We start from the raw sequence: 70,734 nt of genomic DNA, 5'->3' as shown, positions 1-70,734 counted from the left end.
TCAGAGTATCGAAAGTTCAGTGTGGATGATGAACGTTTTGCGTGCAACATCCAGACAAGCTATAATTATTTGCTAATTCAAGAAGAAGTTCTGGGGTTTTAACGGCTTTCTTGACACGCCGATATATTGTTTCAGTAATCGTGACTGAATAAGTGGCTATTAAGGCGCACGCGCAAAATGAGGATCAGAGCAAGCAGTTCGTGATACGTGATTGGCAACAACTGCAGCTAAACGTTGCTTCTGATCCTCTTTAAAGAAGACTTTGTGATATGTGATACGATCACGAAATAGGGATTCCTCTCCAAATACAAACATATTTCTGTTTCCAGTCAGCCGGGTAGACAGAGAGTGTTTAATATGTCGATGATTCCGATGCTTTGCGTGTGTCTGCGCTTTTTCATGTGTATTATCAGCGAGCTAAGTGCAGTCAGAGTTTGTGTTATCGATCATACCGCGATTGGACATGTGACTTTGTTACTTTTATTGCCGACAAAATCGCAATGGCAGTGATCTTTTCACCTGGTTTCAGCTTCTCGGAACACCTTTTCTTTCGTCTCGACGAACGGTTGTTTAATTAATAGATTGAACGATTAATAGACCTCATTCGCCGCCTCTGTCATTTGGATGTCACCTGGTCTCTATTGGGTAGAAAAAAAAAAAAAAAAATGAGATCCACTTCGAATACACTGAAATCTCTCACGGCATTTGGGTTTTTGCATAAAATTCTGAAGCCAAGCAGCCATGGTTCATTTCTGTTGTGTTTGAGATTATATCACGGTTTTTCTTAGAATATAAAACTTGGAAAGTAAGGGAATATTACAGAACTTTACTGCAAGTCGGCTAAGTTTCAAGAATGTCCTATTTAAGGTGCTTTTTTACGGTCAACCCTCATGACCCTCACGGATATTCGTCTTCAAATATTTTCATGAACAAGTTCATTCTTCAACTTTATTATTCGATTAATTTTGAATTTTTGACAATCGCATTCGTCATAGTATTAGAAATTCGAGAAAATATAAGGAGACGAGCGATTAAGCAGATGACTATGCAGACAGAGACATAACTGTAACTGTCATGGCAAACGACATGAGATCTTAGGTCTTCTGCAGTTTGTTAACAATTCCATTTTTTTAACAAAAATTTCGAAGTACACGCTGCGTTACATGTTTATTTTGGTTTTGCAGCGATTAAATTACCCAAAATCAGGCACTTAGCGAGGTTTCTTAGCTTACGTAAACCGAAGGCTATCCGTTTTCTCCCTTTACGAACGTGTATTTTTACAAAATTAATCTCAATCTCGAAGAACTGATTAATCTAAAAATGGTTCTGAAACTTTTGCAAAAAGCGAAGATTTTTGTGGTCCAGATTATAGCGTTTTTCTACCCAAGCAGGGCCATTCGTCTCGATGTTGTTTTGGTTTTGTTCTGTTTTCACAAATGAATACAGATCAGGTCTATCTATTTAATCACAGTTGATTCATGAACTGATCACATAACGGCTGCATTCGCAAGTCATTGGTTGTTGTCAAATGTCCGATTTAGGGGTAATTATTTCATTTCAGTCATGACCATGACAAATGCGTATAGGTAGCTGTCAGTAAACGTATATCAACATAGGTAAGGACCATTATAAATTTTAAAGCGAGGGCGTTCATAATGCGAATGGGGGGAATAGATCTCGGTTTTGCAAGCAATGGACGCCGGGTAGCCATCGCGCGTCAGAATGTACAGAGTTTGTATGGGAATCCGATGACAAATCATATATGTGCAAAGTTAAGTTACAATACAAAAAAATTGCAATTACAAATCATTAAGTGACGTAACTGTGCTAGAAAAGGGCCAGTCACGTTTCAATTATCCTCATGTGATTCTTTTTTCGTGAAGTGGCGCGCACTTGTAAGCCGTGTACAAGTTCGCGGGAAAAAATGCAGACAAAGGTATGAAAAATTAAACAAAAGCCCTCTGAGAGGACATGTTGTTACTGGACATTGAATAATCACAATTGTGCAAAACAGAGTCGCAGGGTTTTAGCTTCGGTAAAGAAAGTATTGTTTTTAAATTTGAGTGTTTGACCTTTTATGTTACCTGCATCATTGTGCGCAACACTAGGGGGTCGGGAAGCCCAGGACGGGAGTAGTAAACGTGACTTGTATGGGACCGGACCAATCAGAAGGCCAGATTTCGCCCACGTGACCGCTCTAGACCAATCAGATTGCAGGATTTCAATTAAGATAGTGGATAAGGAAATGATACTCAGTCCCTTGCTCGGCCAACCATTTGGACCAATCAGAAGACCGTATTTAGACCACGTAACTCTGCAAATTACAATATTAACCCTAGATGATAACAAATCACACGGAGACAAAGGCAAATGTGGGGAAAAAAAATGTATTTTCAAAAAAATCCTAATTTTTACACTCGGGACGTGTGCTGAAGTCCTAGTGACCAGCGCCCATGAAAACATTTACAGAAATGATTAGTGTGTGCGTTTTACGTCGAAGGATACGAGTCTGTGTTGACGTAAGTAGGTGAGGGAAAGCTATTTACAAAACAATCAAAGCCTCGACATTCTCCATGTCGATATCGTCGAGCTGAACTTGTGTGTAACCGTACGGGTACGACTGAAAGGTCTGAGAGTCTACCACGCGCTTGTCAAACACCAGCCCGTAACGTTTGGTGCGAGGTCCCACTTTCAGGCGTTTGGTGGCCGGATCACGCGTGAAAAAGATGGCGGAAGCTTAAAATATCGATTAGTTTGATCAAAAATCGATTCGTGCCTGTGTTCATCTCGCGTCAGCGTTTTACTTTCGCTCGCTGTCACGCTAATAAAAATCACGCCATAACAGGAAAGAAATCAACTCTCAACAATTTTTAACGTGGTGAAAAAATTAGTTACAAAGCGGGACATGTGCCGAGGCCTAGTGTTCGCGCCCAAAAGTTTAAAATGAAGCTTAGTATGTCTAGCAAAGGGGACACGAGGGAGACAAGTAGGTTTTGTACAACATTGCGTGTGCGTGGACGTGTGCGTTGACGTGTGTTTGGCCTTAACGTGGACGTCAGTGGAGGGAGGTACCCTCTTCCCCTGCTGGCCACGTGCCAATGACGTCAGTAGAGGGGGATACCCCCATCCTCTTGCTCGTCTCGCGTCATCTGATGGCGTCAGCTTTTTTCTCTCTCGTCAGTTGTGACGCCATCATTTTTGGTCAGCGGTTTAATATCCCGCGTGTGGTCATTTCCGAGAGTTCATGTAAGTGTCACGAAGAGTCCCCCACCACTCGGAGATGAAAGAGAGCCCGAGCTACTACACAACTTTTAAAAAACGAAATAACAAACACGAAAAAAAAAAAAAAAAAAAGGAAAAAAAAAAGAAAAGGAAAAGAAATCATAGAATTAAGCAAAACGATGAGGAGAGGTATCAATCTTTATTGGAATTTATGATTTATGACAAAGCATTCTTCTTTACTTTTGAATGTAATGGAATCCATACTACTTGATGGTTGGTAGTGTTTTTGTTAAAATAAGGACCGCGTGTTTCTTAACTATGCGCTCCATGTGGTACCCAGTCTCTTGGCACGTTGGGGTACAAAGGGGTGGGTGTACCCACCCCTTCGCGAACTTTTAGGCCAGGAACAAGTTCGCGGAAAAAATATATATACAGGCAAATGTTTGAAAAAATTAAAAAAGTCTAGTATCTTGAATTTTTCACTCATAAATTGTTCAGAATTCAATGTTTAAGAAGCTTACTTGCTATGGGATTGCTATAAATGGGAACAAGGGTGGCGCAGTGGTGAGAGCGCTTTCCTCCCGCCAATTTGGCCGGGGTTTGACTCCTGCCCGGTACCGTGATGGTACCGTGAGTGTACAGGTAGCCATTTTGCTTTAAAAAACGTCAACAGTTATCTTATACTCAGTTTCAGTTTCTCAGAAGATGTTTTCTTTCGTCTTTACGTTCAAGGGGGCATTGTTTAAGCTAAGACAGCCGTTAATTATGGACAGCCCTGCCTCTTATCTATCCGTCCATCGTACGAAAGCAATAAATTTTGTTCAATTTGTCTGATCTAATGTACTTTCCAGTGATCATTAGCCCTTCATCCAGGCTCGTTATCCTTTTAGTGACGTTTACAGCTAGTGTTGTGTTGTAATTTTAATCCTTTACGTTTACAATTAGGAAAACGTTGCAATTGTCGAGTTTGGAGCCAAAACACAGGTTTTACACAGCTTGTCAACGGACTATTCTAGCCTTAAAGCAAAAATAGGTACGTTGCTAATGCATATGTGTCCCCTATTCCAGCTTTTATTAAAGAAATAACTTAGATACAGAGTTCAGATTCAGATATTTACAGAACATCAGAACAACTAAGTTTCTGTCATATTTAAGAACCCTTTAAGACCTTATCTGCGTACAGATGTGGTGGTTTAATTGTAAAACAGTTATCGTCATTAATAATTAACCCAGACTGGAAGGGACGGGGGTGCTTATGAGGCCCTCGCCAAGTTTGAATGGTTATAACTTAATAAGGATTACAGAAGCGAACTCCAAATTTTGTGATTTTACCTTTAATATACGACATGCTACTGATCAATCATATTGATGTATCAATAGCAACCACATTTTTTGACAAGCCTTTTCTCCAAATTTCGAATTTTGGTATTTCTTAACGCTCTTTAGCTTTCTTGCATGTGGTAACTTTTTCTTTATGTAGTAACGTTTTTAATTTTTCAGTTTTCTTGGTCAGTTTTGACTGTTTCTGAGCCATTCTTGGTGGTTTTATAACTTTTCATTAACAGCATGAAATGGAGGATGCAAGATAGTAGCTGTAATAGCTATGCCGTCATATTTTTTGGGCATGCCTTTAATCCTTTAAGTTTCGTTGCCGTAATTTTAATTAGGTCTGAATATGTTTCAGCTGGACTTACGGCTAATGGATTGACCCCAATGAAAAATGGTTTGCTGATGGCATTGCAAGAGATTGGAAAAAATGGTGAGTCATTTAATTAACATTTAACTTTTTTTTTTCCATTTGTACCACGGAGATACTTGTCTTCCTAAGGTACGGAAATCTTCAAAGCCAGCCAATCAAATCAAAGCACAATCGAGGAATATTTTCGCCGGTCAACTTAAAAAAGCTGTGGTATCCCCTTTTCCTGCAAAACAAGACTAGGACATAAGTTAGGACGGCATTGACCAGCCTTCAAATGGGCGAGATATTGTATAGCATAAACTGTAGTAGCCTTTCGTAGTCGCTAAAAGCGCCAGACTAGCTCAAATGTGCGTTGCAAAATAAACTTGGTACTTATCAGCTACTTTACTTTTGTAGCATCACTACTCAGGCTGCCAAGTCTGCTTATCAGCTATAGGAGTTCAGTTGGCTTTCTTCCTTGCAGAGGACGCTCCAACTCTTTCATTACATACTCTTGTTCCTTAGCAACCTTGTCTTACACTCGCAAGTTCCTAGACAGCTCAGTGTCTGTTTATAGGGACCTATGAGAAGCCTGCTAAGTGATGGAGCTGCTTTCAGACTGTGATACAGGCTAGGTTGAATTTCTGTTGCAATTGCGCTGTACCCAATTTAAATTCTACTAGCAGTCCATTCAAGGAGACTTAAGCTTTCAATGAATCTTCTGTACTTCCTTGAACAGCAGTTAGCTCAGTGAGTTCACCCAGGAAGAGCTCTTCTTTATTCTTGTCTCTCAGGAAAATTCACTTCATCCACTCTCTTGTCTAACTGAGATCTGCAGACCTTTTCTAATGTCCTACTTTGGAGCACTTATCACATTTTAATTGTCTAGCTGGAAATTGTCCTTTTGGCTGTAGTTGACCCAGGCACCTTGAACATTGTGCTCAGGTGTCTTCTTATTTTTAGGCTTGAGTGTTTTCTTTTTATTATTCATGTCTTCTTGGGAATCTTTTCCCAATCCGTTGGATAAACGCGGGCCACATTAGCTGGTGGTGGCTCAGATTTTGTTTCCTGTAAGACAGTTTGCCGCTCCTTAATTAACTGTCTCCAACTGCCTGGTTTTTGTAATTGCTTTTTCTAAAGCCCGGTTGCAGTTGTTCAGAGAGCTTTTTTTCTCTCATCCCTACCATGATTTCATCTTGGATGAGATCGTCTCTTAGTGTTCCAAATTGGCAGATCAGCATGCAAGACAATGCAAATCTGTTATGAAATTAGCCACCGACTCACCATCTTGTTAACTTCTTAGGATAAATTTCGCTCACTCAAATATCCCGTTTCTCTTCACCACGAAATGAGCTTTAAACTTTCCTTTAACCACGCTATACTGCTTCGCTTTTTCAGTTGTTATTCCGAATGACACTACGATATTGTCGGCTCCTTCGCTCGTCGAATAAATCAAAGTGTTCACATGGCTCACGCCGTCGTCCTTTTGGTTCAGTCAAGTCGCTTCTCGAAATCGTTAGAAAAGCTTTATCCAGCGCGACCATTCCTCGCTTTTGAAGTTGAATTTTTCAGGTGGTGAAACTTGCTAACTCGCCATGGGTATCTGTTGAACCATGCTCTGCTGTACAGGGGCGGCGACTTGTGGTTGTGAACGGTAAGCGCCAGCTTTGTTGTGCTCTTCAACTTCTTGTGGTTGTTCAGCTTAAGTTCTGGTTTGGTCTCCCATATGTCCGCTGTTTCTGATTCTTCTTAAGTTTAAAGGCTATTGGGACTTGCCACCATGTCGAGTTATTTTGGTTTAAAGTAGTCTTCAGTGAACATGTGGCTACTTCAAGACAACATCTTTAATAACCAACATGCATCTCACACGTAACTAACTTTGACAATACTTGATGTAAGCTCATACAACAAAAACTTCTCCACATACCTTTGTCTTTTAATGTTAACTACAGGAGGAGTGGTAAGTGTAAATGGAAGAAAGCTTTGCCCACGTATCATTCTGATGACTGATGGGAAGCCTACAGATGAAAACTGTCAAGACGGACAGCAAGTAAGAACATCTAAAATAATTAATGGGAAGCTCTCCAAGGGGGCAAGACGAAACAAATCCTGCACTCTGTTTGGCTTTACGAGCAGGCTTTCCAACTCAGTTAAATTACTGGGTCCTGTTGGACCCAGTTCAAACTACGCCAGAGGAATTTGAAAAAGGAGGTTTCATTCTAAAAACGTGTCAAATGTTTTCCGTCCACACCACACCGGAGGAATTTAAAAAACAACAATCACCGGTCATTTTCGATTTACGTTTGTGGAAAACTTGGTCAGGGAATTCGCATGATTATCGTCTTTGCTTTCGAAAAGCTCCGTTTTCGTGACGGGGGGTGGGTCTAACCGTGGAAAATAAGGCGTGCTTTCACATTTCTCCAGTGTAGTGTGGACGCTGTCTAAGATAGATGGCGAGCTTTATGCAATATAACATTTTAAGTCTTCTACTGACTACTGCGAGTTCGGCCAAGATGGCTGAATGATCCAATATCCAGCCATATTGGCCTCACGTTTGGTCAACATTTATTGTGTTTAAGTAAAATTGACCAATATTGCCGGAAAAACTGGCCTTCTAGGCGTGATTTCAAATTAATATCGAAACTTGAGTACAAACGTCTACAGAAACATGACCTATGTTACGAAATCATTTAGCCCGATCCAATTTGGTCTTCAGGCTTCTATTGGAGTCTTGTTGGTTGCGGAGATGTTCGGGCCTCGCTGGCAGGAGGTAGGCCTTCCATACAAAATCCCCATTGCTTGTGTTGGATGCGGAAGTGCAGATAAGGTAATGTCCACAAAGTACTTTGTCAAATGATTGATTATTTCGTGTTTGGCATTAGCTAAGTTGTCAATTGAGACCTGTATAACGCGTTAGTTTGTTACGTCAAAGGAGGAAGTGGACAATGCGAAAGTTCTCCAGTGCACTTCTTATATTTTGGCACTTAGGTTTGCCAATTGATAAATAGTTGTTTCCTTGTAATTGAGGGTGCCAGTGTATGCTTTTGTTGGTACAGCAAAGATCCTCTTTCTACTAGGATAAGTATAGTTATATTTAGATATCAGAAGAATAAACGGGAAACGTAAACTAACCAAGTACGCCCCAGTTCCAAGCGCTGCCAAGGATATTTTGCAATCGTCTATTAATTCGCCTACTTATATACTTTTGCCTCAGGAAACCTCACTGTCCCTCCTTTGACCCTCTGTATAGAGCGAGCCACTTCAGATACTTTCCTGCGAGAATAAGAAATTTTTCTGCGATCTTCATTCAACAAGAAAACAAAAACAAAAACAAAAATGATTTAAATCACTATGACAAGAAATCGTTACACATACGCAGAAGGGTGCAAAAGGCCCTTAAATCTCTAGATGAGAATGCCATGCTTTGATTTAACTGATATTTAATACACTTTTTTGAAAGCAAAACGAGGGATAGATAAAGGGTTTATTTGATTCCTTTTAAATTTTTTGCCGCTGAAAGCAACTTTTGGAGAGAATTGCACAAACAACTGGAGGGATGTACGTGATGGTTCAAAACATGGATGAGCTCAGCACATTCTTTAAGAGACAGGTGTTGCTGTCACGGTTCATCGCTCAGTTTGCGCATGGTGAGTGACGTGACGGGTACTTTTGTGACAGTTGCAAGGATATGCTAATGCGATATACTATTGACACTCCCTCAACAACCCTGAAGCTAAGGGACATTTATTTTAATAAGTTGCCTCCTCCCTCCAACAAATGCCACCAGAGATCAAATTCCTGTCAAATGTATTAATTGCTATTTATGGAAGCATGGTCGGCAGACATCCGTTTGCTTCTTCGGTGTTATTCTTGTCAACAATAATACTTCATTTCGTCGACCTAAAAATTGCATGGGTGTTTGACCATGGCAGGGTTAGTTATGCTGGTTAACCCACATTCGGACCAAACTGCTTCTGTAGTATCATACTCAAGAAAGAATCCCTGTAGCATGAAGTCGCTGTGAGTATTACTACTCCTCAGGGAAGACATCTGGTCCGAACCAATTCCAGGTTTTGTCGGTTGCCCTAACTGCTCGCTTATTGCAATTGGTGGGGAAGGTATCAAATATTCAATATCGGTTAGATCAGTAGGGAAAAAACAGGTAAAGAAGTTATCGCAGTCACTCTTTCTTGATAATAAGTAAACTATTGCTTTTCTCTCTCAACAGACATGGCTAAGCTTCATTCGTTGCTTGCGTTACAGCAGTTTATGCAGGGCCTCGGGGAAGATACGGATGAAGCTGAGCTGGTAAGATCATGCAACCAACGGACCAACGGAGCGAAGTGATGTATGGACAGAACACGGACAACCAGACAAACGAAAGGCTAAATTGAAAAAAAAAAAACAAAAACAAAAAAAACCACACTTTTAGCCGGATTTTGTAAGTGTGCACATCCCTAAAGCTTGACGCAGCGTGACAATACTCCATAGTTTCAATTGCTCCTCTGTATTTGAGGCTATAAACGACAATGATTCTTTGATAGACGTACTCAGACAGCCTAATTGGACAGAACATTCTGTATGACATATTATTATTTTTAGACTGGACAGCATTTAGTCTTATAATCACTCATAACGATTAGAATTACTTTTAAGATAAAATTGATCCGTTTGAGTTTTCTGTTGTAGCGTCCTCTCATGGCGCTGCTCTTGGCGATGTTAGTCGCCGAAGATGATGACGATGACGATGACGATGGAGATGGAGTGAGTCTAACTCGGCTTTACACAACACTTAAAAATGTGGCGATATTTCTGTCAAGATATATTTATTAGACATTTTAGTGTGCACAATTTCTTTACGTTCTTGGGAGTCTCCAAGTTTTTGGGCGGTGATATTGTGAGGACCGTGCGATGAGAATATCGTGACAGTGCGGTCGGCTGCAGTAAGAGTGAAAGTGTCCCAAGCGAGCTTGTATAATGAGAGGTTGGCTGTCTTGACACGGCTTAAGACTGACCTTTAACGAGATTCCACGGTCACGACTGGCAAAAGTTGTAAACTTTAAGCGTGCAATTCTGATTGAGAACTAACAAAGTACTTATAGACGTGCCACCAACTCACAGAAACTGCATATTTTTTTCTGTCTCTCTACTTCTCCTCGTTTATTGTCTCGTTCGAAGAGAAACGTCCAGGAAAAATTTTCTTTTAACAGGAATGTGTTCTACCGTTGTATACTACACGAAACCAGTGTAGAGATTATTGAATAGCGATAAAATCGGCAAAACAATAAAGGAAAATTAAGATCAAATATTGTCGCCTATAATCTAATGATTATTTTCTTTCATTAAATTCCATCAGAATTATCCTAAACCTCCTCCAGTTGGGTCACGTGTTCGAAGGGGAGCACACTGGGAATATGGAAATCAAGATGGAGGAAGAGCTGGTACCATCATAAAAACAGATGGTATACCTGGTTAGTTCCGCTGTCGGTAATGTTTTACCGTAGAATTCTGAAAGTAACGCCCCATGCCCCGAAAATAACGGCTCCCCAAATTAACGTTCATTATTTATCTTCCTAATGATCTCCGGAAGTAACAGTCCCTCCGAAAGTAACGACCCACCTGAAAGTAGCCACCGTTTTGTAACGCCTTCTCAGTCGTTCAGTGTTGCGTTACGCATCCCGTCATCCCCTAGTTCTAATACGGGACTTAAAAAAAAGGGTTCCTCGTGCTAGCAGAACGTTTTCGCAACGTCCGTGTATTTTCAGTGTGTATTTGTAGCTTCGTTACCTGTTTACTCAAGCTTCACCCGAAGCCATTCCCGAGTACGTTCCATTACAGTCTTTGACAATCTTATCCGGACATTGTGGTAAGGAAATCCTGTCATGCCTTACTTTGAACTTTAACATGTTCAAGCTGTAATAATTCGTCCCAACACCGTGGAAAATAAACCGGAGTAGAACTGTTAGACGTGTGGATCGTACCAATGTTTCTCGCGCCCCGTTCTGCATAGAAAGGCGGCCGCTACAGTTTGAAGAAGTCACTAAAAGAGAAACTCTCTGATCTCGAGCGCAGTATGAACAGTCTGATTACAGGACTGAACAACTTAGAGAGTTATTTGTGATTCTGTGGTAATAAAGATTCTGTGGTAATAATATTCTTTTATTTGTATGGACCTGTGCTAGGCCTAGTGATTTGAGGAGTCTTTGATTATATCACGAACAATTTCAGGTTGGGTGGATGTTCAGTGGGACAATGGGACTAAAAACTCCTACCGCTTTGGAAAAGATTCTGCTTTTGATGTTAAGGTAAGACAGATAATTTTACGCTCCCAAAGCGCTTACATTCCTACGTGAGTATTAACGCGTTTTGTATGCAATAACACTGTCAAATCGTAGGTTTGTGATGAAAACAGACGCGTGCTACTTCTGGAGGGAGTTCAAGTGGGATGTCGTGTGATCAGAGGTTAGAGAGCTCCCAATGTACTTGTTAATTTTTTAAAAGTAACATATACTTACAATATTCTCTCAATAGCATCATAAAAGAAAATGCATGGCAATCGGGATGCTGGAATCTCAGTTATCAGTTGAACAAATAGATTCCACGTTTCCGTGCGTCTGTTCAGTAATTAATCACAGATGACGTCAAAATACAATAAGAACAAAAAAGTGGCTCACGAGGTGATAGCCGAGTGTGTCACGGACGTTTTTGGCATATTTTGAAGTAGGGCAACATAGAATCTACTTGTTTTATATAATACGTTAATGACGTCATACATGCATGATGTAAGGTCTGTCTTGCAATTGATAAAAAGTAACAACCAGTCAAAATGCGAGAATAATTCGGCATATTATATAATATATATTTGACAATTTGTCAGCTATCATTAGATTTTGCAGATCTCAGATTTCACCTATCAGGCAAAAATACGTCTTTTCTCAGGTAATTGAAGCAATTTTAACAACTTTTGATCACTTTCGACCGGACTGAGCAACAACTCGCGGACACAAACAGCTGCCAGAAAAATCGAAATTTATAGCTTTCCGCCAATAACAGCTCTCCTAGTGTGTTTTTTCATTATGTCTTATGAATTTTTAGGACCGGATTGGAAATGGGGAAACCAGGACGGTGGAGCGGGAAACATTGGTCGCGTCTTCAGTGTTGCGAATGGAGTTGCAAAGGTAATCAAAGTTCTTGCTGATCATGAAAGTAGATTACGCCCTCCCTCCGCCTTTGGTTTTTCTTCTCCAAACCAGTTAAACAAGTTATTGCATGGATATTAGAAATGCTTAACAATTGCTTTGAAAGTAATTCTTTCCTTTTTGGTCTGAAAGGGTTAAGTTTACGTCTTTACCCATGCGCAGGTTCGTTGGCCCAATGGACACACCAACACCTATCGCAACGGTGCAGAAGGGGCAAATGACGTACTCGTTCATCCTGCGGTGAGTTTTGGACGACTAGGTGGAGAAATAAACATAACTTGACTGTAAAAGCCTTTCTGTACGTGTTTGATTTCAAAAGGAACTTAACAGAGCTTCATTTGGTTTCTCTGATTAGTTCGTCACAGCTAGCATACGTTAGAGCCGAGTAAAGGTAAAGTCTGCATAACAGCTAAGTGACCCATCAGGCCGGAGCTTATCCCGGTTTCTCTAGCATGAAGTGACTAGGAGTGTTTCTACTCCCCCCTGGATGGGATGCTAGTCCATCGCAGGGTTAACACCATCATTAAGTTCGCAAGTACCTATTTACACACCTGGGTGGAGAGAGGCACTGTGGGAGTAAAGTGTTTTGCCCAAGAACAAAACACAATGTCCCCGGTTAGGGTTAGAACCCGGACCGCTCGATCGGGAGACGAGCGCACCTACTATGAGGCCACAGCTAATTTCGCACCCAAATTGTTCCTTTTTCAAACGGTTACCAATTGACCTGCCGTACATTCCATTGGTTTTTTTTTTTTTTTTTTTTTTTTTTTTTTAGGACGTTGTCATGATACCTTCCTTTTCGCCAGGCTCAACACCACCGCTGGTAGTGCGCTCTGAGTCTTGTTGTTTGTTATAAAGCCAATTAGATTCATCGCAGGATTCCTGTTTCGCTGACAACATATATATATAAAACTAAACTCCAGTGATATTGCGTAGTCCGACTCGTTGTTAACCTAATGTAGCTTTGAGAAGTTGAGAATCAATGATTTGTTACCACCTAGCTCAAGCTGATTAAGTGCCTGCCTCGCGTATAGTTAAATTGTAGGAAGGAATGGCTTCTAATTGCAGAACATTCACTGAAATTCGGGAAAGATTAATATTTTTGAAGGGACTAAGCGGCGTAAAAACGATACACGAAAAGGAGATTTCTAGACAGTGTCTATGTCGGCCATACTAGACAAGATTACATTTATCGCAAAGGTTCTCTTAGAGTTCACCGCTATAACGCCCGTATCTTGTTATAACCTGATGAAGTACGTTTTCAACTGGAGTAGCAATTAGTTGATAAGCGCAATGAAGTAGTAAAGGAAAATTGAAGCAGCAGGTACGCCGATACCTTTCACATCAGACTGTTTCAATTTTAGAGGTAATAAACCACACGTGAACGAAGCCCGCCGGGGATAGGGTCTTTCACACCAAGAAGGTTACCTATCTTACCTTCCTTTAAGATAGGTAACCTTCGTTCACGTGTGGTTTATAAGTTTACATGTGCGGGCTGTAATGCCTGTTATGTCGGCGAAACCTCCCGACATTTTTCCACACGCGTACCTGAGCACTTAGCCGTTGATAGGGCCTCTCACATCTTCAAACATCTTCAGAATTCTGAACGTTGTCGCTCATTGTGTTCAATAGACTGCTTTCATATTTTAGATCACGCCACTACCAGCTTTCAACTCAAGATAAAGGAGACTATCCATATTCAAAAAGAACTACCTTGCCTCAATCAGCAATTACACCATGTAAATCTAAAATTATCTTTTTAATTTACACCTTTTCACGTTCTGTTGTTACTATTTGTCTTAATTAGCGTTTTTGGCCTACTTATTATTCAACTTTGTAATCATTCATCCAACTGAAGATGACAGAAGTTCTGTCGAAACATGTCTTTCAAACTTAAAAAATTGGTCGTTTTCCTTAAAATCTTGACTTACAGTATATCGTAAAAAGACGCATTCCTTAATGGTGTTTATGAATTGGTAGAGCAACGGCTAAATGGCATGAGAGAAACTGATAGTAGTCCCTATAAGAGATTGGTGGCATTATATCGCTGACCGCCAATTATTAGTAAGCTGACACAAAGACGACCTAAGACGTAATTTGTTAAGAGCATCATATCCGTCAAGAGATTTAGATCCATTGATTATTCGCGTGACAATTAGACTTTAACATTTCTGGCTCTGTAGCTGTGTAGGTAAATACATAAATGTTATAATGGGGGCTGCAAAAGCGGCCTAGGCTCCAAACACGACCACTTGGTCAAAATGGCTCTGTAGCTAAAATTGATATGGAAAAGAAATGATAATAAAGTTACATTGAGTTTTCATTTTGCATCATACGTTGTCTATGTGGTGTTTTTGGACTGTTCTGGAGCATTGTAACCGTATTTTAGCAGAATTTTGATTTTTAGGCTACTCTTACCTAAATTATCGCAAGGGATACCTACACGAGCCTCCCTCGACACTACAACACTCGACAGCCTATTATGATTTATTATTAAATTATCAATTATTAATCAGCCCTACTCGCCCCAAAATTTTCCAAGGGTAACTGCAAAATTTGCCAGCAAAAGTATACGTGAAATACGCGCGACAATTTTAAAAAAAAAAACCTGGATACATCAAAATATTAAAAAGAAAAAGGATAAAACTGATTAAGACACCATTTACTCAAAAGAATAAAAGCCAATATGAAATTAGCCCGCTTTAAAGCAGCTGAACCAAAGTGGGCTTTAGGTAATAACTAGGTATTTTATTTGTTTTTACATATCTTGGTATCAGGATATGCAGTTACTAGAGTTCAAACGATGTATGAATAAAGGAGAGAGATAATTGATGAATTATAAAGCAGGACAAACCTTTTCAAATATCGTTATTTCCGGAGAACTTCCTGAATTTCGTGACATATAAACAATAGCCTCCATTTGACGCAGAAATATGCTCGGATATTTGTCCGCGGGTATTATCTGTTCCGAGAAGCGAACAGTTTTCCGAGAGCGCGTAGCTCGAGGAAAGCTGTGACCTTTGAGGACAGATGATGTCCAAAGACAAATATCCGACCATATTTTCGCGCCAAATGGAGGTTATTGTGTTAATTACCCTTCAAGTATTTTTCGCAACACGTACGGTTTTAAAAATTGGGGAATATCACTCGGATATTCCCCAGTTTTAGCTGGGGAATATTCAATCACGTGACGTGTTTAAACCAATCTGCGCGAGCGAAAATATTTGATGGATTATAATTAAAAATATCCTATCTTAAATTATGGAGATATTCTAGGAATTGCTGATAATTTGCAATGGGAACTGAAAATTCAATTTTTCGGAATATCCCGGGAAATATTCCGAAGTGCCAGGAATATTCCACCAATTGTACGGAGTTTTAATTTAAGAAGAGTTATTTTGTGTTGAAATAAATTTGGAAAATTCTCGGAAATATTCGATGATCCATAACTGTACCGAAGATTTCTGAGAATTCTCGAGAAATTTTGAAAAGTATTGAATTTTTTTTCGTTTCCCGAAAATCACTTCGCACCTGCAGGTTAGGTTAAACTGGTTTAACCTGAAATTAAATGTTTTCAGTGGGCGTTGGTGATGCTAATCACAGCTCTGGAAGACAATTAAGAGGAATCGAGCAATTTTGCTGCGCAGTGACAAGAAGAGACTATTAATCGTTAGGAACTTCATTTTGAGGTATGAGAATGCCGTGATATTACCTTTCAGTCACATGTTTCCATTCTTCTATTTTATAAGTAACGGTTGATCAAAGAGAAACCGATCCGGGTGCAACGCGATGGCAGGTTCCCGGAAGTTTCTTTGTTTACATGTTTTAGTGGGAGTTATACATGTAGAGACACAGTGCGCGAAGCTTAGCGATCAGTAACTAGCTCGATATTCTGAAGTCTGCTCAAAGTAACCGCGCGTTATTAAATTCCTTCATTTAGGAGTGTTTAAACGTTGCGGAGCTCAAAGGACTCTATTCAGTTCACAGTTGTTATGTTATGCATGCATGCATGGATGCAGACACTCACCTTCGCATGTCGTAGTAGTACCAAATTGTCTTTGCATTAGTGTGACATTTATCCTAAGAGATATTAGCAGAGTGCTAGCAGATAAGAGTTTCAAGATTATGGTAAACGTAGGGTGTAGCTGAATTAAGTGATATTTAAAAATATTTTATCTTGCAGTATGTCATTAAGAAATTCTGTGAATTGCTGGTAATTTGCAACGTGAACGGACGTTAGAATATTCCCGGGAAAAATGTCTAGGTCCCAGGAATATTTCCGCCAAATGTAAGGAATTTTAATTTGAAAAGGGTTATTTTACGTTGAAATGAACTCAAAAAATTCATGGGATTTTTCGAGGAACCATGACTGTACCCAAAGATTTCTGCGAATTCTAGAGAAATTTTCAAAAGTATTGAATTTTTTTTTCATTTCCCAAAAATCATTTCGCGACGGCAGGATAGGTGAAACAGACTTAACCTGAAATTAAATGTTTTCAGTGGGCGTTGGTGACGTTAATCACAGTTCTGGAAGACAATCAAGACGAATCGAGCAATTTTGCTGCGTAGTGACAAGCCGAGACCATTACTCGTTAGAAACTTCATTTTGAGGTACGAAAATGCCTTGATATTATATTTCAATCACATTTTTCCATTTTTCTACTTTATAAGTAACATATGATCAAGGAGAAACCGATCTGGGCGCAACGCTATGGCAGGTTTCCGGATGTTTCCTTGTTTACATGATTTAGGGAGAGTTATATATGTAGAGACACAGTGCGCGAAGCTTAGCGATCAGTAACTAGCTTGATATTCTCAAGGCTGCTCAAAGTAATCGCGCGTTGTTAAATTCCTTCATTTAGGAGTGTTAAAACGTTGCTGAGCTCAAAGGACTCTAGTCAGTTCACAGTTGTTATGTTATGCATGCATGCATGGATGCAGACACTCACTTTCGCATGTCGTAGTAGTATCAAATTGTTCATTAGAGTGACATTTATCCTTAGAGATATTAGCAGAGTGCTAGCAGATAAGAGTTTCAAGATTATGGTAAACGTAGGGCGAATGATAAATATATTTGCCGTTTGAAGTCAGAAATACGAGGTCAACTTGATTCGGAATGCGCCTGTTCGTTATATAAAGTAAATTAACATGATAAAGCTGCATCTGTAGACGTTTATGCAATGCTTTTGTTTTCTTCTCGTCCTCAGCAAGCAAACGGGTTTCTGCTAACTACAAGATGCCTTTAGACACAGTGTTATGCCTCGATACCTCGGGTTCCATGGGCACGAATAACAATGAGGGTATCAACCAGCTCAAAGCTGCCGCACTCAAATTCCTGGAGGGAGTAGAGGAGACTGCAAGACAAGCCAACTTAAAGGTAGAATCGAAGTGTGAAGCATTAATTTGTGATGATGCTTTAATCCTAAAGAACTACATCTGACAGAGAAATCTGCTAATCGGCCAATAGGAGTATCGATTAAGTCGTGTACGGTTTTGAAGAAGAACGCTTTGCATGTAATTGTAGAATCATAAATATTATATACCATATAGTTTTGTTTGTATTGCTGAATTCCAATTCAACACCTGATAAATTCACTGGTTGCACCTTCGGTCATTTTAGCTTCTGGGACAGAATAAAATTTTACAGTGGATATTTTTACGGAAAAGTACGTTTTACAAGCTCATTGTCGTAAAGCTTGTCTTGGTTAAGTTTAAAACAATGAAATTACACTTATTGGAGAATGAGGACACCAGTGAAGGTGAATGATAACCCAAATAAGATAAATTAAACTTGCATTCCGAGTGTTTCTTTTATAAATATTTTATTGAGCAATTCTAAGAACCAAGAAATTATTCAATACTTCAGAGTATCGAAAGTTCAGTGTGGATGATGAACGTTTTGCGTGCAACATCCAGACAAGCTATAATTATTTGCTAATTCAAGAAGAAGTTCTGGGGTTTTAACGGCTTTCTTGACACGCCGATATATTGTTTCAGTAATCGTGACTGAATAAGTGGCTATTAAGGCGCACGCGCAAAATGAGGATCAGAGCAAGCAGTTCGTGATACGTGATTGGCAACAACTGCAGCTAAACGTTGCTTCTGATCCTCTTTAAAGAAGACTTTGTGATATGTGATACGATCACGAAATAGGGATTCCTCTCCAAATACAAACATATTTCTGTTTCCAGTCAGCCGGGTAGACAGAGAGTGTTTAATATGTCGATGATTCCGATGCTTTGCGTGTGTCTGCGCTTTTTCATGTGTATTATCAGCGAGCTAAGTGCAGTCAGAGTTTGTGTTATCGATCATACCGCGATTGGACATGTGACTTTGTTACTTTTATTGCCGACAAAATCGCAATGGCAGTGATCTTTTCACCTGGTTTCAGCTTCTCGGAACACCTTTTCTTTCGTCTCGACGAACGGTTGTTTAATTAATAGATTGAACGATTAATAGACCTCATTCGCCGCCTCTGTCATTTGGATGTCACCTGGTCTCTATTGGGTAGAAAAAAAAAAAAAAAAATGAGATCCACTTCGAATACACTGAAATCTCTCACGGCATTTGGGTTTTTGCATAAAATTCTGAAGCCAAGCAGCCATGGTTCATTTCTGTTGTGTTTGAGATTATATCACGGTTTTTCTTAGAATATAAAACTTGGAAAGTAAGGGAATATTACAGAACTTTACTGCAAGTCGGCTAAGTTTCAAGAATGTCCTATTTAAGGTGCTTTTTTACGGTCAACCCTCATGACCCTCACGGATATTCGTCTTCAAATATTTTCATGAACAAGTTCATTCTTCAACTTTATTATTCGATTAATTTTGAATTTTTGACAATCGCATTCGTCATAGTATTAGAAATTCGAGAAAATATAAGGAGACGAGCGATTAAGCAGATGACTATGCAGACAGAGACATAACTGTAACTGTCATGGCAAACGACATGAGATCTTAGGTCTTCTGCAGTTTGTTAACAATTCCATTTTTTTAACAAAAATTTCGAAGTACACGCTGCGTTACATGTTTATTTTGGTTTTGCAGCGATTAAATTACCCAAAATCAGGCACTTAGCGAGGTTTCTTAGCTTACGTAAACCGAAGGCTATCCGTTTTCTCCCTTTACGAACGTGTATTTTTACAAAATTAATCTCAATCTCGAAGAACTGATTAATCTAAAAATGGTTCTGAAACTTTTGCAAAAAGCGAAGATTTTTGTGGTCCAGATTATAGCGTTTTTCTACCCAAGCAGGGCCATTCGTCTCGATGTTGTTTTGGTTTTGTTCTGTTTTCACAAATGAATACAGATCAGGTCTATCTATTTAATCACAGTTGATTCATGAACTGATCACATAACGGCTGCATTCGCAAGTCATTGGTTGTTGTCAAATGTCCGATTTAGGGGTAATTATTTCATTTCAGTCATGACCATGACAAATGCGTATAGGTAGCTGTCAGTAAACGTATATCAACATAGGTAAGGACCATTATAAATTTTAAAGCGAGGGCGTTCATAATGCGAATGGGGGGAATAGATCTCGGTTTTGCAAGCAATGGACGCCGGGTAGCCATCGCGCGTCAGAATGTACAGAGTTTGTATGGGAATCCGATGACAAATCATATATGTGCAAAGTTAAGTTACAATACAAAAAAATTGCAATTACAAATCATTAAGTGACGTAACTGTGCTAGAAAAGGGCCAGTCACGTTTCAATTATCCTTCATGTGATTCTTTTTTCGTGAAGTGGCGCGCACTTGTAAGCCGTGTACAAGTTCGCGGAAAAAAATGCAGACAAAGGTATGAAAAATTAAACAAAAGCCCTCTGAGAGGACATGTTGTTACTGGACATTGAATAATCACAATTGTGCAAAACAGAGTCGCAGGGTTTTAGCTTCGGTAAAGAAAGTATTGTTTTTAAATTTGAGTGTTTGACCTTTTATGTTACCTGCATCATTGTGCGCAACACTAGGGGGTCGGGAAGCCCAGGACGGGAGTAGTAAACGTGACTTGTATGGGACCGGACCAATCAGAAGGCCAGATTTCGCCCACGTGACCGCTCTAGACCAATCAGATTGCAGGATTTCAATTAAGATAGTGGATAAGGAAATGATACTCAGTCCCTTGCTCGGCCAACCATTTGGACCAATCAGAAGACCGTATTTAGACCACGTAACTCTGCAAATTACAATATTAACCCTAGATGATAACAAATCACACGGAGACAAAGGCAAATGTGGGGAAAAAAAATGTATTTTCAAAAAAATCCTAATTTTTACACTCGGGACGTGTGCTGAAGTCCTAGTGACCAGCGCCCATGAAAACATTTACAGAAATGATTAGTGTGTGCGTTTTACGTCGAAGGATACGAGTCTGTGTTGACGTAAGTAGGTGAGGGAAAGCTATTTACAAAACAATCAAAGCCTCGACATTCTCCATGTCGATATCGTCGAGCTGAACTTGTGTGTAACCGTACGGGTACGACTGAAAGGTCTGAGAGTCTACCACGCGCTTGTCAAACACCAGCCCGTAACGTTTGGTGCGAGGTCCCACTTTCAGGCGTTTGGTGGCCGGATCACGCGTGAAAAAGATGGCGGAAGCTTAAAATATCGATTAGTTTGATCAAAAATCGATTCGTGCCTGTGTTCATCTCGCGTCAGCGTTTTACTTTCGCTCGCTGTCACGCTAATAAAAATCACGCCATAACAGGAAAGAAATCAACTCTCAACAATTTTTAACGTGGTGAAAAAATTAGTTACAAAGCGGGACATGTGCCGAGGCCTAGTGTTCGCGCCCAAAAGTTTAAAATGAAGCTTAGTATGTCTAGCAAAGGGGACACGAGGGAGACAAGTAGGTTTTGTACAACATTGCGTGTGCGTGGACGTGTGCGTTGACGTGTGTTTGGCCTTAACGTGGACGTCAGTGGAGGGAGGTACCCTCTTCCCCTGCTGGCCACGTGCCAATGACGTCAGTAGAGGGGGATACCCCCATCCTCTTGCTCGTCTCGCGTCATCTGATGGCGTCAGCTTTTTTCTCTCTCGTCAGTTGTGACGCCATCATTTTTGGTCAGCGGTTTAATATCCCGCGTGTGGTCATTTCCGAGAGTTCATGTAAGTGTCACGAAGAGTCCCCCACCACTCGGAGATGAAAGAGAGCCCGAGCTACTACACAACTTTTAAAAAACGAAATAACAAACACGAAAAAAAAAAAAAAAAAAAGGAAAAAAAAGAAAAGGAAAAGAAATCATAGAATTAAGCAAAACGATGAGGAGAGGTATCAATCTTTATTGGAATTTATGATTTATGACAAAGCATTCTTCTTTACTTTTGAATGTAATGGAATCCATACTACTTGATGGTTGGTAGTGTTTTTGTTAAAATAAGGACCGCGTGTTTCTTAACTATGCGCTCCATGTGGTACCCAGTCTCTTGGCACGTTGGGGTACAAAGGGGCGGGTGTACCCACCCCTTCGCGAACTTTTAGGCCAGGAACAAGTTCGCGGAAAAAATATATATACAGGCAAATGTTTGAAAAAATTAAAAAAGTCTAGTATCTTGAATTTTTCACTCATAAATTGTTCAGAATTCAATGTTTAAGAAGCTTACTTGCTATGGGATTGCTATAAATGGGAACAAGGGTGGCGCAGTGGTGAGAGCGCTTTCCTCCCGCCAATTTGGCCGGGGTTTGACTCCTGCCCGGTACCGTGATGGTACCGTGAGTGTACAGGTAGCCATTTTGCTTTAAAAAACGTCAACAGTTATCTTATACTCAGTTTCAGTTTCTCAGAAGATGTTTTCTTTCGTCTTTACGTTCAAGGGGGCATTGTTTAAGCTAAGACAGCCGTTAATTATGGACAGCCCTGCCTCTTATCTATCCGTCCATCGTACGAAAGCAATAAATTTTGTTCAATTTGTCTGATCTAATGTACTTTCCAGTGATCATTAGCCCTTCATCCAGGCTCGTTATCCTTTTAGTGACGTTTACAGCTAGTGTTGTGTTGTAATTTTAATCCTTTACGTTTACAATTAGGAAAACGTTGCAATTGTCGAGTTTGGAGCCAAAACACAGGTTTTACACAGCTTGTCAACGGACTATTCTAGCCTTAAAGCAAAAATAGGTACGTTGCTAATGCATATGTGTCCCCTATTCCAGCTTTTATTAAAGAAATAACTTAGATACAGAGTTCAGATTCAGATATTTACAGAACATCAGAACAACTAAGTTTCTGTCATATTTAAGAACCCTTTAAGACCTTATCTGCGTACAGATGTGGTGGTTTAATTGTAAAACAGTTATCGTCATTAATAATTAACCCAGACTGGAAGGGACGGGGGTGCTTATGAGGCCCTCGCCAAGTTTGAATGGTTATAACTTAATAAGGATTACAGAAGCGAACTCCAAATTTTGTGATTTTACCTTTAATATACGACATGCTACTGATCAATCATATTGATGTATCAATAGCAACCACATTTTTTGACAAGCCTTTTCTCCAAATTTCGAATTTTGGTATTTCTTAACGCTCTTTAGCTTTCTTGCATGTGGTAACTTTTTCTTTATGTAGTAACGTTTTTAATTTTTCAGTTTTCTTGGTCAGTTTTGACTGTTTCTGAGCCATTCTTGGTGGTTTTATAACTTTTCATTAACAGCATGAAATGGAGGATGCAAGATAGTAGCTGTAATAGCTATGCCGTCATATTTTTTGGGCATGCCTTTAATCCTTTAAGTTTCGTTGCCGTAATTTTAATTAGGTCTGAATATGTTTCAGCTGGACTTACGGCTAATGGATTGACCCCAATGAAAAATGGTTTGCTGATGGCATTGCAAGAGATTGGAAAAAATGGTGAGTCATTTAATTAACATTTAACTTTTTTTTTCCATTTGTACCACGGAGATACTTGTCTTCCTAAGGTACGGAAATCTTCAAAGCCAGCCAATCAAATCAAAGCACAATCGAGGAATATTTTCGCCGGTCAACTTAAAAAAGCTGTGGTATCCCCTTTTCCTGCAAAACAAGACTAGGACATAAGTTAGGACGGCATTGACCAGCCTTCAAATGGGCGAGATATTGTATAGCATAAACTGTAGTAGCCTTTCGTAGTCGCTAAAAGCGCCAGACTAGCTCAAATGTGCGTTGCAAAATAAACTTGGTACTTATCAGCTACTTTACTTTTGTAGCATCACTACTCAGGCTGCCAAGTCTGCTTATCAGCTATAGGAGTTCAGTTGGCTTTCTTCCTTGCAGAGGACGCTCCAACTCTTTCATTACATACTCTTGTTCCTTAGCAACCTTGTCTTACACTCGCAAGTTCCTAGACAGCTCAGTGTCTGTTTATAGGGACCTATGAGAAGCCTGCTAAGTGATGGAGCTGCTTTCAGACTGTGATACAGGCTAGGTTGAATTTCTGTTGCAATTGCGCTGTACCCAATTTAAATTCTACTAGCAGTCCATTCAAGGAGACTTAAGCTTTCAATGAATCTTCTGTACTTCCTTGAACAGCAGTTAGCTCAGTGAGTTCACCCAGGAAGAGCTCTTCTTTATTCTTGTCTCTCAGGAAAATTCACTTCATCCACTCTCTTGTCTAACTGAGATCTGCAGACCTTTTCTAATGTCCTACTTTGGAGCACTTATCACATTTTAATTGTCTAGCTGGAAATTGTCCTTTTGGCTGTAGTTGACCCAGGCACCTTGAACATTGTGCTCAGGTGTCTTCTTATTTTTAGGCTTGAGTGTTTTCTTTTTATTATTCATGTCTTCTTGGGAATCTTTTCCCAATCCGTTGGATAAACGCGGGCCACATTAGCTGGTGGTGGCTCAGATTTTGTTTCCTGTAAGACAGTTTGCCGCTCCTTAATTAACTGTCTCCAACTGCCTGGTTTTTGTAATTGCTTTTTCTAAAGCCCGGTTGCAGTTGTTCAGAGAGCTTTTTTTCTCTCATCCCTACCATGATTTCATCTTGGATGAGATCGTCTCTTAGTGTTCCAAATTGGCAGATCAGCATGCAAGACAATGCAAATCTGTTATGAAATTAGCCACCGACTCACCATCTTGTTAACTTCTTAGGATAAATTTCGCTCACTCAAATATCCCGTTTCTCTTCACCACGAAATGAGCTTTAAACTTTCCTTTAACCACGCTATACTGCTTCGCTTTTTCAGTTGTTATTCCGAATGACACTACGATATTGTCGGCTCCTTCGCTCGTCGAATAAATCAAAGTGTTCACATGGCTCACGCCGTCGTCCTTTTGGTTCAGTCAAGTCGCTTCTCGAAATCGTTAGAAAAGCTTTATCCAGCGCGACCATTCCTCGCTTTTGAAGTTGAATTTTTCAGGTGGTGAAACTTGCTAACTCGCCATGGGTATCTGTTGAACCATGCTCTGCTGTACAGGGGCGGCGACTTGTGGTTGTGAACGGTAAGCGCCAGCTTTGTTGTGCTCTTCAACTTCTTGTGGTTGTTCAGCTTAAGTTCTGGTTTGGTCTCCCATATGTCCGCTGTTTCTGATTCTTCTTAAGTTTAAAGGCTATTGGGACTTGCCACCATGTCGAGTTATTTTGGTTTAAAGTAGTCTTCAGTGAACATGTGGCTACTTCAAGACAACATCTTTAATAACCAACATGCATCTCACACGTAACTAACTTTGACAATACTTGATGTAAGCTCATACAACAAAAACTTCTCCACATACCTTTGTCTTTTAATGTTAACTACAGGAGGAGTGGTAAGTGTAAATGGAAGAAAGCTTTGCCCACGTATCATTCTGATGACTGATGGGAAGCCTACAGATGAAAACTGTCAAGACGGACAGCAAGTAAGAACATCTAAAATAATTAATGGGAAGCTCTCCAAGGGGGCAAGACGAAACAAATCCTGCACTCTGTTTGGCTTTACGAGCAGGCTTTCCAACTCAGTTAAATTACTGGGTCCTGTTGGACCCAGTTCAAACTACGCCAGAGGAATTTGAAAAAGGAGGTTTCATTCTAAAAACGTGTCAAATGTTTTCCGTCCACACCACACCGGAGGAATTTAAAAAACAACAATCACCGGTCATTTTCGATTTACGTTTGTGGAAAACTTGGTCAGGGAATTCGCATGATTATCGTCTTTGCTTTCGAAAAGCTCCGTTTTCGTGACGGGGGGTGGGTCTAACCGTGGAAAATAAGGCGTGCTTTCACATTTCTCCAGTGTAGTGTGGACGCTGTCTAAGATAGATGGCGAGCTTTATGCAATATAACATTTTAAGTCTTCTACTGACTACTGCGAGTTCGGCCAAGATGGCTGAATGATCCAATATCCAGCCATATTGGCCTCACGTTTGGTCAACATTTATTGTGTTTAAGTAAAATTGACCAATATTGCCGGAAAAACTGGCCTTCTAGGCGTGATTTCAAATTAATATCGAAACTTGAGTACAAACGTCTACAGAAACATGACCTATGTTACGAAATCATTTAGCCCGATCCAATTTGGTCTTCAGGCTTCTATTGGAGTCTTGTTGGTTGCGGAGATGTTCGGGCCTCGCTGGCAGGAGGTAGGCCTTCCATACAAAATCCCCATTGCTTGTGTTGGATGCGGAAGTGCAGATAAGGTAATGTCCACAAAGTACTTTGTCAAATGATTGATTATTTCGTGTTTGGCATTAGCTAAGTTGTCAATTGAGACCTGTATAACGCGTTAGTTTGTTACGTCAAAGGAGGAAGTGGACAATGCGAAAGTTCTCCAGTGCACTTCTTATATTTTGGCACTTAGGTTTGCCAATTGATAAATAGTTGTTTCCTTGTAATTGAGGGTGCCAGTGTATGCTTTTGTTGGTACAGCAAAGATCCTCTTTCTACTAGGATAAGTATAGTTATATTTAGATATCAGAAGAATAAACGGGAAACGTAAACTAACCAAGCACGCCCCAGTTCCAAGCGCTGCCAAGGATATTTTGCAATCGTCTATTAATTCGCCTACTTATATACTTTTGCCTCAGGAAACCTCACTGTCCCTCCTTTGACCCTCTGTATAGAGCGAGCCACTTCAGATACTTTCCTGCGAGAATAAGAAATTTTTCTGCGATCTTCATTCAACAAGAAAACAAAAACAAAAACAAAAATGATTTAAATCACTATGACAAGAAATCGTTACACATACGCAGAAGGGTGCAAAAGGCCCTTAAATCTCTAGATGAGAATGCCATGCTTTGATTTAACTGATATTTAATACACTTTTTTGAAAGCAAAACGAGGGATAGATAAAGGGTTTATTTGATTCCTTTTAAATTTTTTGCCGCTGAAAGCAACTTTTGGAGAGAATTGCACAAACAACTGGAGGGATGTACGTGATGGTTCAAAACATGGATGAGCTCAGCACATTCTTTAAGAGACAGGTGTTGCTGTCACGGTTCATCGCTCAGTTTGCGCATGGTGAGTGACGTGACGGGTACTTTTGTGACAGTTGCAAGGATATGCTAATGCGATATACTATTGACACTCCCTCAACAACCCTGAAGCTAAGGGACATTTATTTTAATAAGTTGCCTCCTCCCTCCAACAAATGCCACCAGAGATCAAATTCCTGTCAAATGTATTAATTGCTATTTATGGAAGCATGGTCGGCAGACATCCGTTTGCTTCTTCGGTGTTATTCTTGTCAACAATAATACTTCATTTCGTCGACCTAAAAATTGCATGGGTGTTTGACCATGGCAGGGTTAGTTATGCTGGTTAACCCACATTCGGACCAAACTGCTTCTGTAGTATCATACTCAAGAAAGAATCCCTGTAGCATGAAGTCGCTGTGAGTATTACTACTCCTCAGGGAAGACATCTGGTCCGAACCAATTCCAGGTTTTGTCGGTTGCCCTAACTGCTCGCTTATTGCAATTGGTGGGGAAGGTATCAAATATTCAATATCGGTTAGATCAGTAGGGAAAAAACAAGTAAAGAAGTTATCGCAGTCACTCTTTCTTGATAATAAGTAAACTATTGCTTTTCTCTCTCAACAGACATGGCTAAGCTTCATTCGTTGCTTGCGTTACAGCAGTTTATGCAGGGCCTCGGGGAAGATACGGATGAAGCTGAGCTGGTAAGATCATGCAACCAACGGACCAACGGAGCGAAGTGATGTATGGACAGAACACGGACAACCAGACAAACGAAAGGCTAAATTGAAAAAAAAAAAACAAAAACAAAAACAAAAAACACTTTTAGCCGGATTTTGTAAGTGTGCACATCCCTAAAGCTTGACGCAGCGTGACAATACTCCATAGTTTCAATTGCTCCTCTGTATTTGAGGCTATAAACGACAATGATTCTTTGATAGACGTACTCAGACAGCCTAATTGGACAGAACATTCTGTATGACATATTATTATTTTTAGACTGGACAGCATTTAGTCTTATAATCACTCATAACGATTAGAATTACTTTTAAGATAAAATTGATCCGTTTGAGTTTTCTGTTGTAGCGTCCTCTCATGGCGCTGCTCTTGGCGATGTTAGTCGCCGAAGATGATGACGATGACGATGACGATGGAGATGGAGTGAGTCTAACTCGGCTTTACACAACACTTAAAAATGTGGCGATATTTCTGTCAAGATATATTTATTAGACATTTTAGTGTGCACAATTTCTTTACGTTCTTGGGAGTCTCCAAGTTTTTGGGCGGTGATATTGTGAGGACCGTGCGATGAGAATATCGTGACAGTGCGGTCGGCTGCAGTAAGAGTGAAAGTGTCCCAAGCGAGCTTGTATAATGAGAGGTTGGCTGTCTTGACACGGCTTAAGACTGACCTTTAACGAGATTCCACGGTCACGACTGGCAAAAGTTGTAAACTTTAAGCGTGCAATTCTGATTGAGAACTAACAAAGTACTTATAGACGTGCCACCAACTCACAGAAACTGCATATTTTTTTCTGTCTCTCTACTTCTCCTCGTTTATTGTCTCGTTCGAAGAGAAACGTCCAGGAAAAATTTTCTTTTAACAGGAATGTGTTCTACCGTTGTATACTACACGAAACCAGTGTAGAGATTATTGAATAGCGATAAAATCGGCAAAACAATAAAGGAAAATTAAGATCAAATATTGTCGCCTATAATCTAATGATTATTTTCTTTCATTAAATTCCATCAGAATTATCCTAAACCTCCTCCAGTTGGGTCACGTGTTCGAAGGGGAGCACACTGGAAATATGGAAATCAAGATGGAGGAAGAGCTGGTACCATCATAAAAACAGATGGTATACCTGGTTAGTTCCGCTGTCGGTAATGTTTTACCGTAGAATTCTGAAAGTAACGCCCCATGCCCCGAAAATAACGGCTCCCCAAATTAACGTTCATTATTTATCTTCCTAATGATCTCCGGAAGTAACAGTCCCTCCGAAAGTAACGACCCACCTGAAAGTAGCCACCGTTTTGTAACGCCTTCTCAGTCGTTCAGTGTTGCGTTACGCATCCCGTCATCCCCTAGTTCTAATACGGGACTTAAAAAAAAGGGTTCCTCGTGCTAGCAGAACGTTTTCGCAACGTCCGTGTATTTTCAGTGTGTATTTGTAGTTTCGTTACCTGTTTACTCAAGCTTCACCCGAAGCCATTCCCGAGTACGTTCCATTACAGTCTTTGACAATCTTATCCGGACATTGTGGTAAGGAAATCCTGTCATGCCTTACTTTGAACTTTAACATGTTCAAGCTGTAATAATTCGTCCCAACACCGTGGAAAATAAACCGGAGTAGAACTGTTAGACGTGTGGATCGTACCAATGTTTCTCGCGCCCCGTTCTGCATAGAAAGGCGGCCGCTACAGTTTGAAGAAGTCACTAAAAGAGAAACTCTCTGATCTCGAGCGCGGTATGAACAGTCTGATTACAGGACTGAACAACTTAGAGAGTTATTTGTGATTCTGTGGTAATAAAGATTCTGTGGTAATAATATTCTTTTATTTGTATGGACCTGTGCTAGGCCTAGTGATTTGAGGAGTCTTTGATTATATCACGAACAATTTCAGGTTGGGTGGATGTTCAGTGGGACAATGGGACTAAAAACTCCTACCGCTTTGGAAAAGATTCTGCTTTTGATGTTAAGGTAAGACAGATAATTTTACGCTCCCAAAGCGCTTACATTCCTACGTGAGTATTAACGCGTTTTGTATGCAATAACACTGTCAAATCGTAGGTTTGTGATGAAAACAGACGCGTGCTACTTCTGGAGGGAGTTCAAGTGGGATGTCGTGTGATCAGAGGTTAGAGAGCTCCCAATGTACTTGTTAATTTTTTAAAAGTAACATATACTTACAATATTCTCTCAATAGCATCATAAAAGAAAATGCATGGCAATCGGGATGCTGGAATCTCAGTTATCAGTTGAACAAATAGATTCCACGTTTCCGTGCGTCTGTTCAGTAATTAATCACAGATGACGTCAAAATACAATAAGAACAAAAAAGTGGCTCACGAGGTGATAGCCGAGTGTGTCACGGACGTTTTTGGCATATTTTGAAGTAGGGCAACATAGAATCTACTTGTTTTATATAATACGTTAATGACGTCATACATGCATGATGTAAGGTCTGTCTTGCAATTGATAAAAAGTAACAACCAGTCAAAATGCGAGAATAATTCGGCATATTATATAATATATATTTGACAATTTGTCAGCTATCATTAGATTTTGCAGATCTCAGATTTCACCTATCAGGCAAAAATACGTCTTTTCTCAGGTAATTGAAGCAATTTTAACAACTTTTGATCACTTTCGACCGGACTGAGCAACAACTCGCGGACACAAACAGCTGCCAGAAAAATCGAAATTTATAGCTTTCCGCCAATAACAGCTCTCCTAGTGTGTTTTTTCATTATGTCTTATGAATTTTTAGGACCGGATTGGAAATGGGGAAACCAGGACGGTGGAGCGGGAAACATTGGTCGCGTCTTCAGTGTTGCGAATGGAGTTGCAAAGGTAATCAAAGTTCTTGCTGATCATGAAAGTAGATTACGCCCTCCCTCCGCCTTTGGTTTTTCTTCTCCAAACCAGTTAAACAAGTTATTGCATGGATATTAGAAATGCTTAACAATTGCTTTGAAAGTAATTCTTTCCTTTTTGGTCTGAAAGGGTTAAGTTTACGTCTTTACCCATGCGCAGGTTCGTTGGCCCAATGGACACACCAACACCTATCGCAACGGTGCAGAAGGGGCAAATGACGTACTCGTTCATCCTGCGGTGAGTTTTGGACGACTAGGTGGAGAAATAAACATAACTTGACTGTAAAAGCCTTTCTGTACGTGTTTGATTTCAAAAGGAACTTAACAGAGCTTCATTTGGTTTCTCTGATTAGTTCGTCACAGCTAGCATACGTTAGAGCCGAGTAAAGGTAAAGTCTGCATAACAGCTAAGTGACCCATCAGGCCGGAGCTTATCCCGGTTTCTCTAGCATGAAGTGACTAGGAGTGTTTCTACTCCCCCCTGGATGGGATGCTAGTCCATCGCAGGGTTAACACCATCATTAAGTTCGCAAGTACCTATTTACACACCTGGGTGGAGAGAGGCACTGTGGGAGTAAAGTGTTTTGCCCAAGAACAAAACACAATGTCCCCGGTTAGGGTTAGAACCCGGACCGCTCGATCGGGAGACGAGCGCACCTACTATGAGGCCACAGCTAATTTCGCACCCAAATTGTTCCTTTTTCAAACGGTTACCAATTGACCTGCCGTACATTCCATTGGTTTTTTTTTTTTTTTTTTTTTTTTTTTTTTAGGACGTTGTCATGATACCTTCCTTTTCGCCAGGCTCAACACCACCGCTGGTAGTGCGCTCTGAGTCTTGTTGTTTGTTATAAAGCCAATTAGATTCATCGCAGGATTCCTGTTTCGCTGACAACATATATATATAAAACTAAACTCCAGTGATATTGCGTAGTCCGACTCGTTGTTAACCTAATGTAGCTTTGAGAAGTTGAGAATCAATGATTTGTTACCACCTAGCTCAAGCTGATTAAGTGCCTGCCTCGCGTATAGTTAAATTGTAGGAAGGAATGGCTTCTAATTGCAGAACATTCACTGAAATTCGGGAAAGATTAATATTTTTGAAGGGACTAAGCGGCGTAAAAACGATACACGAAAAGGAGATTTCTAGACAGTGTCTATGTCGGCCATACTAGACAAGATTACATTTATCGCAAAGGTTCTCTTAGAGTTCACCGCTATAACGCCCGTATCTTGTTATAACCTGATGAAGTACGTTTTCAACTGGAGTAGCAATTAGTTGATAAGCGCAATGAAGTAGTAAAGGAAAATTGAAGCAGCAGGTACGCCGATACCTTTCACATCAGACTGTTTCAATTTTAGAGGTAATAAACCACACGTGAACGAAGCCCGCCGGGGATAGGGTCTTTCACACCAAGAAGGTTACCTATCTTACCTTCCTTTAAGATAGGTAACCTTCGTTCACGTGTGGTTTATAAGTTTACATGTGCGGGCTGTAATGCCTGTTATGTCGGCGAAACCTCCCGACATTTTTCCACACGCGTACCTGAGCACTTAGCCGTTGATAGGGCCTCTCACATCTTCAAACATCTTCAGAATTCTGAACGTTGTCGCTCATTGTGTTCAATAGACTGCTTTCATATTTTAGATCACGCCACTACCAGCTTTCAACTCAAGATAAAGGAGACTATCCATATTCAAAAAGAACTACCTTGCCTCAATCAGCAATTACACCATGTAAATCTAAAATTATCTTTTTAATTTACACCTTTTCACGTTCTGTTGTTACTATTTGTCTTAATTAGCGTTTTTGGCCTACTTATTATTCAACTTTGTAATCATTCATCCAACTGAAGATGACAGAAGTTCTGTCGAAACATGTCTTTCAAACTTAAAAAATTGGTCGTTTTCCTTAAAATCTTGACTTACAGTATATCGTAAAAAGACGCATTCCTTAATGGTGTTTATGAATTGGTAGAGCAACGGCTAAATGGCATGAGAGAAACTGATAGTAGTCCCTATAAGAGATTGGTGGCATTATATCGCTGACCGCCAATTATTAGTAAGCTGACACAAAGACGACCTAAGACGTAATTTGTTAAGAGCATCATATCCGTCAAGAGATTTAGATCCATTGATTATTCGCGTGACAATTAGACTTTAACATTTCTGGCTCTGTAGCTGTGTAGGTAAATACATAAATGTTATAATGGGGGCTGCAAAAGCGGCCTAGGCTCCAAACACGACCACTTGGTCAAAATGGCTCTGTAGCTAAAATTGATATGGAAAAGAAATGATAATAAAGTTACATTGAGTTTTCATTTTGCATCATACGTTGTCTATGTGGTGTTTTTGGACTGTTCTGGAGCATTGTAACCGTATTTTAGCAGAATTTTGATTTTTAGGCTACTCTTACCTAAATTATCGCAAGGGATACCTACACGAGCCTCCCTCGACACTACAACACTCGACAGCCTATTATGATTTATTATTAAATTATCAATTATTAATCAGCCCTACTCGCCCCAAAATTTTCCAAGGGTAACTGCAAAATTTGCCAGCAAAAGTATACGTGAAATACGCGCGACAATTTAAAAAAAAAAAACCTGGATACATCAAAATATTAAAAAGAAAAAGGATAAAACTGATTAAGACACCATTTACTCAAAAGAATAAAAGCCAATATGAAATTAGCCCGCTTTAAAGCAGCTGAACCAAAGTGGGCTTTAGGTAATAACTAGGTATTTTATTTGTTTTTACATATCTTGGTATCAGGATATGCAGTTACTAGAGTTCAAACGATGTATGAATAAAGGAGAGAGATAATTGATGAATTATAAAGCAGGACAAACCTTTTCAAATATCGTTATTTCCGGAGAACTTCCTGAATTTCGTGACATATAAACAATAGCCTCCATTTGACGCAGAAATATGCTCGGATATTTGTCCGCGGGTATTATCTGTTCCGAGAAGCGAACAGTTTTCCGAGAGCGCGTAGCTCGAGGAAAGCTGTGACCTTTGAGGACAGATGATGTCCAAGGACAAATATCCGACCATATTTTCGCGCCAAATGGAGGTTATTGTGTTAATTACCCTTCAAGTATTTTTCGCAACACGTACGGTTTTAAAAATTGGGGAATATCACTCGGATATTCCCCAGTTTTAGCTGGGGAATATTCAATCACGTGACGTGTTTAAACCAATCTGCGCGAGCGAAAATATTTGATGGATTATAATTAAAAATATCCTATCTTAAATTATGGAGATATTCTAGGAATTGCTGATAATTTGCAATGGGAACTGAAAATTCAATTTTTCGGAATATCCCGGGAAATATTCCGAAGTGCCAGGAATATTCCACCAATTGTACGGAGTTTTAATTTAAGAAGAGTTATTTTGTGTTGAAATAAATTTGGAAAATTCTCGGAAATATTCGATGATCCATAACTGTACCGAAGATTTCTGAGAATTCTCGAGAAATTTTGAAAAGTATTGAATTTTTTTTCGTTTCCCGAAAATCACTTCGCACCTGCAGGTTAGGTTAAACTGGTTTAACCTGAAATTAAATGTTTTCAGTGGGCGTTGGTGATGCTAATCACAGCTCTGGAAGACAATTAAGAGGAATCGAGCAATTTTGCTGCGCAGTGACAAGAAGAGACTATTAATCGTTAGGAACTTCATTTTGAGGTATGAGAATGCCGTGATATTACCTTTCAGTCACATGTTTCCATTCTTCTATTTTATAAGTAACGGTTGATCAAAGAGAAACCGATCCGGGTGCAACGCGATGGCAGGTTCCCGGAAGTTTCTTTGTTTACATGTTTTAGTGGGAGTTATACATGTAGAGACACAGTGCGCGAAGCTTAGCGATCAGTAACTAGCTCGATATTCTGAAGTCTGCTCAAAGTAACCGCGCGTTATTAAATTCCTTCATTTAGGAGTGTTTAAACGTTGCGGAGCTCAAAGGACTCTATTCAGTTCACAGTTGTTATGTTATGCATGCATGCATGGATGCAGACACTCACCTTCGCATGTCGTAGTAGTACCAAATTGTCTTTGCATTAGTGTGACATTTATCCTAAGAGATATTAGCAGAGTGCTAGCAGATAAGAGTTTCAAGATTATGGTAAACGTAGGGTGTAGCTGAATTAAGTGATATTTAAAAATATTTTATCTTGCAGTATGTCATTAAGAAATTCTGTGAATTGCTGGTAATTTGCAACGTGAACGGACGTTAGAATATTCCCGGGAAAAATGTCTAGGTCCCAGGAATATTTCCGCCAAATGTAAGGAATTTTAATTTGAAAAGGGTTATTTTACGTTGAAATGAACTCAAAAAATTCATGGGATTTTTCGAGGAACCATGACTGTACCCAAAGATTTCTGCGAATTCTAGAGAAATTTTCAAAAGTATTGAATTTTTTTTTCATTTCCCAAAAATCATTTCGCGACGGCAGGATAGGTGAAACAGACTTAACCTGAAATTAAATGTTTTCAGTGGGCGTTGGTGACGTTAATCACAGTTCTGGAAGACAATCAAGACGAATCGAGCAATTTTGCTGCGTAGTGACAAGCCGAGACCATTACTCGTTAGAAACTTCATTTTGAGGTACGAAAATGCCTTGATATTATATTTCAATCACATTTTTCCATTTTTCTACTTTATAAGTAACATATGATCAAGGAGAAACCGATCTGGGCGCAACGCTATGGCAGGTTTCCGGATGTTTCCTTGTTTACATGATTTAGGGAGAGTTATATATGTAGAGACACAGTGCGCGAAGCTTAGCGATCAGTAACTAGCTTGATATTCTCAAGGCTGCTCAAAGTAATCGCGCGTTGTTAAATTCCTTCATTTAGGAGTGTTAAAACGTTGCTGAGCTCAAAGGACTCTAGTCAGTTCACAGTTGTTATGTTATGCATGCATGCATGGATGCAGACACTCACTTTCGCATGTCGTAGTAGTATCAAATTGTTCATTAGAGTGACATTTATCCTTAGAGATATTAGCAGAGTGCTAGCAGATAAGAGTTTCAAGATTATGGTAAACGTAGGGCGAATGATAAATATATTTGCCGTTTGAAGTCAGAAATACGAGGTCAACTTGATTCGGAATGCGCCTGTTCGTTATATAAAGTAAATTAACATGATAAAGCTGCATCTGTAGACGTTTATGCAATGCTTTTGTTTTCTTCTCGTCCTCAGCAAGCAAACGGGTTTCTGCTAACTACAAGATGCCTTTAGACACAGTGTTATGCCTCGATACCTCGGGTTCCATGGGCACGAATAACAATGAGGGTATCAACCAGCTCAAAGCTGCCGCACTCAAATTCCTGGAGGGAGTAGAGGAGACTGCAAGACAAGCCAACTTAAAGGTAGAATCGAAGTGTGAAGCATTAATTTGTGATGATGCTTTAATCCTAAAGAACTACATCTGACAGAGAAATCTGCTAATCGGCCAATAGGAGTATCGATTAAGTCGTGTACGGTTTTGAAGAAGAACGCTTTGCATGTAATTGTAGAATCATAAATATTATATACCATATAGTTTTGTTTGTATTGCTGAATTCCAATTCAACACCTGATAAATTCACTGGTTGCACCTTCGGTCATTTTAGCTTCTGGGACAGAATAAAATTTTACAGTGGATATTTTTACGGAAAAGTACGTTTTACAAGCTCATTGTCGTAAAGCTTGTCTTGGTTAAGTTTAAAACAATGAAATTACACTTATTGGAGAATGAGGACACCAGTGAAGGTGAATGATAACCCAAATAAGATAAATTAAACTTGCATTCCGAGTGTTTCTTTTATAAATATTTTATTGAGCAATTCTAAGAACCAAGAAATTATTCAATACTTCAGAGTATCGAAAGTTCAGTGTGGATGATGAACGTTTTGCGTGCAACATCCAGACAAGCTATAATTATTTGCTAATTCAAGAAGAAGTTCTGGGGTTTTAACGGCTTTCTTGACACGCCGATATATTGTTTCAGTAATCGTGACTGAATAAGTGGCTATTAAGGCGCACGCGCAAAATGAGGATCAGAGCAAGCAGTTCGTGATACGTGATTGGCAACAACTGCAGCTAAACGTTGCTTCTGATCCTCTTTAAAGAAGACTTTGTGATATGTGATACGATCACGAAATAGGGATTCCTCTCCAAATACAAACATATTTCTGTTTCCAGTCAGCCGGGTAGACAGAGAGTGTTTAATATGTCGATGATTCCGATGCTTTGCGTGTGTCTGCGCTTTTTCATGTGTATTATCAGCGAGCTAAGTGCAGTCAGAGTTTGTGTTATCGATCATACCGCGATTGGACATGTGACTTTGTTACTTTTATTGCCGACAAAATCGCAATGGCAGTGATCTTTTCACCTGGTTTCAGCTTCTCGGAACACCTTTTCTTTCGTCTCGACGAACGGTTGTTTAATTAATAGATTGAACGATTAATAGACCTCATTCGCCGCCTCTGTCATTTGGATGTCACCTGGTCTCTATTGGGTAGAAAAAAAAAAAAAAAAATGAGATCCACTTCGAATACACTGAAATCTCTCACGGCATTTGGGTTTTTGCATAAAATTCTGAAGCCAAGCAGCCATGGTTCATTTCTGTTGTGTTTGAGATTATATCACGGTTATTCTTAGAATATAAAACTTGGAAAGTAAGGGAATATTACAGAACTTTACTGCAAGTCGGCTAAGTTTCAAGAATGTCCTATTTAAGGTGCTTTTTTACGGTCAACCCTCATGACCCTCACGGATATTCGTCTTCAAATATTTTCATGAACAAGTTCATTCTTCAACTTTATTATTCGATTAATTTTGAATTTTTGACAATCGCATTCGTCATAGTATTAGAAATTCGAGAAAATATAAGGAGACGAGCGATTAAGCAGATGACTATGCAGACAGAGACATAACTGTAACTGTCATGGCAAACGACATGAGATCTTAGGTCTTCTGCAGTTTGTTAACAATTCCATTTTTTTAACAAAAATTTCGAAGTACACGCTGCGTTACATGTTTATTTTGGTTTTGCAGCGATTAAATTACCCAAAATCAGGCACTTAGCGAGGTTTCTTAGCTTACGTAAACCGAAGGCTATCCGTTTTCTCCCTTTACGAACGTGTATTTTTACAAAATTAATCTCAATCTCGAAGAACTGATTAATCTAAAAATGGTTCTGAAACTTTTGCAAAAAGCGAAGATTTTTGTGGTCCAGATTATAGCGTTTTTCTACCCAAGCAGGGCCATTCGTCTCGATGTTGTTTTGGTTTTGTTCTGTTTTCACAAATGAATACAGATCAGGTCTATCTATTTAATCACAGTTGATTCATGAACTGATCACATAACGGCTGCATTCGCAAGTCATTGGTTGTTGTCAAATGTCCGATTTAGGGGTAATTATTTCATTTCAGTCATGACCATGACAAATGCGTATAGGTAGCTGTCAGTAAACGTATATCAACATAGGTAAGGACCATTATAAATTTTAAAGCGAGGGCGTTCATAATGCGAATGGGGGGAATAGATCTCGGTTTTGCAAGCAATGGACGCCGGGTAGCCATCGCGCGTCAGAATGTACAGAGTTTGTATGGGAATCCGATGACAAATCATATATGTGCAAAGTTAAGTTACAATACAAAAAAATTGCAATTACAAATCATTAAGTGACGTAACTGTGCTAGAAAAGGGCCAGTCACGTTTCAATTATCCTTCATGTGATTCTTTTTTCGTGAAGTGGCGCGCACTTGTAAGCCGTGTACAAGTTCGCGGAAAAAAATGCAGACAAAGGTATGAAAAATTAAACAAAAGCCCTCTGAGAGGACATGTTGTTACTGGACATTGAATAATCACAATTGTGCAAAACAGAGTCGCAGGGTTTTAGCTTCGGTAAAGAAAGTATTGTTTTTAAATTTGAGTGTTTGACCTTTTATGTTACCTGCATCATTGTGCGCAACACTAGGGGGTCGGGAAGCCCAGGACGGGAGTAGTAAACGTGACTTGTATGGGACCGGACCAATCAGAAGGCCAGATTTCGCCCACGTGACCGCTCTAGACCAATCAGATTGCAGGATTTCAATTAAGATAGTGGATAAGGAAATGATACTCAGTCCCTTGCTCGGCCAACCATTTGGACCAATCAGAAGACCGTATTTAGACCACGTGACTCTGCAAATTACAATATTAACCCTAGATGATAACAAATCACACGGAGACAAAGGCAAATGTGGGGAAAAAAAATGTATTTTCAAAAAAATCCTAATTTTTACACTCGGGACGTGTGCTGAAGTCCTAGTGACCAGCGCCCATGAAAACATTTACAGAAATGATTAGTGTGTGCGTTTTACGTCGAAGGATACGAGTCTGTGTTGACGTAAGTAGGTGAGGGAAAGCTATTTACAAAACAATCAAAGCCTCGACATTCTCCATGTCGATATCGTCGAGCTGAACTTGTGTGTAACCGTACGGGTACGACTGAAAGGTCTGAGAGTCTACCACGCGCTTGTCAAACACCAGCCCGTAACGTTTGGTGCGAGGTCCCACTTTCAGGCGTTTGGTGGCCGGATCACGCGTGAAAAAGATGGCGGAAGCTTAAAATATCGATTAGTTTGATCAAAAATCGATTCGTGCCTGTGTTCATCTCGCGTCAGCGTTTTACTTTCGCTCGCTGTCACGCTAATAAAAATCACGCCATAACAGGAAAGAAATCAACTCTCAACAATTTTTAACGTGGTGAAAAAATTAGTTACAAAGCGGGACATGTGCCGAGGCCTAGTGTTCGCGCCCAAAAGTTTAAAATGAAGCTTAGTATGTCTAGCAAAGGGGACACGAGGGAGACAAGTAGGTTTTGTACAACGTTGCGTGTGCGTGGACGTGTGCGTTGACGTGTGTTTGGCCTTAACGTGGACGTCAGTGGAGGGAGGTACCCTCTTCCCCTGCTGGCCACGTGCCAATGACGTCAGTAGAGGGGGATACCCCCATCCTCTTGCTCGTCTCGCGTCATCTGATGGCGTCAGCTTTTTTCTCTCTCGTCAGTTGTGACGCCATCATTTTTGGTCAGCGGTTTAATATCCCGCGTGTGGTCATTTCCGAGAGTTCATGTAAGTGTCACGAAGAGTCCCCCACCACTCGGAGATGAAAGAGAGCCCGAGCTACTACACAACTTTTAAAAAACGAAATAACAAACACGAAAAAAAAAAAAAAAAAAAGGAAAAAAAAAAGAAAAGGAAAAGAAATCATAGAATTAAGCAAAACGATGAGGAGAGGTATCAATCTTTATTGGAATTTATGATTTATGACAAAGCATTCTTCTTTACTTTTGAATGTAATGGAATCCATACTACTTGATGGTTGGTAGTGTTTTTGTTAAAATAAGGACCGCGTGTTTCTTAACTATGCGCTCCATGTGGTACCCAGTCTCTTGGCACGTTGGGGTACAAAGGGGTGGGTGTACCCACCCCTTCGCGAACTTTTAGGCCAGGAACAAGTTCGCGGAAAAAATATATATACAGGCAAATGTTTGAAAAAATTAAAAAAGTCTAGTATCTTGAATTTTTCACTCATAAATTGTTCAGAATTCAATGTTTAAGAAGCTTACTTGCTATGGGATTGCTATAAATGGGAACAAGGGTGGCGCAGTGGTGAGAGCGCTTTCCTCCCGCCAATTTGGCCGGGGTTTGACTCCTGCCCGGTACCGTGATGGTACCGTGAGTGTACAGGTAGCCATTTTGCTTTAAAAAACGTCAACAGTTATCTTATACTCAGTTTCAGTTTCTCAGAAGATGTTTTCTTTCGTCTTTACGTTCAAGGGGGCATTGTTTAAGCTAAGACAGCCGTTAATTATGGACAGCCCTGCCTCTTATCTATCCGTCCATCGTACGAAAGCAATAAATTTTGTTCAATTTGTCTGATCTAATGTACTTTCCAGTGATCATTAGCCCTTCATCCAGGCTCGTTATCCTTTTAGTGACGTTTACAGCTAGTGTTGTGTTGTAATTTTAATCCTTTACGTTTACAATTAGGAAAACGTTGCAATTGTCGAGTTTGGAGCCAAAACACAGGTTTTACACAGCTTGTCAACGGACTATTCTAGCCTTAAAGCAAAAATAGGTACGTTGCTAATGCATATGTGTCCCCTATTCCAGCTTTTATTAAAGAAATAACTTAGATACAGAGTTCAGATTCAGATATTTACAGAACATCAGAACAACTAAGTTTCTGTCATATTTAAGAACCCTTTAAGACCTTATCTGCGTACAGATGTGGTGGTTTAATTGTAAAACAGTTATCGTCATTAATAATTAACCCAGACTGGAAGGGACGGGGGTGCTTATGAGGCCCTCGCCAAGTTTGAATGGTTATAACTTAATAAGGATTACAGAAGCGAACTCCAAATTTTGTGATTTTACCTTTAATATACGACATGCTACTGATCAATCATATTGATGTATCAATAGCAACCACATTTTTTGACAAGCCTTTTCTCCAAATTTCGAATTTTGGTATTTCTTAACGCTCTTTAGCTTTCTTGCATGTGGTAACTTTTTCTTTATGTAGTAACGTTTTTAATTTTTCAGTTTTCTTGGTCAGTTTTGACTGTTTCTGAGCCATTCTTGGTGGTTTTATAACTTTTCATTAACAGCATGAAATGGAGGATGCAAGATAGTAGCTGTAATAGCTATGCCGTCATATTTTTTGGGCATGCCTTTAATCCTTTAAGTTTCGTTGCCGTAATTTTAATTAGGTCTGAATATGTTTCAGCTGGACTTACGGCTAATGGATTGACCCCAATGAAAAATGGTTTGCTGATGGCATTGCAAGAGATTGGAAAAAATGGTGAGTCATTTAATTAACATTTAACTTTTTTTTTTCCATTTGTACCACGGAGATACTTGTCTTCCTAAGGTACGGAAATCTTCAAAGCCAGCCAATCAAATCAAAGCACAATCGAGGAATATTTTCGCCGGTCAACTTAAAAAAGCTGTGGTATCCCCTTTTCCTCCAAAACAAGACTAGGACATAAGTTAGGACGGCATTGACCAGCCTTCAAATGGGCGAGATATTGTATAGCATAAACTGTAGTAGCCTTTCGTAGTCGCTAAAAGCGCCAGACTAGCTCAAATGTGCGTTGCAAAATAAACTTGGTACTTATCAGCTACTTTACTTTTGTAGCATCACTACTCAGGCTGCCAAGTCTGCTTATCAGCTATAGGAGTTCAGTTGGCTTTCTTCCTTGCAGAGGACGCTCCAACTCTTTCATTACATACTCTTGTTCCTTAGCAACCTTGTCTTACACTCGCAAGTTCCTAGACAGCTCAGTGTCTGTTTATAGGGACCTATGAGAAGCCTGCTAAGTGATGGAGCTGCTTTCAGACTGTGATACAGGCTAGGTTGAATTTCTGTTGCAATTGCGCTGTACCCAATTTAAATTCTACTAGCAGTCCATTCAAGGAGACTTAAGCTTTCAATGAATCTTCTGTACTTCCTTGAACAGCAGTTAGCTCAGTGAGTTCACCCAGGAAGAGCTCTTCTTTATTCTTGTCTCTCAGGAAAATTCACTTCATCCACTCTCTTGTCTAACTGAGATCTGCAGACCTTTTCTAATGTCCTACTTTGGAGCACTTATCACATTTTAATTGTCTAGCTGGAAATTGTCCTTTTGGCTGTAGTTGACCCAGGCACCTTGAACATTGTGCTCAGGTGTCTTCTTATTTTTAGGCTTGAGTGTTTTCTTTTTATTATTCATGTCTTCTTGGGAATCTTTTCCCAATCCGTTGGATAAACGCGGGCCACATTAGCTGGTGGTGGCTCAGATTTTGTTTCCTGTAAGACAGTTTGCCGCTCCTTAATTAACTGTCTCCAACTGCCTGGTTTTTGTAATTGCTTTTTCTAAAGCCCGGTTGCAGTTGTTCAGAGAGCTTTTTTTCTCTCATCCCTACCATGATTTCATCTTGGATGAGATCGTCTCTTAGTGTTCCAAATTGGCAGATCAGCATGCAAGACAATGCAAATCTGTTATGAAATTAGCCACCGACTCACCATCTTGTTAACTTCTTAGGATAAATTTCGCTCACTCAAATATCCCGTTTCTCCTCACCACGAAATGAGCTTTAAACTTTCCTTTAACCACGCTATACTGCTTCGCTTTTTCAGTTGTTATTCCGAATGACACTACGATATTGTCGGCTCCTTCGCTCGTCGAATAAATCAAAGTGTTCACATGGCTCACGCCGTCGTCCTTTTGGTTCAGTCAAGTCGCTTCTCGAAATCGTTAGAAAAGCTTTATCCAGCGCGACCATTCCTCGCTTTTGAAGTTGAATTTTTCAGGTGGTGAAACTTGCTAACTCGCCATGGGTATCTGTTGAACCATGCTCTGCTGTACAGGGGCGGCGACTTGTGGTTGTGAACGGTAAGCGCCAGCTTTGTTGTGCTCTTCAACTTCTTGTGGTTGTTCAGCTTAAGTTCTGGTTTGGTCTCCCATATGTCCGCTGTTTCTGATTCTTCTTAAGTTTAAAGGCTATTGGGACTTGCCACCATGTCGAGTTATTTTGGTTTAAAGTAGTCTTCAGTGAACATGTGGCTACTTCAAGACAACATCTTTAATAACCAACATGCATCTCACACGTAACTAACTTTGACAATACTTGATGTAAGCTCATACAACAAAAACTTCTCCACATACCTTTGTCTTTTAATGTTAACTACAGGAGGAGTGGTAAGTGTAAATGGAAGAAAGCTTTGCCCACGTATCATTCTGATGACTGATGGGAAGCCTACAGATGAAAACTGTCAAGACGGACAGCAAGTAAGAACATCTAAAATAATTAATGGGAAGCTCTCCAAGGGGGCAAGACGAAACAAATCCTGCACTCTGTTTGGCTTTACGAGCAGGCTTTCCAACTCAGTTAAATTACTGGGTCCTGTTGGACCCAGTTCAAACTACGCCAGAGGAATTTGAAAAAGGAGGTTTCATTCTAAAAACGTGTCAAATGTTTTCCGTCCACACCACACCGGAGGAATTTAAAAAACAACAATCACCGGTCATTTTCGATTTACGTTTGTGGAAAACTTGGTCAGGGAATTCGCATGATTATCGTCTTTGCTTTCGAAAAGCTCCGTTTTCGTGACGGGGGGTGGGTCTAACCGTGGAAAATAAGGCGTGCTTTCACATTTCTCCAGTGTAGTGTGGACGCTGTCTAAGATAGATGGCGAGCTTTATGCAATATAACATTTTAAGTCTTCTACTGACTACTGCGAGTTCGGCCAAGATGGCTGAATGATCCAATATCCAGCCATATTGGCCTCACGTTTGGTCAACATTTATTGTGTTTAAGTAAAATTGACCAATATTGCCGGAAAAACTGGCCTTCTAGGCGTGATTTCAAATTAATATCGAAACTTGAGTACAAACGTCTACAGAAACATGACCTATGTTACGAAATCATTTAGCCCGATCCAATTTGGTCTTCAGGCTTCTATTGGAGTCTTGTTGGTTGCGGAGATGTTCGGGCCTCGCTGGCAGGAGGTAGGCCTTCCATACAAAATCCCCATTGCTTGTGTTGGATGCGGAAGTGCAGATAAGGTAATGTCCACAAAGTACTTTGTCAAATGATTGATTATTTCGTGTTTGGCATTAGCTAAGTTGTCAATTGAGACCTGTATAACGCGTTAGTTTGTTACGTCAAAGGAGGAAGTGGACAATGCGAAAGTTCTCCAGTGCACTTCTTATATTTTGGCACTTAGGTTTGCCAATTGATAAATAGTTGTTTCCTTGTAATTGAGGGTGCCAGTGTATGCTTTTGTTGGTACAGCAAAGATCCTCTTTCTACTAGGATAAGTATAGTTATATTTAGATATCAGAAGAATAAACGGGAAACGTAAACTAACCAAGCACGCCCCAGTTCCAAGCGCTGCCAAGGATATTTTGCAATCGTCTATTAATTCGCCTACTTATATACTTTTGCCTCAGGAAACCTCACTGTCCCTCCTTTGACCCTCTGTATAGAGCGAGCCACTTCAGATACTTTCCTGCGAGAATAAGAAATTTTTCTGCGATCTTCATTCAACAACAACAACAAAAAAAACAAAAACAAAAATGATTTAAATCACTATAACAAGAAATCGTTACACATACGCAGAAGGGTGCAAAAGGCCCTTAAATCTCTAGACGAGAATGCCATGCTTTGATTTAACTGATATTTAATACACTTTTTTGAAAGCAAAACAAGGGATAGATAAAGGGTTTATTTGATTCCTTTTAAATTTTTTGCCGCTGAAAGCAACTTTTGGAGAGAATTGCACAAACAACTGGAGGGATGTACGTGATGGTTCAAAACATGGATGAGCTCAGCACATTCTTTAAGAGACAGGTGTTGCTGTCACGGTTCATCGCTCAGTTTGCGCATGGTGAGTGACGTGACGGGTACTTTTGTGACAGTTGCAAGGATATGCTAATGCGATATACTATTGACACTCCCTCCACAACCCTGAAGCTAAGAGACATTTATTTTAATAAGTTACCTCCTCCCTCCAACAAATGCCACCAGAGATCAAATTCCTGTCAAATGTATTAATTGCTATTTATGGAAGCATGGTCGGCAGACATCCGTTTGCTTCTTCGGTGTTATTCTTGTCAACAATAATACTTCATTTCGTCGACCTAAAAATTGCATGGGTGTTTGACCATGGCAGGGTTAGTTATGCTGGTTAACTCACATTCGGACCAAACTGCTTCTGTAGTATCATACTGAAGAAAGGATCCCTGTAGCATGAAGTCGCTGTGAGTATTACTACTCCTCAGGGAAGACATGATCTGGTCCGAACCAATTCCAGGTTTTGTCGGTTGCCCTAACTGCTCGCTTATTGCAATTGGTGGGGAAGGTATCTAATATTTAATATCGGTTAGATCAGTAGGGAAAAAACAGGTAAAGAAGTTATCGCAGTCACTCTTTCTTGATAATAAGTAAACTATTGCTTTTCTCTCTCAACAGACATGGCTAAGCTTCATTCGTTGCTTGCGTTACAGCAGTTTATGCAGGGCCTCGGGGAAGATACGGATGAAGCTGAGCTGGTAAGATCATGCAACCAACGGACCAACGGAGCGAAGTGATGTATGGACAGAACACGGACAACCAGACAAACGAAAGGCTAAATTGAAAAAAAACAAAAACAAAAACAAAAAAAACCACACTTTTAGCCGGATTTTGTAAGTGTGCACATCCCTAAAGCTTGACGCAGCGTGACAATACTCCATAGTTTCAATTGCTCCTCTGTATTTGAGGCTATAAACGACAATAATTCTTTGATAGACGTCCCCAGAGAGCCTAATTGGACAGAACATTCTGAATGACATATCATTATTTTTAGACTGGACAGCATTTAGTCTTATAATCACTCATAACGATTAGAATTACTTTTAAGATAAAATTGATCCGTTTGAGTTTTCTGTTGTAGCGTCCTCTCATGGCGCTGCTCTTGGCGATGTTAGTCGCCGAAGATGATGACGATGACGATGACGATGGAGATGGAGTGAGTCTAACTCGGCTTTACGCAACACTTAAAAATGTGGCGATATTTCTGTCAAGATATATTTATTAGACATTTTAGTGTGCACAATTGCTTTACGTTCTTGGGAGTCTCCAAGTTTTTGGGCGGTGATATTGTGAGGATCGTGCGATGAGAATATCGTGACAGTGCGGTCGGCTGTAGTAAAAGTGAAAGTGTCCCAAGCGAGCTTGTATAATGAGAGGTTGGGTGTCCTGACACGGCTTAAGACTGACGTGACCTTTAACGAGATTCCACGGTCACGACGGGCAAAAGTTGTAAACTTTAAGCGTGCAATTCTGATTGAGAACTAACAAAGTACTTATACACGTGCCACCAACTCACAGAAACTGCATATTTTTTTCCTCTTTTTCCTCTTTTTTTTTTTTTTGTAAAAACAGTCTCTATTACAGTTTTATATAAGCCTAAATCTTGTTTTAAAAAGCAATATTGCAAGCATCAGGGAACTTTGTTTTTACTCGTCAAATTCATGTTTTTCTTTAATTATTGGCGGTCGAAAGTGTCTGAAATGTTATTCTTATTTCTATGTCTCTCTACTTCTCCCCGTTCATTGTCTCGTTCGAAGAGAAACGCCCAGGAAAAATTTCCTTTTAACAGGAATGTGTTCTACCGTTGTATACTACACGAAACCAGTGTAGAGATTATTGAATAGCGATAAAATCGGCAAACCAATAAAGGAAAATTAAGATCAAATATTGTCGCCTATAATCTAATGATTATTTTCTTTCATTAAATTCCATCAGAATTATCCTAAACCTCCTCCAGTTGGGTCACGTGTTCGAAGGGGAGCACACTGGAAATATGGAAATCAAGATGGAGGAAGAGCTGGTACCATCATAAAAACAGATGGTATACCTGGTTAGTTCCGCTGTCGGTAATGTTTTACCGTAGAATTCTGAAAGTAACGCCCCATCCCCCGAAAATAACGGCTCCGCAAATTAACGTTCATTATTTACCTTCCTAATGATCTCCGGAAGTAACAGTCCCTCCGGAAGTAACGACCCACCTGAAAGAAGCCACCGTTTGAAGAAGTCACTAAAAGAGAAACTCTCTGATCTCGAGCGCAGTATGAACAGTCTGATTACAGGACTGAACAACTTAAAGAGTTATTTGTGATTCTGTGGTAATAATATTTTTTTATTTGAATGGACCTGTGCTAGGCCTAGTGATTTGAGGAGTCTTTGATTATATCACGAACAATTTCAGGTTGGGTGGATGTTCAGTGGGACAATGGGACTAAAAAGTCCTACCGCTTTGGAAAAGATTCTGCTTTTGATGTTAAGGTAAGACAGATAATTTTACACTCCCAAAGCGCTTACATTCCTACGTGAGTATTAACGCGTTTTGCATGCAATAACAATGTCAAATCGTAGGTTTGTGATGAAAACAGACGCGTGCTACTTCTGGAGGGAGTTCAAGTGGGATGTCGTGTGATCAGAGGTTAGAGAGCTCACAATGTACTTGTTAATTTTTTAAAAGTAACATATACTTATAATATTCTCTCAATAGCATCAAAAAAAAAAATGCATGGCAATCGGGATGCTGGAATCTCAGTTATCAGTTGAACAAATAGATTCCACGTTTCCGTGCGTCTGCTCAGTAATTAATCACAGATGACGTCAAAATACAATAAGAACAAAAAAGTGGCTTACGAGGCGATAGCCGAGTGTGTCACGGACGTTTTTGGCATATTTTGAAGTAGGGCAACATAGAATCTACTTGTTTTATATAATACGTTAATGACGTCATGGATGCATGATGTAAGATCTGTCTTGCAATTGATAATAAGTAACAACCAGTCAAAATGCGAGAATAATTCGGCATATTATATAATATATATTTGGCAATTTGTCAGCTATCATTAGATTTTGCAGATCTCAGATTTCACCTATCAGGCAAAAATACGTCTTCTCTCAGGTAATTGAAGCAATTTTAACAACTTTTGATCACCTTCGACCGCACTGAGCAACAACTCGCGGACACAAACAGCAGCCAGAAAAATCGAAATTTATAGCTTTCCGCCAATAACAGCTCTCCTAGTGTGTTTTTTCATCATGTTTTATGAATTTTTAGGACCGGATTGGAAATGGGGAAACCAGGACGGTGGGGCGGGAAACATTGGTCGTGTCTTCAGTGTTGCGAATGGAGTTGCAAAGGTAATTAAAGTTCTTGCTGATCATGAAAGTAGACTACGCCCTCCCTCCGCCTTTGGTTTTTCTTCTCCAAACCAGTTAAACAAGTTATTGCATGGATTTTAGAAATGCTTAACAATTGCTTTGAAAGTAATTCTTTCCTTTTTGGTCTGAAATGGTTAAGTTTACGTCTTTACCCATGCGCAGGTTCGTTGGCCCAATGGACACACCAACACCTATCGCAACGGTGCAGAAGGGGCAAATGACGTACTCGTTCATCCTGCGGTGAGTTTTGGACGACTAGCAAGAAAGGTGGGGAAATGAACATAACTTGACTGTACAAGCCTTTCTGTACATGTTTGATTTCAAAAGGAGCTTAACAGAGCTTCATTTGGTTTCTCTGATTAGTTCGTCACAGATAGCATACGTTAGAGCCGAGTAAAGGTAAAGTCTGCATAACAGCTAAGTGACCCATCAGGCCGGAGCTTATCCCGGTTTCTCTAGCATGAAGTGACTAGGAATGTTTCTACTCCCCCCTGGATGGGATGCTAGTCCATCACAGGGTTAACACCATCATTAAGTTCGCAAGTACCTATTTACACACCTGGGTGGAGAGAGGCACTGTGAGAGTAAAGTGTTTTGCCCAAGAACAAAACACAATGTCCCCGGTTAGGGCTAGAACCCGGACCGCTCGATCGGGAGACGAGCGCACCCACTATGAGGCCACAGCTAATTTCGCACCCAAAGGTTACCTATCTTACCTTCCTTTAAGATAGGTAACCTTTTTGGCGTGAAAGACCCTATCCCCGGCGGGCTTCGTTCACGTGTGGTTTATAAGTTTACATGTGCGGGCTGTAATGCCTGTGATGTCGGCGAAACCTCCCGACATTTTTCCACACGCGTACGTGAGCACTTAGCCGTTGATAGGGCCTCTCACATCTTCAAACATCTTCAGAATTCTGAACGTTGTCGCTCATTGTGTTCAATAGACTGCTTTCATATTTTAGATCACGCCACTACCAGCTTTCAACTCAAGATAAAGGAGGCTATCCATATTCAAAAAGAACTACCTTGCCTCAATCAGCAATTACACCATGTAAATCTAAAATTATCCTTTTAATTTACACCTTTTCACGTTCTGTTGTTACTATTTGTCTTAATTAGCATTTTTGGCCTACTTATTATTCAACTTGCTTTGTAATCATTCATTCAACTGAAGATGACAGAAGTTCTGTCGAAACATGTCTTTCAAACTTAAAAAATTGGTCGTTTTCCTTAAAATCTTAACTTACAGTATATCGTAAAAAGACGCATTCCTTAATGGTGTTTATGAATTGGTAGAGCAACGGCTAAATGGCATGAGAGAAACTGATAGTAGTCCCTATAAGAGATTGGTGGCATTATATCGCTGACCGCCAATTATTAGTAAGCTGACACAAAGACGACCTAAGATGTAATTTGTTAAGAGCATCATATCCGTCAAGAGATTTAGATCCATTGATTATTCGCGTGACAATTAGACTTTAACGTTTCTGGCTCTGTAGCTGTGTAGGTAAATACATAAATGTTATAATAGGGGCTGCAAAAGCGGCCTAGGCTCCAAACATGACCACTTGGTCAAAATGGCTCTGTAGCTAAAATTGATATGGAAAAGAAATGATAATAAAGTTACATTGAGTTTTCATTTTGCATCATACGTTGTCTATGTGGTGTTTTTGGACTGTTCTGGAGCATTGTAACCGTATTTTAGCAGAATTTTGATTTTTATGCTACTCTTACCTAAATTATCGCAAGGGATACCTACACGAGCCTCCCTCGACACTACAACACTCGACAGCCTATTATGATTTATTATTAAATTATCAATTATTAATCAGCCCTACTCGTCCCAAAATTTTCCAAGGGTAACTGCAAAATTTGCCAGCAAAAGTATACGTGAAATACGCGCGACAATTTAAAAAAAAAAAAAAAAAACCTTGATACATCAAAATATTAAAAAGAAAAAGGATAAAACTGATTAAGACACCATTTACTCAAAAGAATAAAAGCCAATATGAAATTAGCCCGCTTTAAAGCAGCTGAACCAAAGTGGGCTTTAGGTAATAACTAGGTATTTTATTTGTTTTTACATATCTTGGTATCAGCATATGCAGTTACTAGAGCTCAAACGATGTATGAATAAAGGCGAGAGATAATCGATGAATTATAAAGCAGGACAAACCTTTTCAAATATCGTTATTTCCGGAGAACTTCCTGAATTTCGTGACATATAAACAATAGCCTCCATTTGACGCAGAAATATGCTCGGATATTTGTCCGCGGGTATTATCTGTTCCGAGAAGCGAACAGTTTTCCGAGAGCGCGTAGCTCGAGGAAAGCTGTGACCTTTGAGGACAGATGATGTCCAAGGACAAATATCCGACCATATTTTCGCGCCAAATGGAGGTTATTGTGTTAATTACCCTTCAAGTATTTTTCGCAACACGTACGGTTTTAAAAATTGGGGAATATCACTCGGATATTCCCCAGTTTTAGCTGGGGAATATTCAATCACGTGACGTGTTTAAACCAATCTGCGCGAGCGAAAATATTTGATGGATTATAATTAAAAATATCCTATCTTAAATTATGGAGATATTCTAGGAATTGCTGATAATTTGCAATGGGAACTGAAAATTCAATTTTTCGGAATATCCCGGGAAATATTCCGAAGTGCCAGGAATATTCCACCAATTGTACGGAGTTTTAATTTAAGAAGAGTTATTTTGTGTTGAAATAAATTTGGAAAATTCTCGGAAATATTCGATGATCCATAACTGTACCGAAGATTTCTGAGAATTCTCGAGAAATTTTGAAAAGTATTGAATTTTTTTTCGTTTCCCGAAAATCACTTCGCACCTGCAGGTTAGGTTAAACTGGTTTAACCTGAAATTAAATGTTTTCAGTGGGCGTTGGTGATGCTAATCACAGCTCTGGAAGACAATTAAGAGGAATCGAGCAATTTTGCTGCGCAGTGACAAGAAGAGACTATTAATCGTTAGGAACTTCATTTTGAGGTATGAGAATGCCGTGATATTACCTTTCAGTCACATGTTTCCATTCTTCTATTTTATAAGTAACGGTTGATCAAAGAGAAACCGATCCGGGTGCAACGCGATGGCAGGTTCCCGGAAGTTTCCTTGTTTACATGTTTTAGTGGGAGTTATACATGTAGAGACACAGTGCGCGAAGCTTAGCGATCAGTAACTAGCTCGATATTCTGAAGTCTGCTCAAAGTAACCGCGCGTTATTAAATTCCTTCATTTAGGAGTGTTTAAACGTTGCGGAGCTCAAAGGACTCTATTCAGTTCACAGTTGTTATGTTATGCATGCATGCATGGATGCAGACACTCACCTTCGCATGTCGTAGTAGTACCAAATTGTCTTTGCATTAGTGTGACATTTATCCTAAGAGATATTAGCAGAGTGCTAGCAGATAAGAGTTTCAAGATTATGGTAAACGTAGGGTGTATGATAAATATATTAGCCGTTTGAAATCAGAATACGAGGTCAACTTGATTAGCATGCGCTTGTTCTTTATATGAAGTAAATTAAAATGATAAAGCTGCATGTGTACACGTTTATACAATGCTATTGTTTTCTTCTCGTCCTCAGCAAGCAAACGGGTTTCTGCTAACTACAAGATGCCCTTAGACACAGTGTTATGCCTCGATACCTCGGCCTCCATGGGTTTTAACAACAATGAGGGTATCAACCAGCTCAAAGCTGCAGCACTCAAATTCCTGGAGGGAGTGGAGGAAACTGCAAGACAGGCCAACTTAAAGGTAGAGTCGACGTGCGAAGCGTTTGTGATGCATTAATCCTAAAGAACTACATCTGACAGAGAAAACTGCTAAGCGGCTAATAAGAGTATCGATAATTAAGCCGTGTACGGTTTTGAAGAAGAACGCTTTGCAGGTAATTGTAGAATCAAAAATATTATGTGTCATATAGTTTTGTTTGTATTACTGAATTCCAATTCAACACGCGATAAATTCACTGGTTGCACCTTCGGTCATTTTAGGCTTCCGGGACAAAATAAAGTTGTACTGTGGAACATTGTTTTTGAGGAAAAGTACGTTTTATAAGCTCATTACTGACTTAAGGCCTGTCGTGGTTAAGTTTAAAACAATGAAATTACACTTTTTGGAGGGTAAGGACACCTCAAGGGAAATGATAACCCAAATAAGATAAATTAAACTTATATTCCTAGTGTTTCTTTTATAAATATTTTATTGAGCAATTCTAAGAACCAAGAAATTATTCAATACTTCAGAGTATCGAAAATTCAGTCTGGATGATGAAAGTTTAGTGTGCAACATCCAGACAAGCTATAATTATTTGTAAATTCAAGAAGAAATTCTGGAGTTTTAACGGCTTTCTTGACACGCTGAGATATAGTTTCAGTAATCGTGATTGAATAAGTGGCTATTAAGGCGCACGCACAAAATGAAGATCAGAGCAAGCAGTACGTGGTACAGTGTTTGGCAACAACTACCGCGAAACGTTGCTTCGATCTGCGTTAAAGAAGACATCCTGCTATGTAATGCAATCACCAAACAGGGATTCCTCTCCAAATACAAACTTATTTCTGTTTCCAGTCAGCCGGTTAGAAAGAGAGTATTAATATATCGATAATTCCGTTGTTCTGTATCTGAGACTAAGTAACTGCGCTTTTTCATGTGTATCTAACAGCGAGCGAAGTACAGTCGGAGTTTGCGATTGTGTTATCGATCGTACATGTTATCGATTAAACATGTTGTGACTTTGTTACTTTTATTGCTAACTGCAAAATCTATCGGAGGCAGTGATCTTTTAACCTGGTTTCAGCTTCTCAGAAGACCTTTTCTTCCGTCTCGACGTACGGTTGCTTAATTGATAGATTAAACCATTAATAGACCTCATTCACCGCCTCTAGCTGTCGTAAGGATGTCACCTGGTCTCTATTGGGTAGAAAACAAAAATGAAACCCACTTCACTGAAATTTCTCATGGCATTTGGGTTTTTGCATAAGATTCGGAAGCTAAGCAGGCATGGTTCATTTCTGTGTTTAAGATTATTTCACGGCCTCCTCTAGGATATACAACTTGTAAAGTAAGGGGATATTACTGAATTTTATTGCAAGTTGGCTAATTTTCGAGAATGCCCTATTTAAGGAGCTTTTTTACGGTCAACCCTCATGACCCTCACGGATATTCGTCTTCAAATATTTTCATAAACAAGTTTATTCTTCAACTTTATTATTCGATTGATTTTATGACCAGACTCTTCAAACATTGAATTTTGACAGTCGCATTCGTCAAAATATTAGAAATTTCCTTGAATATTGGAGGAAATACAAGGCGACGAGCAATTAGGCAGATGACTATGCAGACAGAGACACAGTCACATGTAGCTATCACGGCAAACGACATGAGATCTTCTAAGGTCTTCTGCATTTTGTTAACTACGTGGACACTACGTTACATGTTTATTTTGTAGCGATTAAATACCTAAAATCAGACACTTAGCGAGGTTTCTTACTAACTGTAAACCAAAAGCTATCAGTTTTCTCTTTTCATTTCAGTTTATTTTGGCAAAATTAATCTCAATCTCCAAGAACTGATTAATCGAAAAATGACTCTAAAAGTTTGGTAATAAGCAAAGATTTTTGTGGTCCAAATCATAGTGTTTTTCTACGCTTTTGGTTTTGTTTTGTTTTCACAAATGAATACAGATTGCTTCTATCTATTTAATCACGGTTGATTGATGAACTGATCACATGAGAGAGCACCGCTGTTATAAAGTGAGAAAATAATAATCGTAGGGGAAAAAAATGGTATAAAAGAGAGAGACCTAAATATAAAGCCGAAATGTTTTTCACTATCACGGTTCCTGCTTCTCTTCAGTGTTGTAGCAACTACACAAGAGTATATACGCATGAATGACAAATGTTTATCGCGTTTCAGCTTCCGAGCTAGAAATTAAGTAACTTTTTAGCTTCCTTGAGCATGTCAAAACCACAGCTACATTCGCTAGTCATTGGCTATTGACAAATGTCCGATTTAAGGGTAATTATTTGATCCTAAGCATGACATATGCGCACAAGTAAATGTCACTGAACATATGTTTAGCCATAGACCATTATAAATTTACGGGCGAGGGAGTTCATAACGCGGATGGCCAATAGACCTTTTCACGGTTTTGGAAGCCATGTTGACGGGTAGGCATCACATGTAAGAAAGCTCAGTGTTTGTATGGGAATCCGATGGCAACAGGAGCCATAATCGGGGACGAAGACCGTAAGTCTCGGGATCCGCGCGCACCTATGATATGGGACAATTTTTCTATTTTTAGAACAAATTGCGCCATCCTGACGTCATATATCCGCGTGGATCCACGCACGTGTCAGGGGTTCTCGCGTGGATGTTGTCACGTTGCATGATCAAATGGTGAGAGTTGCGAGATTCTCTTGCAGATTTTTCACAGCGATGGCAGGGAGTAAGGCAAGGAATTAGATCCAGGGCTCTTATATGTAGTTTTATGCTCTGAGCTGATGGAAAAGGTGAGTTTTTCAGTGTCGAAAACAAGACTTCAATTTCGCGTTGTGAATGAATAATATGTGCTCGCGCTAGTTGAACGCGTAAGCTTTTGCTTTTGTTCTGTAAAGAAAAGTTATGAAAGAAAACTCTTTACTTTGGTATCGAGTTAATTTGAGAGTTTCCCGAAACAATGCTTAATCATAGCGAAACCCTGTTTTTGATAGTTTCTTGTTGCTTCTGTTCGTTTGGCGAGTTTGCACAAGATTTTTAACGGAAAGTCTGACGCGTACATAAGTAGCTCATTTGCATAGTGCAGCGCGTGCACGTTCAAATCCGAGTCGGTGTTTTCAATTGTCAACAAATCTTGACAAAGATTTCTTTCGTTGTCTTTTGCGCTGAGATGCTGCAACAGTTTTCACCAACGCAAAAAGGCTACTAACATCGTGTGTATTTCTTTAACATAGTGTAATTTTACACTGCGAAAATAAAAAAAAAAGAAAATAGACATAGAGTTTTCATAACTCAACCAAAAAAAATTAATCGAAATCGTTATTCGAGTTGATTAAAGAAAGCGTCATCGTAACTTTGCTGATTATTTCTGCTGTATTCACATATTTTCAGCTAAGCATACGAATACGTTCTCAAACATTTATCAACCTTAAACATATTTAAAAGCTAGAGATATTATATGAGTTCGATGTACGCTTTCACACAAAAGTGGGGAAGTCCAATTTGTCATGTTTTACTGACTGTTCAAAACACGCATCGGCGGGCGCTCTTATTCATCGAGAACAGACAATTTATTGGATTTTTACACAAACAAAACTGAGCAGCATCTACAGACATAAACCTCATTGCCATTTATTGGGCCTTGATAAAGCATCAACCGTTGCTTACAATTCAGGCGAAACTCAAACTTGCAATTACTTTATTTTACTTTTCGGTCGAGATAGACCTGGCGAAATCCTCGCAGGCGTGTGGCAAGAGGAGGGAAACTTTAAAGTCCTGAAACGGTGCTATATCCAAATATATCCAACTGTTTTTTTGCTGTGTTATGGAAAAGCTGTTAATCTTCAATATATGTGAAACTTAGAGTAGAGTAATGTGGAGCTCTTGTAAATGAAGCAGCGGAACACAACTTGGTCAGCGATATGAAGCGGGACATAACTAAATTCGGCACTGTCTTACTTCACTCAAACTGTAGCAGCTTACGACGAAAATACTGAAGCAAAATTCCAACAGACATGAACGTATTGATTTGTGGCCAAAAACATCAAACATTTCGGGAATTTTGGACGCCATTTCCCCGCGCTATATCCGCAAAAATCCACGCAGCATGTACGCGCGTGTGCCGCACATGATGGCGCAATTTGTTCTAAAAATAGAAAAATTGTCCCATATCATAGGGACAGCCCCAATACTAGAAATAGCGCGCGCTTACGGTCTCCGTCCCCGATTATGGCTCCTGATGGCAACTGATTTTCTTTCAAGTGGAATACTGAACAATTTATGAATAATTATTAGACAAAGGATTGAATGTAGCTGTTCCAGAAAAGGGCACTCACGTTTTTACTTAAGTGTCGTGATACATTTCTTAGTCTATAATTTGTGTCCGCCAAGTGGTGCGTACTCAGCCTCGTACAAGTTAGCGGGAAAAAAATGCAGACATATGTATGAAATATTAAAAACGTCTAGTATCTTGACTTTGTTGGTCATAAATTGTTCAGAATTCAATTTTAAAGAATCTTTCTTTTTTTTGCCATCTGATTCCCATACACACATTTTTTTAAAATGTGTCAGTAATTAAAATTACTGACACTGTTGCCTACCCTTGAAAGCCATGATGGCGTATATTGCCTAACTGAAAATCCTGTTTAATTCTGTTGATTTACTTACCAGCCACTGAGTTGTTGTTATCCATGCATATATTGACACTCGTTCATTCACTAATCTCTGCAGCCAGTGTTGTAATGTTATTTTAATCCGTTACGATTCCACATAGGAAAACGTTGCAATCGTCGAGTTTGGAGCCAAAACACAGATTTTGCACAACTTGTCAACGAACTACTTAAGCCTTAGAATGAAAATAGGTAAGTTTTTAACATGAACATGTACTCTTTCCAAACTTTGACTAAGGAAACATTTAGCTCGAGTTTAGTAAGTCATGTCATATGGGCGGCAGATTAAGAAATCATTAGAACTCTAGAACAAGTAACTTTCTGCTGTGTTTAAATTTCAGGTAACTTGCGCCCTTAACTTATCCGCGCACAAATGAACTGCTTTGTAACAGAGGAATCGTTATTAACTCTTTCGAGACCGGGGGAGGGGGGGGGGGGAGGGAGCTTTTCAGGCTCTTCAAGAGTTTGAATCGCCGTTGTTGTAAAACTGCACTGAAACATGCAATAGACCCCAAATGTGGAAAATTTTCCTAAATTAATCTTGGAAACAGTTGGAAAAAGTTAACTTGTCATTGGTTATAGATCTTGGTCAGTGTCCATAGCAACCGTATTTTGACATGCACGTTTTTAAGTCCGCGCTTTGAAGGATATTTTTGACTTTCTTAAAGTAAAATTTTCTTTAGATACTTTTAGCTTTCCTTGTCAGTTTTCTTTCAAGTTTCATTTTTATAGCCTTAATACTCCAAACAGGAGTAACAGGGCGAGACTCTCGCAGAAGACCAGATAAATTTCCGGTCTGAAAAGGGTTAATTTCTCCTCTATTTTTGCAGCTGGACTTCAAGCTAATGGGACGACCCCAATGAAAGACGGCTTGTTGATGGCACTGCAGGAGATTGGAAAAAATGGTGAGAAATTTACTGCTTAGCGATTTTTTCCCACTGATCCGACCGAGTTAATTATCTTGCGCGACATCCAATGAAATCGAGACAGATTCGAGGAATGAATCATTTTTTCCTGTGAACTTAAAAATTGCGATATATCCTCTAGTTCTTCAAATCACCAGGTCAAATGCAGACGGCATTGACTCGCCGGAGTTTCTTATCGTCATTTAGGGCAAGTTATTATGAGCAACACCAGCTAATTTTGTAGCGCAGTCATCTCTTGTTGTTTTTTTTTTTTTCCGTTTGTTCACCCTACTTTTTTCTACTTAAATGGAAACAATTTGTTCCAATCAACCAAAATGCCCTTGCGAAACATTTTCAAAGCGATTGGCTTCGGGCTCGCTGAAAAAGCCCGGTTTGATTGAGTATATTTAACAATTATTCCACGACTGACGCGCTGAATATGAGTTGATAGATAACCAACAATGCCTATAGTTATCTCTTAACCAACGAACGCGAGTTGAATTATTAATTTATTAAAAACTTCCCCCAAAAATAGAAAACTAAAATGACATAAAAAGAAAAACGCCCCAAATATTACATGTACGCTTACCATATTTGAAGAGCATGCTATAATGGCTCATAACCCATAATGGCTAAGCCAATGAAAACTCTCGAATTGCATTATCTAATGATCCAGTTTTTAATAATTACGATTTGCCGGTGATCTATCCTACTAAATTACACTTCTAGTCTTTTGTGTTTCTTCACATACCTATATTAGGACAGCGAGTCGTTGACAGGTGGCCTTCTAAATCCTTATGTTAATTACAGGAGGAGTGGTAAATGTAAATGGAAGGAAGCTTTGTCCACGCATCATTCTTATGACCGACGGAAAGCCTACCGATGAAAACGGTCGTGAAACACAGCAAGTAAGAACATTTATTATATTACAAACTGAGCGGTGAAGATTCTTCGCTGCCTTTGTCCGTGTCTTGTCTACCCAAGCGGAAAAGATGGAGCTATCTTTGTTATCTTGGCAAATTTGAATCTGCCACGAACATTAGAACTCGCGGTTTTTAGACCTTTATTTCCGAGAATTTACGGCCGCCATTAATTTTCCTTGTCCCAAGTCTTGGTTGAGAATTAGAGAAAATGATGACGTCATATTCTCAAAAATACCGCATGGGTTGAAATTATAATGACAATTCATGTTGAAAATTGCACAAACATATGAGTCAAAGTTTTTGTTATTTTTTATGCGAATTGCTGTAGTAATTGTTATTATAATTTCAACCCGTGCGGTATTTTTGAGAGAATGACGTCATTTTCTCCAATTCTCAGCCAAGACTTGGAACAAAGAAAATTAATGGCGGCCGTAAATTCTCGGAACTAAAGGTCTAAAAAAAAAAAAGTTCTAATGTTAGTAATACATTAAATTTGCCAAGATATCTAGGAAAGATCTATTCGGTACGAAAATGTAAAAAAAAGTGGGCATCGAGGATTTGATCATAGTGGCACTTTAATATATTAATTAACATTTGATCTGTGATGTCATAATCAGTTTTTACCTTTTCGATCAGTCGTGGCAGAGTTTACAAGTCTAAAAACAGCGCGTTTGGCCGCTCCGTTTTTGTTTCGTCATTTGAAATAGTTTGTGAAATTTCGTTTTCTTTATGCCATGCTTTGTTCAGTCAAGATGACTGGATATAGGCTACGTGCTTTTTTTTTTTTTAATTCAGTGGCGGACCTAAAGAATGCCCCCCCCCCCCCCTTATTTTGGGTAAAAAATAAAAAATAAAAAACCGCAGAATGAAGAAAAGCCGGCACTATTGCCCGATTTCAAATATAGATCAAAATTTGCGTAATTAACTGTAGTTAACTGAGCCTTATCTGATTTGATTTTTAGGAATTGACAGGAGTCTTATTGGTTGCAGTGCTGTTCGGGCCTCGCTGGCAGGAAGTGGGTCTTCCATACAAAATCCCCATTGCTTGTGTTGGGTGTGGAAATGCCGATAAGGTAATCTCAATAAAGAACTATTTTCTTGTAAATAAATGGAGCGTGCTGGTCTGAGCTTTAGGCAAATTTGTTGATGTAGCAAAGATCTTCTTTTCGCAGGCAAATTTCGCCCTCAGAAAATTAAACTGGAAAAGTAAACTGACCAAGCACAAACACGTCTAGTGCAATTGACATTGCGAGGAAGGATCGTACTTACGTTTGGTCATCTACATCGCTCCCTGGATTTGGTGTAACAACCTTCCACAAATGGCAAATAATTTCTTACGAACCGTCACTATAACTTTTCAGTTCTCACAAGAAATCACACCCATGTACAGAAGAGTGCAACACTGTCCCTTGAACGCAGAGATGATCTTCGTAATTAAGAATCCCTCGCCGATTTAAACTAGTTTTCTTGAATTAACATGAATAAAGAGAAAGAGGGGAGCTAGGGAGATTGAAGGTGTTGTTTAACTTTTTTCCCTTTTAATTCCTTTTTACTACTGAAATTTTGTATCATAGTAAATGGTTTGAACCCAGTAGTTCGAACTACTGAAACTTTGTATCTCGGTTGATATTCTGTTATGAAGAAACTTTTAGAGAGTATTGCACAAACGACTGGAGGGATGTACGTGATGGTTCATAACATGGATGAGCTCAGCACATTCTTTAGGAGGCAAGTGTTGCTGTCACGATTCATCGCTCAGACTGCGCATGGTGAGTGACGTAACGAGTACTTTTGTGACAATTGCCAGGATAAGCCTTTGTGTACAGTTAGGGTGGCGAATGGTAGGTATATACTTCGAAAATCCTGAAAATCAATTCGGAAACTTTTGATCCCATCTTGAAATCGATTTTTCGGAATCCTCCCTGATGAATATCGAGTTTATACCATTAGCTTACAGTCACGCTCTCTAATTCAGGCACCAAAAGGATTCGCGCACCACAAAGGTAAAGATGGGGCAATCAAAATGCAATCTACACTGTAAGTGTTTTAATGACACCACATAGGCCCAGGGACATGATTCCTTCATGCTGTCAGTGTAAGTTAGAGCAGAGTCCATGACTTGAAGTAAAAATTCGTCCTTGATTCAGTGCTAGTGTTTACATAGAGCGAATTATGTTAAGAATTCTTTCCCTACAAATTCTGTTTTTCTGTATTCATTAGTCACAAGCATATTCCTCAGTATTAATGTACTTCCTCCCTTCGAGCAAATGCGACCCGAGATCAAATTCCTCAAGCCCTTATCCCTGGTATGAAATAAGCTGATTTCTAATCATAGTGGCTAAATTAAGTCTTAATGGAGACGTGGTCTGCAAGGCTGCTCATCCGCTTTGCACTTGCTTCTTTGGTGTTGCCCTAATCAGTCACAAATAGCACCTCTTTTTATTGACCTAAATGTCGCTTTATATTGGCCTATGATTATGGCGGTGTTTGTAAGTCGCATTTGGGTCAAACTCGGCTTTTACGATATGAAGAAACTCCTTCTCCAGCATGAAGTCACTGTAAATATTGATACTCCTCAGGAAAGGAATCTGGTCCAATCCCGTCCAATCCAAAGTCAGGTGTTTTCAGGTTGCACTAAATGCTCGTTGATTGGTATCCAACAAGTGAGCAACTCCTCGATAATAGCTGTAGAGTAAAATATTGCTTTTCCATCTCAACAGACATGGCTAAGCTTCATTCGTTGCTCGCGTTACAACAGTTTATGCAGGGCCTCGGTGAGGATATGGATGAAGCTGAGCTGGTAAGATCAACCGGAACAGAGGCGAACGAACGAAACCAGCGGACGGACAGAACGAATTAATACCTGGACGGTAAACGGACTGACGGACAAATGAAAGGATACATATACGACTTCTAGCCGGGTTTCGTTAATGTCCATACCTCTAAAGCTTGACGCAGCGTGATAATATTCCCAAAACTGTGCTTTCTCCGATCTGTACTAAAGGCTATCGACGATAATTCATTTTCCAAGTCGGAAGAAATTTGGTGGCACATTTTTTTTTTTTTCACATCTGAAATTACAATATTAGCATAAAAGAGAAAAAAAGATACATATATAACAATTAAAGGTCACAATGGTATATGGTTTGTACATGGAGGCCTATAGAACCGCGAGGTTATCGAGTTAGCCTCCATCTCGTTTGAGTAAACATAAAATACATGGGAGTAGAAGGACGGATTACTAAAGGAAAGAGCTAGAAGAATAGCGGAAACTTACGTTCGATGTTGCTGAGATAGAACATAGTTTTTAACACTTTTGGAATTTTGGAAACTTACGTTTGATATTGTTGAGATAGAACATAATTTTTAACACTTTTGGAGAAAGCAAACTGATTTAGATCTTTAAACTTCCATGGTGTTTCTTGCCAATGGCCATATATGAAATCATTTGTATTTTTTGTAAGTTTCAACGCCTTTTGCCAAAGGCTTTACTTTACTAAAATAAATAAATAAATAAATAACAATAATAATAATTATAATAATATTAATAATAATAATAATAATAATAATAATAATAAAGAAAAAAGGCTTAACTGAGGTAGATTATAATTATAAACTGAATTCATGTGAAATGAATGTCCTCAACAACACAATCATTTTTTTCAATCCTGTAAATTATAGGTACTACGAATCTGAACAAGGTTGTTTAAAATATGATTAATCAAATTTAACAACGCTTTAGTTTTGCAGTTGTTGTTGAAATGATAACATTAAATAATCTTCAATCAGGAGGCCTACTTCACGAAGTTGCTTACAGAAGGGTCTTCTGTTAAGATTGAATAAGAGCAAATATAGGAAAAATTAAATGAGCTGGATTATGAAAAAAAAAAACTGCGGAACCACTCGCCTGCGGCTCGCCACTTTGACAATGTTGTGACGCAATTTATCATCAATAAGAGGACAGACGCATAAAAAAACATAAATGGAACATCTTTTTATGCACTAAAATTGTGCTTTTTCCCCTACTTGCGTGATTTGACCGTAAAGGAAGGCATTTCGGTGCTTTAAGACAAAATGAAGAATTGTGGGATGTTTCCCCAGAGTTTAACTACTTTAACCCTCGGCTCAACAAACCTATGGTTAAAAAGTCTCGCCTCGCTCGGATTACTTCAACCTTGGCCCAACACAAGGTTTACTTAGACTCTTTTGAACAACCAGGCCTGTTCTTGGTACAAATTAAAGCCCTCGAGTAAGAAATAAGAGCCAGATTCCACTTAAAGCCCGTGAAAAGTGTCATCATTAGAAATTTCTCTATTTGCTTACTTCTAATTAGCAGGCGTGAAAGCTTGATTTAGAAAGATAACAACGGCTTGAGAAACGTATTCCTTTTCAAAACAAGGTTTTTATATCCACACGTGGATGTTACACTCATTTTGCCTCGACTTCAATGTAATTCACTGCAAATGCAAATAGTTCGGGAGCTATACATGGTTGAGAAAGACATTCCTAACTATATATCTACAGAACGAAATTGTTACACTAGGGTAGATCTTCGAGGTAGTTTGTTCAAACAAAATACGTAATGACAACAGCACTGGTCGAAAATTGCCTTACACATTCAAAGCTAGCTTTTCCTAACTCGCGCCGGGTTAACCGATCTCAAGGGTCCATGACAACTTATACAGTAGGATGAGACGGCTTGCGCGAGACACCCTAGAAAAATCCTACGGCATCAGGCAGCAGTTTGTTTATGAAAATCGTAATATATAGCTTTGATTCTGCCTGTAAGCGCCTGAGTCTGGATCACCATTCAAAGCATTATATTCGCTGCAGATGTCCAGTTGATTTATCACAAAAACAACAACAACAAAATCTCAGAGACAAAAGTAAAATAAAAGTAAAATAATTAAACGGATGTTACCTCCCACTAAGCTCCCGAAACCTCTGTAACACACACTGGGGTGGCCTGAACCGTTTACAAGGTTTATAATTGGCCAAATAAAACAATAGGTCAACGACAGAAACAAAGCCCCTGGTCCTAACAACAAAAAAAGTGTTGATTAACAAGAATAAATCAAAATAGAGGTTTTAAAGTGGTGCAGGTCAACTGGGGGCTAACAAATGGGATACAGTTCGAAATCGAGATTTATCAACTTTGTCGGTAAGTTTAGTTTGCAAGAGGTAGCCGGGATTTGGCAGCAATAGAAACGTGGAATGACATAAAGGGATTTGTTTAATTCATTCTTTTAAAAAAAAAACAAACAAACAAAAACGTTTATATTATGGATATTATTTCTAAATCCCCAAATTCCTAAACGCTAAAGCACTAAAGCCCTGAATAGCTGAATTCTCTGGAAACCAGTAATACATAGCTAGATCAATATGAATTCTTTATTTTCGCACGACTCTATGCTTGAGGGTCCGTGTTAATCAAAACTAATACAACAAAAATTAATAAAGAAGTGCTAATTGAAAATACTTACACCTAAATATAAAATTACTCCGAATGAGTCCTGACCTTAGTTGCGAAAGATGTTAAAATCAAGCAGTAACCTAACAACAGTGATCTTGTTAGAGGACGACTCAAATAAAACAGTAGAATGCAGATACCTCTGCTCCATGCAGAGCCTTAGCGTTATAAAAAAGGGAGGATACAATACGATTTTATTTTTATCCTATTTTACAAAAAAATGTCTTAAAATTCTTTGTTTGTTTTTTTTTTTTAAGCAGTTACATCCATAAACACATAATTTCATCTAAATAACATCAAAAACAGCAATCCTTCCTTTATTTAAAAAAAAAATAAATCAAATATTGAAGATCAATTACTTGAATTCTGGAAAGAAAGGCTAGGGCTATTGGGCCCACCCACTGGCTCAGAACTTTCCTCCGTTAAACGGCTTTTGATGTATAAACACAGAGATCGTGGATGTCTTAATCCTAAAGCCCTTAGGACGTATTTTCTTTAAATCTTCAAAGAAAATTCTTATTTAAAAAAATTTACATATTGGGTTAAATACTAAAAAAGGATATTGAATTTCAAAAAACCGTCAACACCGACAACTGTAGTAATGTACTACTTGCAAACTGGTTTATCGAAGTAAGTTGACATTGAAAATTTACATTAGGGACAATTGGAAAACATCTCTCTTCATTAAAACCAGTGTTCTTTTTCCCCCTCAGTCCTTACATAGATAAAAAAAATGAAGTGTTTGCTTCCCATGTCGCATTCTCGCAGCTCTGTCCCTTGCCTACTCGAGCGCACAGAGTCACTTTTGAGTTTAGTTTAAACAGGAGGTGTGACTACGACGCGGAAAAACTCAAAAAAAGTCAGTCTAACCTGCCACATATTAAAATGCATATAGCCATTGACAAGTTATTTATATTCTGGTTAGCCAAAAGGTTTAGTACTTCAGTTTATTTCTACCTCTGCTTATGGAAAAATATCTGTAGTGTGCCACTTATTCCACTGAGATAATCTCAATTCCACCCCTCCCCCTCCCCCACCGCCCAACCCCCGCCCCACCAGGCCCGTTCTTGAACTCAAGAGTTACTGAGTGCGATTTTCATAAATATATAGATATATTAGTCCTACACGTGGCATTTGTAAATCCGTTTTAAATGAACATCAGTGTGTATCCTAGGTGGTATGTGTTGATAAAGCCGTGTCGGCAACTATGCACACGATTTCAATTTCTGTAGATTCACTTGCTATTACGTACGTGTTCAAATTAACGAATATTTTTTTATCCTTTTCGCGCGCTATTTAACACCTGATATGACCAAATGCAGTCCAGTTTTGAGATTTTATAAATGAAGCATTCATAAACGCTCAGATTTCCTAAGGGGACAGCATGGTTCTATATCATATAACCAATAATTTTTAGATTGGACAGCACGTACATTGTAGGCACGCATTGCGCATAATACGCTTTAGTTGAAATTGGCCCATTTTGTTTGTTTTTTGTTGTTTATGTTATTTTTGGATTGTTTCCTTTTATTTTTGTTGTAGCGTCCTCTCATGGCGCTGCTCTTGGCAATGTTAGTCGCTGATGATGATGATGATGACGATAACGATGGGGTGAGTGTAACTGCCTGGAGCAATCTGACGCTTTTATAATTAATGTCTAGATACATTTTAGTGTGTGGTATCCCTGTGTATTTCAGTGGTATTTAGGCGAATTCTTATGACGAGGTAAGATAAAAATCTACAAGTGCGAGCTTTTGAATTACTGCGAGTTGTGACTTACAGTGAATCCTGCATTAAGCGCACACTGTTGGGACCCTCACTAGTGTCCGTTCTAAATAGGCTCTAATACATTGTACAATGATAGTTTATTATTAACCCTTTTGTGTAACAAAGCGTAAGATCAAAGACTACTCATAGCACTATGTCCAGTCAGTCAATGCCTCAATTTGGAATAATCCTCTTGGCTTTAAAACATCGCTGAACAATTTTAGAGGAATCTGAGCTGAACTTTTAGAAGTAAAAGTAAAGAGTCCTTTAAGTGTCCGCGCTTAACTTATTGCAGGTTTGTGCAACAAAATGGCTTAATATTGGTGTCGGCGTCCACTTAACAGAGGTGTTCGCTGAATGCAGGTTTATTCTACAGTAAATGTGGTGAGACTCAAGCTGGTGTCCACTTAATAGAGGGTGTCCGCTTAATATGGGGTCCGCTTAATATCGGTTTCGCTGTATATGGAGAAATATAGTGTCCAATGCAGTTTTATATGCATAAAACTATTTTCAAAATAATGTTGCAAATTTGCCAGCATTAGAGGACTTTGCTTTTATATGTTGCCTTTTTTTTATCTCAAATTCTGTCATTTTTGTCTGAATACTTATTGGTTTTTATGCATCATCATTTCAAGCCGTCACATTGTCCTATAGGAAAAGACTCAACAAGAAAATAATTTCAGCGTGTCCCAGCACTGTGTGGCAAGCAATGCCAATGGATGCAAAACCTCTTTGCTACTGGTACAAAGATAATTATATAATACTTTTCAATTGCCGCATAGAAACTAATGATTATTTGTGTCATTAAACTCCATCAGAATTACCCCAAACCTCCTCCGGTAGGGTCACGTGTTCGGAGGGGAGCACACTGGAAATGGGGAAGCCAAGATGGGGGAAGAGCTGGTACCATCGTAAAAACAGATGGTACACCAGGTCAGTTCCGCCATCGGCAATGTTTTAAATACTTCTACTTTATTCTAGTGATCCGAGGTGGAGACTTTATCTCTGTCTATCGCGTCTATCATTCTTGGCAAGTTATTGTATACTCAAAATGGCTGTATCTGCTGGGGTTCGTCCCAAACGTAGAATCAAACCTGTCCATGATCCAAGGCCAGGCCAAGTAATATTGAACTCTGATTGCATCACGAATATTTTCAGGTTGGGTGGATGTTGAATGGGATAACGGGAATAAAAACTCCTACCGTTACGGAAAAGATTCTGCTTTTGATGTTAAGGTAAGATAGATTTTTCACTGCCAAAGTGCTTTTAATTGGCACACGGGCAATAACACTGTCAAATTGTAGGTTGTTGATGAAAACAGACGCGTGCTACTTCTGGAGGGAGTTCAAGTGGGATGTCGTGTGATCAGAGGTTAGAATTCTCCCAACTTAGGCCTGGTTCATAGGATGCACTTCTGCCGTGTTAAATTCAATTCAATTAAATGCGGCTGAAATTGAAATTGAATTCCACACGACAGAAATGCGACGTATGAACGGGGACTTACTCGTCAACTGTCGAAAGTAACTAAATTGTCATCGAAACAGCATCGAAAAATGATTTATTAGCAATCGGCCGGAACGAAATCCAAAACAAGATGGTCTGGAGGGGATGCTGGTATCTCCGGTTGAATGTTTAATTCTTGAAAATTTGTCAGCTATATCACTATATTTCATAGCTCTCAGATGTCACTTAGTAGTTAAAAATAAGTCATACATATGACGGACCTTTAGAAAAGTCTAAATCTGACTAGATTAAGTGACATCAATGCTTATAAAGACTACCTTCCTGCCAGTAACAACTCTCCTAGTAAGTCTATTTATTATACTTTTTGAACTTTTAGGACCGGACTGGAAATGGGGAAACCAGGACGGTGGAGCCGGAAACATTGGTCGCGTCTTTAGTGTTAAGGGTGGAGTCGTAGAGGTAATTGTAGTTGTTGAGGGTTGTGAAAACAGGCTATACCTTATCGCAGCCTTAAACCAGTTAAATAAGTTGTCAGTTTCAGACATTTCCAAGATTTGAAACTTAAATTCATTCCCTGCTTGGTCTGAAAAGTTTGAAACGTTTTTACCCATGCGCAGGTTCGTTGGCCCAATGGACACACCAACACCTATCGCAACGGTGCAGAAGGAGCAAATGACGTACTCGTTCATCCAGGGGTGAGAATAAGAAAAAAAGAAGGAAAGAGAGAAAGAAAGAGAGGAGAGAAATCAAAATAGCTTGAAAGAGAAACAAACAGTTTCTCTATATTTGTTTGTAAGCCAGTTTGATTTTATACCGATGAAGTACTTAACATATACCCGGATTAAGTGCTTAACATATACCCGTTTGGTTTCTCTTTTTGAGTCTCCACAGGGAGAATACAATAGACCTGAGTAGCATAAATGTAAATAAGGATCGTATAGAATAAATAGCCTACTTTCTTTTCTTTGCCATCTCTCGGCTGATATACTTCATTTTCGCACCTCTCTCTCTCTTTCTCTCTCGCTAAACCCCTCTGCCAATCTCGTACCTAAAGTGTTTCTTTTTCAAATGAACATCGTTTAACCTGTGGCATTTTTCGTTGTTTTTCATCTTAGGACGTTGTCATGATGCCTTCCCTTTCGGGAGGTTCACCAAGAGGAGGAATGCAGTCTGAGGCTTGTCACGTGATGTAAAGCCAATCAAAAACATCGTAGGATTCCTATTGAGCTGGCATCATGACTAAAGTTAAACAGTCCGTATTCTAATCCTGTGTTCGCCTAAGTTAGCTTTGAGCAGTTGAGAATCAGAGATTCATAGTCATCTCTAAGCTCAATCAGATTACGTAGCTATTACTTGGAAAACTAAACTGCTTCTTATTGATGAAAGTTGAAATTTTAAAGGACCGAGCGGAGTGATATTGATCGACACAACAATGATGTGATTTCTAGACACCGTCTGTAGAAACGAAGTAAAACATATGTCGGCCTCACTAGACAATATTACATTTTTCAGAGAGTTCACTAAGACATCCGTATCTTGTTATAATCTGATGAAGTGGGTTTTCAACTGGGTAGCAGCAAGTACTCAGGTTACTTCCACATTAGACTGTTTCAGTTTTAAAAATATTCTTTTTATTACGAATTTGAAAACTGTATGCTCGTTGATTTTCGTATATCCTATCATTAACTCAAGTACTTGTCTTCCCGTTTAGAGCCAGTTTACATCTTGTTAGTCTTCCAAAGTCACCTACATCCTAAAGACACGTATTCCTTCATTATGTGTATCGTTTGCCAGGGCTGTTTTTGCTAAATGGCATGCAAGTTTTCGAGTGGGCCTTAAAAGAGATTGGTGTTTTTGTATTTCTGAACGCGGGCCAATCTCTACTACATGTTGTAAGCTCACGCATTAAGAGTGATTTTCTGAGAGTGTCGAGAATAGGAAGACAGTCACGAAAAATCGATTTTTCTTTTATTTCGCCAAAACATACCCTTGGATGAACTTATTCATGGAAAAATGGTTTAAAGTTCCAACGATTTACTTTACGGCCAAAATTTGAGAAAGTTCGAAATTTGCATATCATGGCGGTTTTCGCGGCTTAAAATGTTCAGAATTTCACGCTTCTTTACGAAAACAGCGGGGCCGTAAAAACAGTCCTATGAAACAAAACTTGGCACAAATATTATTTCATCCTTATGCTTTAAAATCGTGTGATAAGTTTCTTGAAGTTTTGTTTGTAGCTTTGTAACGAAGGGTATTTGTACAGCCGCCATTTGTGTCTCTTGGCAAGGAACAAATAAAGGCCAACTTTGACTAGTATAAATGGCCTCTGGTATATATCATTTGGTCAAAATATCGACATTTCAGGAAACCTTGGTTATTGGTTTTTTCACTCGAAAAGTTATAGCTCTGAGAATTAAAATGTTCTCCGTCAGTAAAATAAAATGTTACGGCATGTAAGCGAGTTCAATTTTATGCAAATCACAAGGTTATTCTTTGGAAGTCAACGGTTTAAAACAGGAAACTACGACTCACCGTTACTTACGTTCCTTCTGCTGCTATAGAAACGATTTTAACTTCCCAGTGTCCTTGTGAGCTGTTCTGTAAAATATTTCCAGTAAAACAGCGAGCATAAACGGCCATAAAATTCGACAAGATCGACAATGTTTACATTTGAGATGAGACGGTGAGTGACACACACAGTCCTGGCCGTTTTCATCGTCTTGCTCAGTCGAGAGTCCTTAAAAACATGATAGAATATACGCTTTAAACCGTAGCAAATTAGTTTCTCATATCCATATGCCTCATGTCGACTTATGAGTAAATAACTCAGTCCCCGTACATTGAATTAACAACTCGACTGACCTCTTAGGTTAGGAGGTCACCTGATATGTCATTATGTTACTTTTCCCCGGTTTCACATTACACGCGTAACGCCGTATTTAAGGACGCTCGCGCGAAAATTTTCCAATCGATAGATTTTTTCTTAATGTTTACGGCAGTCAGATAATGAGTTACTTGTGGCAGAAATTCAAAAAAAAAAAAAAAAAAAAAAAAAAATGGGCGTCACCGACTTCGTTTCAGAGATAAAGCGTATAGAAAACGACCTGATTTTGAAAATTCAGCATGGTCTACAAGGGTTTATAGTTAAAAATATCGAATGTGAGTCAAAGGAGGCAAACGATCTTACTGGATAGCACCACCGCCTCTGGTTTTTAAAGCAGCGACTATCCGGGTCAGATCTCCAGGCATCGTCAGTTACACGGACTAATAAGTGGAGATAAATAATGCCCTTGGCAGTGAATGCGTTATTTAGTGACACGAAAGAAACGATCTGAATACGCGAATCTTACGCGAAAAAAATAAGCTTTGCTCTCGCTGCTCGTATATCACCAGCCTTTGCTAACTAAAACGGCACAGCCTGTGTTTCTGTGTTTTAGTCATTTCAGTCACTTGTGACGCTCAATTTTGCTGTTATGATTAGGTTTTAGAAGTAGCGCTAATCCACCCCCACCCTCCCAAGAAAGGTAATTTCAAAAGTCGATCGTGACGGCTAATACTCCCCAAAGCAGAATGCAAGCTGCATTTGTATTGAGAGGTACTAGCCTGCGAGCAGGCATATATTAGAGAAGAGAAAGTAGGAACGGAATAAACGAATTAGAAGTGCCACCGAAGCCTGTTCGCCTTAAAAGAATCTACCTGGACATACTCTAAAAAGCCATATTACCATTAAAACGGATTAACTCTGTGCTGCTGTAACTGAGGATCATGTATTAAATTTTTGTTTAATTTTTCACACAAAATGTCATGCTGCTCTTGACAGATATCGCACTAACTTTATAAGGAAGTGAACATGTTTGATTTGCAGTAACAAGCGCAACTTAAAACTATTAAGAGTACAACTTCAACAAGTAAATAATAAATGTCTGACACTTTTTTGACGCCTTTACGACACAGGCAAATATTGGACCTTCTCAAGATATGTGA

The 70,734-nt window shown here is 39.3% G+C and overlaps 4 protein-coding genes across 12 annotated transcripts in view; all 4 read left to right on the top strand.

The window, feature by feature from the left end:
• Positions 1-14,244, top strand: part of LOC145466364 (uncharacterized) — a 15,842-nt gene extending 1,598 nt beyond the window's left edge. For both annotated transcript variants that reach the window (XM_081450081.1, XM_081450080.1), the window contains exons 3-15: positions 4,168-4,255; positions 4,907-4,981; positions 6,853-6,950; positions 7,617-7,727; positions 8,421-8,547; positions 9,129-9,208; positions 9,590-9,664; positions 10,257-10,371; positions 11,129-11,205; positions 11,296-11,362; positions 11,996-12,078; positions 12,262-12,339; positions 12,875-14,244. In XM_081450081.1, the coding sequence (XP_081306207.1) occupies positions 4,168-4,255; positions 4,907-4,981; positions 6,853-6,950; positions 7,617-7,727; positions 8,421-8,547; positions 9,129-9,208; positions 9,590-9,664; positions 10,257-10,371; positions 11,129-11,205; positions 11,296-11,362; positions 11,996-12,078; positions 12,262-12,339; positions 12,875-12,955 (1,155 nt within the window). In that variant the 3' untranslated portion in view covers positions 12,956-14,244. The remainder of the gene's footprint in view (positions 1-4,167; positions 4,256-4,906; positions 4,982-6,852; positions 6,951-7,616; positions 7,728-8,420; positions 8,548-9,128; positions 9,209-9,589; positions 9,665-10,256; positions 10,372-11,128; positions 11,206-11,295; positions 11,363-11,995; positions 12,079-12,261; positions 12,340-12,874) is intronic.
• Positions 14,245-15,241: 997 nt separating this feature from the next.
• On the top strand, positions 15,242-32,204 carry LOC145465310 (uncharacterized). Of its 4 annotated transcripts, XM_081449088.1 has the most exons (16): positions 15,243-15,788; positions 16,600-16,710; positions 17,307-17,476; positions 22,128-22,215; positions 22,867-22,941; positions 24,812-24,909; positions 25,576-25,686; positions 26,380-26,506; positions 27,088-27,167; positions 27,550-27,624; positions 28,217-28,331; positions 29,089-29,165; positions 29,256-29,322; positions 29,956-30,038; positions 30,222-30,299; positions 30,835-32,204. In XM_081449088.1, exons 3-16 carry the CDS (start codon positions 17,336-17,338, stop codon positions 30,913-30,915), a joined length of 1,296 nt encoding a protein of 431 aa, XP_081305214.1. In that variant the 5' UTR covers positions 15,243-15,788; positions 16,600-16,710; positions 17,307-17,335; the 3' UTR covers positions 30,916-32,204. The 4 variants fall into 4 exon arrangements, with proteins under 4 accessions (XP_081305215.1, XP_081305214.1, XP_081305216.1 ...); XM_081449089.1 differs by lacking the exon at positions 16,600-16,710 and having other exon boundaries at positions 15,242-15,788; XM_081449090.1 differs by lacking the exons at positions 15,243-15,788; positions 16,600-16,710 and adding an exon at positions 16,718-16,817 and having other exon boundaries at positions 25,576-25,629.
• A 2,473-nt stretch (positions 32,205-34,677) lies between these two features.
• LOC145466365 (uncharacterized) lies at positions 34,678-50,791 on the top strand. 3 transcript variants are annotated; one of them, XM_081450082.1, is made up of 15 exons: positions 34,678-34,777; positions 35,267-35,436; positions 40,090-40,177; positions 40,829-40,903; positions 42,775-42,872; positions 43,539-43,649; positions 44,347-44,473; positions 45,058-45,137; positions 45,521-45,595; positions 46,375-46,489; positions 46,838-46,914; positions 47,005-47,071; positions 47,705-47,787; positions 47,971-48,075; positions 50,709-50,791. In XM_081450082.1, the coding sequence occupies exons 1-15, from the start codon at positions 34,771-34,773 to the stop codon at positions 50,748-50,750; spliced, it is 1,320 nt and encodes a 439-aa protein (XP_081306208.1). In that variant the 5' UTR covers positions 34,678-34,770; the 3' UTR covers positions 50,751-50,791. The 3 variants fall into 3 exon arrangements, with proteins under 3 accessions (XP_081306208.1, XP_081306210.1, XP_081306209.1); XM_081450084.1 differs by lacking the exon at positions 50,709-50,791 and adding an exon at positions 48,771-50,693 and having other exon boundaries at positions 47,971-48,048; XM_081450083.1 differs by lacking the exon at positions 50,709-50,791 and adding an exon at positions 48,771-50,693.
• LOC145466366 (uncharacterized) lies at positions 50,738-68,910 on the top strand. 3 transcript variants are annotated; one of them, XM_081450085.1, is made up of 15 exons: positions 50,738-50,819; positions 51,418-51,587; positions 56,326-56,413; positions 57,052-57,126; positions 57,937-58,034; positions 59,012-59,122; positions 59,692-59,818; positions 60,770-60,849; positions 65,062-65,130; positions 66,105-66,219; positions 66,445-66,521; positions 66,591-66,657; positions 67,127-67,209; positions 67,368-67,445; positions 67,866-68,910. In XM_081450085.1, the coding sequence occupies exons 2-15, from the start codon at positions 51,447-51,449 to the stop codon at positions 67,941-67,943; spliced, it is 1,287 nt and encodes a 428-aa protein (XP_081306211.1). In that variant the 5' UTR covers positions 50,738-50,819; positions 51,418-51,446; the 3' UTR covers positions 67,944-68,910. The 3 variants fall into 3 exon arrangements, with proteins under 3 accessions (XP_081306211.1, XP_081306212.1, XP_081306213.1); XM_081450086.1 differs by having other exon boundaries at positions 67,368-67,542; positions 67,866-67,925; XM_081450087.1 differs by lacking the exon at positions 50,738-50,819 and having other exon boundaries at positions 51,495-51,720.
• The last annotated feature ends 1,824 nt before the right edge of the window (positions 68,911-70,734 follow it).

This window comes from Orbicella franksi, chromosome 13, assembly GCF_964199315.1.
Source record: "Orbicella franksi chromosome 13, jaOrbFran1.1, whole genome shotgun sequence".
In the NCBI taxonomy this organism is placed as follows: domain Eukaryota; kingdom Metazoa; phylum Cnidaria; class Anthozoa; order Scleractinia; family Merulinidae; genus Orbicella; species Orbicella franksi.
The sequence above is the reverse complement of the archived record's forward strand: the minus strand, read 5'-3'. Positions and strand labels throughout refer to the sequence as shown.

Coding starts and splice junctions, on each gene's coding strand:
- LOC145466366 (XM_081450085.1), top strand. CDS start 51,447: ATGCCCTTAGACACAGTGTTATGCCTCGATACCTCGGCCTCCATGGGT. Junction 59,819..60,769: donor CATCGCTCAGACTGCGCATG/GTGAGTGACGTA, acceptor CCATCTCAACAG/ACATGGCTAAGCTTCATTCG. Junction 60,850..65,061: donor ATATGGATGAAGCTGAGCTG/GTAAGATCAACC, acceptor TTTTTGTTGTAG/CGTCCTCTCATGGCGCTGCT.
- LOC145465310 (XM_081449087.1), top strand. Junction 25,687..26,379: donor GATGCGGAAGTGCAGATAAG/GTAATGTCCACA, acceptor TGCCGCTGAAAG/CAACTTTTGGAGAGAATTGC. Junction 26,507..27,087: donor CATCGCTCAGTTTGCGCATG/GTGAGTGACGTG, acceptor CTCTCTCAACAG/ACATGGCTAAGCTTCATTCG.
- LOC145466365 (XM_081450082.1), top strand. Junction 40,904..42,774: donor GCAAGAGATTGGAAAAAATG/GTGAGTCATTTA, acceptor TGTTAACTACAG/GAGGAGTGGTAAGTGTAAAT. Junction 45,138..45,520: donor ATACGGATGAAGCTGAGCTG/GTAAGATCATGC, acceptor TTTCTGTTGTAG/CGTCCTCTCATGGCGCTGCT.